A 72,089-nucleotide genomic window follows, 5' to 3' on the forward strand; every position below is an offset into this window, starting at 1 on the left:
AGGTCTAAAACTGTTGACCTGGAAGTAGATTTGAGTCTCGAGCACAGTCTACTCTGTTCCTCTTTCTGCTTAAAGCTGGATTTATTCTTGTATATATGATCTGCATGCAGTCATACACCTCATGTTTACACTTGCACACTGGTGCATTCATGGTGCTGCCAATCTCTCCAATCAATGACATTTCTTTCTGTGCCTATCAGGTAGAATGTGTAGCGTTTTACTCAAGGCTCCTACAAATGTTCCTATTCAATTTACTATCTGCTCCATCTCTCCAATTGGTCCACAAGCCCCGAAATTAAACAGGAATGTGTAATAGGAAATAGAGAGCAATTCAGCAGACTAATCACAGCTGGTGCAGCCTGCGGAACGCCGATGCATGGTTGGTTTGCAGGCAAGTGAATGTCCCTTTGATGCAATAACAACAAAGTAGTTTCAACCCAGGGGTCTCCAGTGTTTCCATACCGCTTTATGGAAGGGTGTGGTGTTGTTCTAACTTTGATTTGCTGACATAGAAGCATGATTCCTGGACAGAGTTGAACAGTCAAGCTGCTTTAAATCTGAAATATTCTCTCAAAAGCACATTTTTATACTAAATTTGTTGAATGTTTTTTTGTCACCTGGTCCTATTTGTAATATCATAACATAATGCTTTCACACAGCCTTCCTAGAATGAAAGCTGTTGCTATGGAAACTAACCTGCAGTCAACAGCAGACAAATGCTACAATGTAGCTACATAGAACACATTTGATCTGTGTCCTTCCTCCCTCACTTCAGCTGGGAACAATGGCTGAAATGAGTTTTAACCAAAAGCTTTTGAGATATTGTTTCCAGAAAAACAACCCTGACCACGACCCCTGTCGCCTTATCTCTTCCTCCCATCTTTCTTCTCCTGCATTTGCTCATTCTGCAAAATGAAAATAGACAGATAGCCATCCGCCACATGTGTTGACATGCCACAGGGGATGTCGCTGCAGATGCAGGGAGAAGGATCGAATACTTTCACAAACAATTCCTAAAGTGCCGGATTTTGGTGGATTTCGTGCAACTCGACTTAACCGAGCTTGTTTTCGGCCACCTCTTTGCATTCTATGACATATGCCACCCATTAACAGCACCTTCCTCCTCCTCCTCCTCCTCTTCCTCAACCACCACCTCCCATCCTGTCGCATTACTCGTCTTTTCCTAATTTGTCCGGAAAGTGAAACCACAATAACATTTCACCAGAGACACAGTCAATATTTTTCCCGACATCTTCAAAGCAGAACAGAGGATATTGGAGCCTGAGCGAGCGGTGGCTGGAGATACAGTGGGTCTGTGTGTACGCAGACCGTTTGAGAAACAACAGACATGGACGAGGGAGTGTTCGCTGTAGCCTTCGCAGCCGGTCTGGCAGTCAGCGTCTGAAGTATGGCTGCCTAAAGCTATGAGCAATTCCTTCATATCATCATTCTTGTGTTGTCTTTGAAGCCCTGTTGTTCTTCCCCGGGGTCAACAATCTCACCATCCCTTTACTCGCTCCAATGACCACCGTCCTGCCTCTTCTGCCTGCCACAAGGGGTCTCCGTGTGCGTAATAAACAAACAGTTTGCACAAACCTCGAGGCCGTAACTGCTCCTCATTGCTTTCATATTTTCCTCTTAAATGCGGCATAGCAGCAGTAATAGGACTAGAAGCCCGTCATTACAGGCCGATTAACGAATAATGATGAATTAATTCTAGGGTTTTGTGGCGGGACTCCTGCACAACATCAGCCCGACAGGCAGCCGCAGAGCCGCAAGGACAAGTAGACACAGGATCCTCAGAGCTACGGGGTCCACAAACATTAACGACAAGACTTTGCCCCCCCCCCATCCCTAACTTTTTTCTGTTTTCCTTCTTCTCTAGTGGTCCACAGAGAGTACAAGCTGCATAGAATGGACAAGAAAAATACACAAAGCATGGAAGTGGAAGATACGCTCTGTTTATACTTCACCGACCAATCTCTCTAATACCTCCCCAGATGTGTGTTCTGTCTAAGTGAATGTTTCGGAGCAGAACATTAACTTTAAAGTCTTCTTTCGTCCCTGGCTATATGCTCCATGCTCTAAAGGCTGGCCCACGTCCAGGAATGTCCTGTAGTCGGCTGCTCACAAGCTCTCTTCTAAGCAGCCAAGAATGCGAAAAACTCCATCAAAGAGACACTCTCTGTAAGGTGTGGCTGAAGAAAGACCAGGGTTCACAGGTGGACATATTTGATTGAGATCACTGAATTCCCACACCTGTCTAGAGAAAATGAGCGCAACAGAATGAAAGCATGTACCTAGACCATTCTATTTCACTATATGCTCGGCTGACAATGCTCTTTTCAGACGTTTGTTCTGAGTGATCACGGTGGCCAGTTAGTATGGATCTGGACACACTTGTGAAGTATTCAAGGTCCCGTCAGTCGGACCACATAATGGACGTATGCTCGTGCTTATGGCGGTGTGAGAACAATAGCGACGACTACCTGGTGTATGACAGTGACATTCTTGTCGTAAACAGAAGTACAGCATGATAGATGGTAAGTGAGTGTTGAAAGCCAGCAAACAGTGGAGTAATCTTCATCACCCTCTAGTGGTGGGCTACGGTAAATCCTTGAAGTTAGGCCAGGGCTGAGCTATCAACTCAGAGTTGGTGGCACCACCTTCACTATTACAATGCTTCATGCTCAAGTATTTTTCTGATCATTCCTCCTTTCATTTGCTTTTCATGTCATTTCTTAGTTACAAGCACACGCACCCATTAATTGCTGTGCAGACTCCAGCCCCCAAAAAGTGTGCACAGTGAGTGCAACGCTGTCCTAGTTAATCTAAACACTTACACTTTATTGCAAACACACATGGACTTATGAGCAAAGGTGGGAGATCAAACCACAGGTGATCACTCATCAATATGAAAATGTACCGCACAGGCAGGTGTGACCCTCACAAACTTCTGGTCTGAGGTTAATTCCAGGTCTGAACCACTCCCTGCCCCCCAGCCAGCTCAGCCTGAGCTCATGCAGACCAACGCACATCTGTATGAAATGAAAAAAATAATTGACTTCCCAACCTTTTATTATCAAAACACTTGATGAATGGTGGCCAATTAAAGAAGTCAAAGGCTGAAAGGGCAAAAACTGTCACAGTTTTACAATGTGAGACTATGTTAAAAGACGAGCTGATCAAAGACGCCCAGCAGAAACACCCAATCCGCATCCTCTGAATGGAAAACACAAAAAGCAGAGCCAGTCAGTCTATAACAAAGCTGCCCGCTAACGCAAGTGAGCACAGGGTGGTGAGAAGAGGAATGGAGAGGAGGGGACAACATGGTCAAGTACAAAGAGTTGCTTGTCTGAGGTCTGTCTTTCGCTAGCCTGCAGGGAGGGGCCCGGTGCCGCTTGTTTGAGGGGTCTCAGTGATAAATTTCCCACTACTTGACTCTGTCACACTGTCTGCCACTTGGACAATAACTGAGGTCAGAGCCGAGTAGTGAAGCATTGACGTGGTGGCCTGCGCAGAGAGGGGCCACTTTCTCTCAACACGAACATTTAACTCTCATACGTCCGCCCGCCTCCCCATCTTCTAAAGAAAGTCGGATAATAAATAAAACACCCCTCGCAGTTATCTTTCGTCTGACCCATTTATTTCTGACCATCAATTATAGATATAAACCCCACAGCTCTTTGTTTTAGAAAGACCTGCACGTGTTTGTCAAACAGAGGGACAGAGACGAATGTGGTCCTTCTGAAGAGGAAGCACATGACAGCATATGAAATATTAGCCATTTACATCTTCGGAACGATGTGTTGAAACCCAAACCAAACAAAACTCTGTGTACCACCTGGGTCTTCGAGGTTTTCTTCCCCCCTGGCTCTGCCCTTCTCTTCCTGGCTCCAAATGTATAGCGGCAGATTTCTGCGTAGAGCTAAAGAAGCACGATCACTTATGGCACCGGAGAAAGAAAACTAACATTAATGTGCTGACATTAATGCAACAAAAATATAAATTTAGAAAAGAGAAATGTTGTGGTCTATGAAGATGCAACAGTTCACATCTTAAAGCTGGTGGAGGTAAAGAAATAGCAGTAAATATATAATAATATAGCTGTATAGTAAATTCGAGCTTTCTGGTGTCTAAACTCACTTTATATGACCTATTCATTCAATTCATCCTTTACCGTCTTTGCACATGGGACCTGTGCACAAGCATTAGTGTGCGTGTGTGTTGGGGTGGAGTTGGGGGGGCAGCACAAATCGTCCCACCTCCCTCTCCCCGAGTCAAGACGCTCCAAACTTTCGGAGCGCTCCGAGGAAACTCACGAAATAGTTTTCAGCTGCTGCGACGAGTTACAGGAGAAAAGTTTTAAGCCGGGAGCCACGACAGGCAGCCGCTGACAGTGTCGGGAATGGCGAACGGACGAAATGGTCCTCCAGCCGACAGACACGTGTGAGAGGGGAAGTCATCGGTAGCACTTTTTCTTTTTTACCCTCCTTCTGCCCCCGAGTGCTGAGGAGAGTCGTAAAAGTCTCTGAAAGGTGGGTGACAGAAGTGTCCTGTCACCTCGACACGATGCTCTGTGCGCCGGGATTCAGATGGATCTTCCTGAACGCTCTCCTGCACACGGTGGCACCCTGGGGCGCACAGCGACCCGACAGACCCAGGCAGTGCGACGCACCGAAGTCGGTGAGTCAACTCGGGCACTTTCTCCGGCAAAACACGCTCATGCAAAAGTTGTTTTTTCATGACAAATTAGAAAATCACGGTAAAAAATAACACTCGTGGGCCGGTTTTGTTAACGGTAGGAGGGCAGATTTCACATATAATTTCTTATCACTAACGTTTAAAGTCAGTTACATAATAATATTTACTACTATTGCTACAACTAATGGTCGTATAACAACTATGACGACGACGACAACAACAACAACAACAATAATAATACTAATAATAATACTACTACTACTAATAATAATAATGTAACTTAAGATGTGTCATGATTAAGGTTTCTTCTGGCTCGTAAACTGACCCCCAGGGCGAGATTGGGGCCTCAGAAATAAATGAAAGTAGTTGCCAAGAGAAATTAACCGCTCGCCAACTTTACGACTGTTTATGTGACAAACGCATATAATGGGGAACACCCACGGGTGACCTGACTACATTTCCTCGACCTTTGAGAGGTGATCGTGTTTCAGCGCTTTAAAACACTTTTCGGGCACTTTGGTAAAATTATGGATGAGACTTAAAGTAACTGGGAGGTGCAAAAATGCGCGGAAAGCTTCTCCACGAATGCATTATCGATTAGGGGGATAATTAAAATGTGACGTTTAAGTTGCAGTTTAGGTTTGTGTGTATTTTCTATAAAGCCACGGCTTAGCAACAGACACGTGTATAAATAGTCCGTGACACTTGGAGGTGGTTGTGCAGATGGAATTAAGGGCTTGTTTGGAGATCACAGAGTTTTACTCGATTCGTGCGTTTATGTCCAAGATGCGGATAATGGTTTTGTTGTCAGCGATCACTGAAGACGTGGTGCCCCTTCGCTTCGTGTGATTTGCTATGCGTCAGTACAGTGGTCTCTGTTTTCTGTTAAAGAGTAATTACCCCCATAAAACTGAACCCTGCATGCGCTTCGAGGTTCTCCAGAAAAGTTCACGGAGCTTCAAGAGAGGGAATTTGGCCTCTCCACGGACACGATCGCACTTTCCATGTCTAAAAGCCTTCAATTATGGGCTTGGCCATGTGAAATGTCTACCTTAGGATAAAATTCAAAATGCACCAATCATGTCTAAACCTACTTTCTCTAGTCCTCCCCACAGAAAAGGAGTTATAAGAGATGCAAGGTAGCACCTAGAATTGATTTTGTCAGGGACAGTAAAGGTGCCTCTTTGCTAATTGCGATAAGAGGACACCCAGAAGGACGATTCTACCAGCTTTCTGGTAACTGCATGAAAAGTTTTATATTACCAAAAGCACAATCAGCAATGGCAACACAGCTGAAGGAAAACTTGATTAAATTGTAGTGCTGAATATTTTCTTAAAATAACTTTATTTAACAGAAATGGGTTTCATCTTTTGAATGCCTGATTATGCTACGTCGCAGCAGTTAGAAATTTGATATTGTTTATGGAAGCCAATTCTTTTTTTTTGGCTTGTGTAATGCCAACATTAAAGCCACATGCACAGCCACAGCGCATTTGCAGAACACTTAACAAGAACCATATTTTATATTCAGACTTATGCTAATTCAGAGTGGCTGTGAATATTTATTTGTGACATTGTTTGGTGTAAGAATAACTGCTCTAGACAAACACTTTCTGCAACCTAAACTATAGGGGACAGGAGCGGCGTTGTAGTGGGACCAGGCAGTGCCACATCTTCACGGACGCTGTAAAAGTGTCCCAAACAAAAGTATCATAGCAAGGTCAGAAGGAAGAGAGGCGAGTTGCTTTCAGTCTCGGGGCTTTACGAGCTCCGGCACGGTGCATCTGCACCGCTGCCGTGCCGGATAGCCTTCGGGACCTATGGTATGCACCTCAACAATACACAGGGGTCTGTTTACAGTCCAGAAGGCCCCATCATAAACCCACATTCAGTACCACAGGAAGGCCTCTCAGCTCAGCCTCAAGCACATTTGACTTCATTCTTCTTTTGCCGTCCCTTCGAAATAGAATTTCAGTGTTAAATTGTTGACCCGAACCGATGAGCTGGTAAACCACACCAGGGGACACAAGTGTCAGCGTTAGAGATTGAATTTCCAACATCATTGTCTGCATACTTTTGTTCCCTTCAGCCCTGTAAAACTTGACCTGACTTTGCTTCCTCTCTTTCTCCTCTGCCTCCTCGACAGCAAAGTGAGATGAACTCTTTCCTGTGGCGAGTAAAACGTGCAGCTCCTCACTCCTCCTCGCCCTCGTACCTGTTTGGCACCATCCACGTGCCCTACACCCGAGTGTGGGACTTCATCCCTGACAGGTCCAAGCAGGCTTTTCACAGCAGCCACAATGTTTTCTTTGAGCTGGACCTGACCGACCCCCTGACCATCTCCAAACTGACCAGCTGCCAGCTGCTGCCCCATGGGGAGAATCTGCAGACCTTGCTACCACGAGACCTTTACCGCCGCTTGAAACGCCACCTGGACTACGTCAAACACATGATGCCTTACTGGATGACTGCAGACCAGCGCGGACGCGGCTTGTATGCTGACTACCTGTTCAACGCCATTGCGGGAAACTGGGAGAGGAAAAGGCCCGTGTGGGTGATGTTGATGGTAAACTCGCTGACAGAGTGGGACGTCAGGTCCAGGGGGACCCCTGTGCTGGACTTGTTCTTGGCTCAAGAGGCAGAAAGGATGAGGAAGACCACAGGAGCAGTGGAGCGAGTAGAGGAGCAGTGTCACCCCTTGAACGGCCTCAACTTTTCCCAGGTAAGGAGACTAAGAAGCTTCTTGTTTTCACTGTCGGTTGTGTGTACACAGCTGGATTCGCCTGAAGAACTGCAACAACCGGCTTAGGCTCAAAAAGGGCACGGGGATATATGAAATTGTCTTCTGTTCGCTTTTCCACTTGCAGAGAAAGGAAGAATTTCTCAACTACAGGGTTATAAAAAGTGCCTGTCCACTGATTGTGATTGTTGCACACTCAGATGAACGGTCGGGGGAATGTGGGAAAAGGCAACGCGAGGGGAGGAAAAGTGAATAAAACCCTTTCTGCTGGAGACAGCTTTACGGTTATGGATGTACCTTCGCCTCGGTGCGAGTGCAAACACTCTCATCAGCTGAATGTGCAAAGATGGTGTCAGTGCTAGCGCTCCATGTGCAGCACAGAGTGGAGAAGGTGAGAAGAGCAAGGGGGGGATGTGGCTCTCTGTTTCATTAATGCAGACTATTTGTCTGGCTGTGCAGCATTGCAGGGGCTGCTCAGTAACTGGATACTACAACACCAACAGAAACCTCAGAGTTTGATCTGCAAAGATTCAGATGCATATATCAGTGAAAGACTAAAGGAACTTGTCTATAATAGATAACAGAGGCGTGACCGTGACTCTAGGAAGCACGTGGAACACGCTATCTTCTGATTCATGACGTTTTAATAAACTGTCATTTCTGTTATTGAGTCTTCATTCAGCAACACGTGTTTTACATGCATGCTACCAAACACGCAAAAAGCTCTGTGTGTGCACTGTGCTGCAACAGAATCCGTGAGGGCATATACCTTCATGTGACAGGTCGGAGGGCTAATTTGAGCAGCAGTGGGCTCACAGCCTCTCCTCTTTCATCAGCACCTCCTAACTATGCTGTCAAAGCCTCCGTCTATGCCCCGAACATGCCTGAGAATTTTACTGCCTCTAGAAATAAGCTCAGCGTGCCTCCCTTCGTCCTGTAGAAGTGCTGTTTAAGCCTCAGCCCCAGAGAGTTTCAACCATTCTGTCTTTTTCAAGATCACAAAACTGTTTTTGTGATCATTTATGGGCTGCAGCCTTGTTCTGGACAACCAGGGAGTGTTTTTAAGTAAGTTAAATTGGGACCTTTTAATATTTTAAGTTAACATATCAGTTCAAGAAAATTACCCCTTTGGGTTGAGACTTTGTTTGTAATGGTTGGTAAGAAGTGTGCAAAATGTTGCTCACTTCAAATGTCTGTGGAACTTTACAAGACAGGTGTTCTCAGGAGTTTAAGGAAATGTGTTCAAAATTAGTGCGAGGGTTTCTTGAATCTCAGCCCACCAGAACATAATAACCGCTGGATGCCTGCTCTTCCAATCAGCATGTTTCTACACATGCACGAGAACAATTCAGATTTGAACTGGAAATGACATGGAAACCATTATTCTCAATTATGATAATTTGCCATTTAATCTGGACACTATGGTTGATTGATACTCGATAAGTTTGACTAGCAGGAATGAGGTCAGAAGAACAGTTCTAAAGAGAAAATAAGTGGGTGGGATGCAGAACAAAGACACATGGAAACAGGGACAGAAACTGAGAGAGAGACTGAATGGGAAATGTTAAAGCGGCAGAGGGATGAAAACAGTGGGATTGGCGCGATGATCAACTCACCATTAAAGATAATCCGAAACATGAGAGATCGTTACACAGAGTCCTGAGTTGGGAAAGGTTCCAAAGACTGACACTCACGTAATCCTTGTTCTCAAAGAAATAGTTGAACACAATATTCCTTAAGAGACTCTTGGCTGCTGGTGATCTGTCACTGTACTACTTTTAGTCTCAAAGGTATTTGGTCCCAGCGCCACCAGTGCAGTCAAAACCAGTACTAAATGTTTAAGGTTGTGTGACTATAGATCATTTTCTTCGGGTTAGTAGGCAACAGTGTCTACTGTGATGTTGGGAGATATTAAGTGTGACAAGAGCTCTCTTTGGACCATTATGGTCTAAGAAGTTTTTTTTTCCCTATGCTCTGTTTAGATCACAGAGAGGTGTGGATGTCTTTATGTGAGGCAGTTTGTACGTTGTGGAAACAAAGGCGGATCACAACGCATGGTTTTCCTCCAATTCTTTAGAGGCCTATGTAGGTTGACAGCTGGGCGGGCAGGAAAGCTCCAAAATCTCTGTGAATTCCATCTTTGTGCTCTGAGATGGAATGGCTTTGTGAGTTATTGGAGAAAGCTTTGCCTTAAAGGGCACAGGTTGCACAATCTTAGTTCTGTGATTCCTATATATCCTGTCATCGGTCTCACAGTGTCACGGCGTCATCTGGTAATAGAACGGTAACAAATCATAATGTTCTATTTTTGCCTTGATACTTTATGTTGAGTGAAAAGAAAACTTTCTTTCTTCAGGGCGGCTACGGCCGGTGGGCCTCTCACGCTCACACCAAATAAACACCCGTATTTATTTTCCCTGGGTCACATTGTTGCTGAAGCCACTGGTCCATGTCAGAAAGAAATTTCAACATCTTGGTGGCGCCTGTCTCCCGGACAGAGGTCAAAGGTCAGAGCGGGAGGTGGCAGCGGAGCCGTGGAGCAGCGGAGCGGCAAGGAGACTGGCAGTCTGGTGGGGTCAGTCTGGGCACTGCCGAGAAAGCAGCATCCAGTTTGATAGAGTGCCTGTCCCAGCTTCTGAGCAGACTGGTGTTTCATCATGTTGGGTTATTTTCTTTTAAATTTGATTGCGTGTAGAAGCCATCTTGTGAGCTCAATCCTTTCTTCATGCTGACACAGTTTTACTCACCATGACAGCTCAACATTTACTGCCAGTTTTTTTTACAAAGCTGAAATCTCCACCAAAATGGTGCTGCCATCTTGCGCATTTCTGATGGAAAATGGACGCACAGTATCGGTTTCCAGGTCCGACTGGCTTCTTGCCCAATCGCAAGCAGAGTTTCCCTGTCAATCATGTTACCTTTTGGCCCCGAGTGCTGCTTAAAATAATGGAGCAGGGGAGGGGTGTTTTTTCTCCTGCAGAAGGCCACAAGAGGGCATTGCTCTGGAGGGATGCTTTGGCCTCACCTTTTTTGGGGGGGGGGCTGTCATGTTGTCTGATTTTATAAACTTTCAATACTCACGACCACTAAATTAACACACACTGTTTTGTTTGGACCAAATGCATTCCCCTTAGCTGTATTTAGACCCACACAGTCTGTGTATCCCATTACCCTCCATCACTTTATGAGATATTTCATTTGATTTGTGTTTGCACTCACTTTTCCTATTGAGCCTCATAAAGCATACAGCCCCAGGATGCAGACGAATGATTTAAAAATGATTTTAAAACAGAAAAAGTAAAATATACCACATGTCCAGGGGAAGAGGTATCTCCTGCAGATCCCTGCGCGCTGCTGTTACTCATTGACCCTAAGTGGAGACCGAAATATTGGGAGGGCAGCTCTTTGCCGAGTTACTTTACTGAAATCAAAATAAAGGCTCTCCCGTGTTGTTTTCTTTGGACCATTTTCACCTAAACAGCACATCTTTGAAGGTAAGAAAAAACATCCAACCATACCCATATTTAAATATTTACATTCCATGACAGGTGTGTAAGTTTGGGTTTGAAATGATGTGTGGACCACAGCGGCTGACAGATGGGGAAGAAAAAGCAATTCTCTCCCTGCCCTCTGCTCTTCTCCTCCTCTGAACTTCTCACTCATTGCACATCTCTGTGGCCTCCTTCTCGCTCCTTATCTACCTCTCTGGCGTGTCCCAAGGCTCCGATTGTCCTATTACTAACCCGTTGTCCATTTTATGGAAAAAGAGGAGGTGGTGGAGGAGGAGGGTGGGAGGTGATTACCTTCAAAGTGTGCTGGCGACATGTATCCCCTCTTTAAGCGGGACATCTGAGGGTATTTTACATCTAAGCTGTAATTACCTGCACAAATATGTGGAAAACTGTGAGGCAGCCCATATCAGGCTGATCATCTGGTCCTGTAGGCAAGCAGACAGCCGTCCGACTGTTGCACTAATGACTTATCGGGTGCCTTAATGACCAAATAGCCTGCTGCCATCCAGAAGCACTTAGACAATTACACGCTGGCGAGAACACTGCAGGGTGATGGTGAGATGAAGCGAGGGAGGAAAAAAAGAAGCTGCATAGGGATGCTTAGAAAAAAGGGGCATACTGCACTTAACAGCCTGAAAAAGGTCCTAAAATTTAATTCAGAGTCTGTGAGACAAATAAATAAGCCCTGATAGGAATAAGGTCTGCAGTGGAAAACTGATAACATGGATCAGGAGTTTGGAAAGTAATACCACTTTTTTTTTTTACATTAAAACATATGGAAAGAATAAACCAAAGACCTGAATTTGGTGTTTAAAACGCCATTATACTTTCTTTCATACAGTATCCCTTTTAGGGGCTAAGACCTGATACTTCCATAGCTCAGACAGAAATGCAGAGTAGAAAAAGAAAGTGATTATCTCTGCATTGTGTTTTTCCTTTGAAATTCAAGTTTTAATTGAATCCTATTGGAAACTGTTTGAAATGAGCCAGTAATGTGGTATATAGAGAACTGCAGTATTGTATATCTTGAATATAAAAGCATTGTTGCATGGATTTAGCCACAGTTATTACAGTAGAGACTTTAATGTCTGTGCGCCTTTATAAACCTGCCGTCTCTCCATTCAGTTGGTCCAGACGAGGCCTCAGAACTGTACCTGAGAGTCCTGAAATAATGACTCCAACACATTGTCAGTGAATTGCCCCGGCTTCGGCGTTTGGCGTGCCAAATCCTTCCCTCCCACCTTCCCCTTTTTTCCTTAGCAGGAGAAAATAAGCGTTCCTTTCTGCTTCAGTTGTTAACTTCCTCATATCATCTCCGCTTTGCAGGCGCCTCTTTTTCTTTCAAAGGCCGGAGCACGAACCTCCACCCTGATGCGTAGACCTCTGCTCTCTTTCAGGATAATGGTGTGATCCCAACATGGAAAACTGCACGTGTTACACATGTTATGTTTCTTTTGTAGACGTCCGCTCAGACAAAAAAGAGGAATCTGCAGTAAATTGTTTGGAGCTGGAGGTTATTTCTATGGGACAGGCAGGTAGTTTCCAGGAAGCCTGGGGTTAATCCCAGGTTGTCTGGGCCAGGGGCTGATTGATCACAGACTGGAATGTGCCTGACTGATTTCCTCAGAGACCCACTTAGCCCCTCTGGAATGTTGTTGTCCTTTAGAACGTTGTTCTTTCATAACCTTTATTTAACCAGGTTAACCCAACTAAAACCAGTGATCGTTGTAAAAATCTGCGCTCCCCTTTGTACTCTGTCGCTTGTAGTTACATTGTTAAATTGTGAAGTTGTTCGGCTACTCTGACCTTGTGCTTCGAGCAACTCTTTTTAAAAAAAATCTTCACTTCTAATGGACAGTTTGGATGGTTTACTAACTAATGGATAGTTTCTACATGCTTCAGGGGGCAGGTGGATGTTTGTTGTTTCTCCTATATTCTTGAAAGTCTTGTGCAAGAGTAAGAAAGGCACTGCAGACAGTAAGATTTGTGCTGAAGACCAAACATGAGTGAATCTCTGGTGGATATTTTGTGATTCAGAGATTAACTCAGCGTCCCGGCTTGTCTGTGACATCAGCAACGCTTTACTACACCTCTCCCACACCATCGCTGGCCAACAGTCATAAACAGGTGCCAACCGAGAACAACTGCCTGTATGTACGTGCATGCGTGCGTGTGTGTGTGTGTGTGTGTGTGTGTGTGTGAAGGCTTGCCAGGGATTAGGTAGCATTAGTGGAGTCCTCTCACTGAACCTGGTTTTAATGTGACCCATTGGTCTTGTCGGCCCCCTGTGGTCCGTCCCCATTTATATAACCGGTTAGAGGACCTCAGCTCTGCTGCCCTGCATCTCCCACTACCCCCTCCCCCTCTGCAATCCTATATATGTTCATGCTCATTTTCACTTTCACACCATTTACTTGAATTATCCTCCAAGTCAACTACTGTTGGTCTAGATGTCTGTTTATTTATACAATGATCACTCTGTAGAATGTGCTGGCCTTTTATGTGCTGGGGGAAGGGTTAGAACACACTTCACTATGTTCCTATATGTAGTATTCTTATCATTGACCCATGGCAGAGGACGGTAAAAATAAAAATTCATTGCAAAGCAGATGAGCATTTAAGCTTGGCTCTTTATTGGAAAGCTAATATTCCACTTTATGATGTCATGACGCAGAAAAACCCAGTTGCTGTTCTTTCCACTATCTCCTAACTACCTTGCAAATTGAAAAATGTTATTTGAAACAAGTTTCCACTTTGTTCATTTTATAGAGAGCATATAAATGCTGTCATTTGTTCCCCTGTGCTGTTGCTAAGAGTGACACCCATTTTGCCCCCATCCCCCTCCCCAACTAAGAGCACCTTTCAGAGGTAGTCAGACCCACCCGCAGAGAGACAGGCGGGATCTCTGGATAAACAGAAAGACAAAGAGGGGAGGGAGACTGTCAGAAAGACAAGCAGCAGGAGGCAGGAGACAGATTCCAGTGCCTTTAACATGACTCAGACGTGCATGCTTTGACACCAGGACAGAGATAAGTGAAAGGACAAACCCTTCACTGTAGTATTGCCTGATAGGCCTCGTTAAAAAAAAGGCCCACAAGGCAGTGAGTTACCCAATCAAATGAGGATAATCTGATGATAAACTTTCCTAGCAGAACCTCCAAGAGTATTTTGAACAGTGATGTTTCTCAATCTAATGGTAACGCAGGTTTCTGACACAAGGATGGTGTTGATGAAAATTACAAGTGGTCCTTGAATGTAAAACTCATCCCAAACTCTTTAGGCTTCGGAGAGCTTAGTTGTTATTAAGGTCTCAGTATCACTTCTCAATGTAGAGTTCCCAGAACTTTTTCTGAGCTAGATTGACAGAGGAGGCCAATTGCCCTCGCCCATTGCCCTGTGGATGACCTTTTCCCTTTGTCCAAAGCAGCAGTAGCCCCTGCATCACCCCTCTCAACTGTTGTTGACCATGACTTCTTCAGTTCTTTGAACTGACAGTGAGCCTGAGTCAATTAGTCTTCGCAAATTGGGTTTTAAAAAAAGTAAGCAGTTTAACAAATATATGGGTGTATTTAAGGTATTGCTTTGATAAAAAAAATAGTTTTAATCAGTAAAACCACAATATTTAAACAAATGTCAGTTAATATTCAAAGAGTTCTCTAAGCTATTTGGCACAATTCTCCAGTGTGGAAATTCCTGAGCATCAGGCACGATAAAGAGATAAAACTTGGAGATGAAATTGGCTGCCCTGCTGTTGACGTGTGACCTGGTTAACCTCTACCACAGAAGAAAAGAGTGAAAAGAAGAGAAAGCGAAGGAGCACATCAAGGGATTATGTGAAAGAAAAGGTGGAATAGACATAATCATGGAATGGTTAGAAATCCCCACTCTACTCAGGAAAGGGAGGGAAAAAACCATGGTTCTCTTTGGTGGTAGTGGGAGAGAGAAAAAGCAATAACACAGGAAACCTTCATTTTCTCCACTCAACAGTTTCCTCTGTGCCAAAATAAAAAGACAACAATAAAGCATAAATGATGCCGCTGTGAAGTTTCTCCCTCTCCTCTTTCTGTTGGTTTGGAGGTTTTTCCCTCCTCTCCTCATCACGGTCAATTTCCCCTGTCATTCACTAGTGCACTTTTTCCAGCAGTTCATCTACCTTTCCCAAGGCGCGCACTCATGGCATTCACTGGAACAGTTTAAATATAATATCAAACATATGGTGGAGTTTATGGAATGCAAATGAGAGGAGAAATCAAATTTACTTAGAGAGTCGGAGTGGGACTGCGGTCTCCAGGGGATGCTGTCGTTTGGGGGGAAGCTAAGTGATGGGCAGCCTTAATTACAGCCACAAAGTTAAATGGAGGACGGGAGATGGAGAGGCTGGGAGAACTGAGTGGGGCGCAAGGCGGGGGAAGTGAAAGGGAGACGAGTTAAGAATGAGAAGCTCTTAGTGGGTGGCTTTTACTCCCCCCTCATTTTTCATCCCCGGTCTCTCTTGTGTGGGTGTGCATCATGTGATGATGTGTAATTGGCCTGTGGTCACACTAGAGTTGTACAAACAGATTAGCAGGGAAACATGTCAGCTCGTGGTGCTGTGGAGGTGAATGTTCGTGTTGTCCGGATCACAGATGTGGGATTGTGTGGGAAAGGGTTTGATGGAGTAAAACCTGTATTAATGGTGAACAGGTGGGGTCAGTTGACTTTGTCATAGACAAATTTGTTCACGTAGGCACGCGTGGAAAGTCTGGAGCTTACAGTAAGCCTTTATGTGCAGCGGAACGTCAATATCCTACACAGGTGTATTCATCCATGCACACAGTTTCAACGCCTCATTTGTCTTCACTAAATTGAATTATGTTTTCCTAAAACTCATTTATTCCAAAGGATTATTGTCATTTTAGTTGACTTCAGCATTTCAGCCATAAAGTCTGGGTATACAAGTTTATGCTGGGATCATGGATTCCAAGACTCCATCGCTTATCCAACTGAACATGTCCCAGACGTCCATCCTGACCGTATGCCTGAACCACCTCCTCTCAGTGCAAAGGTGTGCTGGCGTCACTGTTATATCTGAGCACCTTCCGATAATATGGCGATTATTCCTTAATGCTTCTCATCTGATACTTTTACACAAGGAGCTATAATCCCGAATTATTGAGCATGTTTCAACAAATATGCTGCTTTAAATTCAGTTTTTCAATAGCTTATAGGGTCGAAAGTTCATTGCTCTTTCTTTTGCTGTAACCTGTGATCTACTGCATGTGTGGGAGCACCTATGGCATGGGTTGTTTCATTCCTGGAGTTTAGTTTGATGATTTGTTTGATGATCTAAAGCCTTGTTGTCACTGACCTTGAATGGATGCGCTCTTTAGCCCTGCAGCAGAATCAAACTATATGAAAACTATGGACAGGCTGCAGTGTGAGCTAGGACCTGGAACAGTGTAGGCATGGCTTCTGAAGGGTGAGAGAAGAAAAGCTCATGGAGGCAGGAAGTATTGGAACAAATCATTTTTCTGGGTTGCCAAAATGCAAAATGGAGACGGGGAGACAGACGGAGCAGGCCACCTTAGAGCCTCTGAAGCTGTAGCAGCTCCGGTGACAGCCAACCAAAGCACTTGCAAATGGGGTTTTAATGCCCACTAACAGATGGGTTAGTTTGTGGGAAGGGATATGGCAAAGAATGGAAAGGGTGGAAAGAGGATTAGTGAGCAGGTTCATACAATATCCCAGCTGACCACCACATTTCGAATCACTGGCCTTCGAGTTCAGTCTGGCTTTTACTTGGTCATCGCTTCCTATTTTTTATGAAGGCTGACACAGTTGAAGTCTCATTAGTGTGGAGATCCCAGTCATCCTTGCCTTGATGTGCTATCTAAAGATGAGAGTCATTCCAGCTGGCTACTCATAATGGACTCAAATTGGACTTCCAGGACATGCAGTTGGAAAACGCTGTCTAATCTAAGTATAATAAACCATCCAATACACTATCAATAATAACCCTGACATGTTTACATCAGATCATGACGGTGGTTAGGGGGAAAGCACTGTCTTGTCTTTGAACTGACTTGGACTTGATTTTTGTTTGTTCCTGTTCTTGACAAATTCGATCATAGCTGCAATGCTGATTCATTTTCCTTCGGTTCCCTCAAGGCAGAAACTAATCCAGCACAATAGCTCTAAGTGAAATGATCACAAAATTACTTTGTTTTGTTCTTTGACCAATCTCTGGGCAAATTTAATATAACAAGCATCCTTTTAAAGTGCAACATTCTGATGGGAAACTTTGAGTCGTGGAATATGTGCAGATGTTATGTAGGCATGTAAAAGGTCACCTGGACTTTGGAGATCTTTATATCCTGGCATTCTAAAAAGCCCCGCTCTCTAAATCTACAGGGCCCTATCAGAAAGTGTCAAAGCAAGGAATTAGAGGCCATCATGAGTTTCCTTTCAATGACTGTTTTGAAGCTGCTTGGGAGGGAATCTGTCCTTCATGGGAACATTTCCTACAGTGGAACCCCTGGTGGTTGGGTTCAGGGTTTGGGGGTTCTCTCCAACATTTCCAGGCATATTTATGTCCAGAATATTTTTTACCTGTGTAAATTCCCAATAATTGATGTGATTTCCATTTCCAATCAGGATGAACGGAACATTGTGGAACAGAACAAGTGTGTTTCACCAATCAGTGTTCTTCAGCACAGTTCTGCCCCTTAAGAATTCCGGGGAATTCCAAAATTCCAGGGATTTTTTGAGTACTCCCTACAGGTACATTTTTTCAAGAAAGGTTTGTGGGTGTGGAGAACTTTTCCCTTAATTCTGGTGCAAACACTTAGACGTTTCTCCAAAATTTTCAATCATTATGAAAGTTCTCGTAGAGGCAGAACTTCCAGTACTTGACCTATGGATGCTTCGTCACCCTTATTGCTCACATAAGGAACTATTTACAGATATGATCTGTTCTCTTTGGTATGAAAATAACTGCTGCTTTTACAAATTAAATAGTGGCTTCTGCAAGCAACAGATTTTCAATAGATAGCTCTGATTTTTCATTGACTCGTGAGCTGCTTGTATAAATCTGTATTATCATTTAAGGACAACGTAGTTGGAGGAATGAAAGATTTTCTATAAATTAAAGTTGTGATTTCTCATGTCATAAAACAGGATTTGTAGCACTTGTCTTCACACTTACTTCATAGGTAGGAAATGATGTAAAATCTAAAAATCCCCTGAGAGCAGGAGTCCATTTTATCATGCGTGTCAGGAGAGGAACATTGATGAAAAGAACTAGTCTGGCTTCATAAACTGCATGAACTTCTACTATCTTACCTCAGCTCAGCTGTTGTTTACATAAAACGGCCCCTGACTCTAACAAAACTTGGATCGCTCCCTGGAAACCCTGAGAAGAGAAGATGAGAACGACGGCTAGGAGAAAGAGAGGGAACCAATTTGCCTGTAGGGGTGAAAGAAAAAGCAAAAACAAACTGAGAAATTATCAAGTGTCATTTAATTTCAATTACTGGATGTCTGTTTTAGAGTTAAATGAATACTGATGGGGCTGCCTTTTACTTTCAGAAACCTCAGAAATCGAATAATGATAAATTTACTTAATGACTCAAAAGTCGATGGTTAATGGGTAACTTTTATAGAATGAGAGTTTTATCTCAACTTACAAAAGCAGTCATTCTGATATGAACCACTTAGCCTGGGAAGAAGCTTGTTAATGTTGCTGCACTGCATGGAAGCTCTGGAATTTATATGTACTCAACTCCCTTTTTTCAGTTTTCTGTTGGGAAATTTATATCCAGCTACCAGGTACTTCTCTTCAGTACCGGCTCAGTGAGGTCTTGGTTGTGGTTATAAATGGGTTGAGGCAATGTTAGAGGTGATGTAATCCCATTCAGAGACCACATCTGGGTAATTTTTCTTTTAAATCTTTTGCACCGGAGCAGATGGCCAGTAATAGCTATTTATCAAAAGAAGTCACAGAAATTAACATTTGTATTGTGTTCACACAGAATGCCATTAATATTACTTGTCTGGCACAATTAAAAACACTCTTTTTATTGACCTGAGCATTTAAAAGACTCAAAAACTCAAGTTTCCATGGAAGCCTATAAGGTAAACTATAAGGTAATCTTATTTTGCAAAGTGGGATTTCAACTTCACATTGGTCCAATCCTGTATTTGCTATTCATTTAATAAATGTCTGAGTGAAGAGAACAAACTCTAAATCACTGAACCCCCGCCCTCCCAAGGCCGCCAACCCTCAGAGCCACGTGTGATATCACATATGGTCTTTAGGCCCCTCGCACCTCATCTACACCCACAGCCCAACCACTGGCCCTTGAGACAGGCAAATGATTTGTCAAAATTACCTCTGCAAAGAAAAAAATGAATTCAGAAAGTGTGAAGCCTGGAGTCTGCAAGATGTTCCAAATGTTCCATCCATCTTCACTCAGACTAACCTGGTTTGGGGGAGACCGCTGAAGCAGGAGTTCTTTGATGGTACATGTGCCTAGTTTTGGGGAAATTTCCAGGCATAGCTAAAGAAATGGTGGGTATTCTCCCGCACCCGGACAATTTTCTCACTTTTTAAAATTGCTTATCTTGGACTGGATGTGGTTGCCAGTCCACTGGTAGCTGTGGGTAAAACTGTTTTGATGGATGTCTGGTTTTTCTGGAGAAGCATTGCCTACCCTTGAGGATCTGGCTCCTATAAAAAATGAGCCACTCTCTTCACTTTCTCTTCCAGAGCAAAACAAATGAATTCCTTTTAATCAGCGATGAGTTCTTCGAGGGCTCATTTGGAAGGAATGTAATTAAAAGTATAAGGTAAAGTTTTTGAAACAGCAAATGTGCTTCGGCAAGCTTGAATTGTCTCTCTTGCAGCTGGCCTTCAGCTCGCCTGAGGGCGACCATGCAGCGGCTTAGATGAAGACGCAATCATGTGAGGCGGAGGTGCGGGCTTTGAAACACTTGAGGAAGGCTCTGTTAAAACTCACGCAGCACAGGGGACATTTCAACAAATAATTAAATACAAATTCAAAGACATAATGAAAGCTCCTTGGCTGTCCTCCCCCATTTGTCTTTGTCTTGTTCCATGCTTTCTAGAATACCAAGGGGAGGGGGGGGGGTCCTGAGTTCAGTGCCTCTGAAAGAGGATCCAAACCGCGTGCTAACGAGAATGCCAAGCCTAACAAGGAATGACAGCTCATCACACTAGGAACTGCTGTATGTGTCTGTGTGTTTTGGGGGTTGGCGTCTAACTGCGCCAGATATCTGTGTGCATTTAATATGAGAAGGCAAACATCCCGGGCGATGCTTAATAACTCACTTATTTTTTTTCCACCTACACGCATGCAGGAATGCACTCCTGTAAACACACTTAATGACGAGCGTTAAATTGCACGCAAACGTACACACAAATGCGCAATTTACCAAGCATCAATCAGCAGCAATCATTTAAAAGATGTGGCCCTCCTATCCCTGTCTAACTCAGCCGCGGCCATAACCAGACGGGCTCCCTTCGCACGGTTGACGTGGGTCCTGATGAAAAGCAGATGGTTGCGTTGGTAATGAGAGAGAGACAGAAAGACGTTTAAATTGGTGCGGTGTCAAATGGAGGTTAAGGGGTCAGATTTGTGCAGGAGTGACAGGAAAATACTTCAGAGAACACGAGGCAGAGGGCAAATACAAATCATAGAGGATGCGAAGATGGAGCGAGGATGAGTAAAAGGGAAAGTGTGTGTGAGATAAAGGGAGCTAAGGGGTCAGTATGGGAGCGAGGGAACAGTCAGCCATTCTCAGATGAAAGGAATCCAGCCATCTCTTCAATGATAAACATGTGTCTGAATCTCCCATCCCGCCTCCCTTTCTGCTCTACTTATCTGAGCATGGCTTCACCGTTGCAGACACAATAACACACAAACACCTCATACACCATTTTGGCAACAGCAGAGGAAACGTGCCTCATGAGTGTCAAGTGACACGGGCTGTGCAACACTTCAGCCAGAGAGCAGAATATCACAGCTCCTTTTAGCGTCTGCTCTTCTTTTCTCCTCCCATTCCTGTCCACGCCTGCATTGCTTCATTTGCAGCTGAGCCATGCACCTGAGGAGCCAACAACGACGTAAACGTTCGCTCAAGTGTGCTAGTTTAGACTTAAACACGCACAGAAAGCAATTTATTGCATTAACAGTTTCTGTGCACCTGCACTAGCCGGTGATAGTTGATTTCTGCTAATTCTGCTTTTATCAGTTGGCCTGTTATCAAGAAGAAATTAGCTACAAAGTGAAGTGTCACTTTGTTGGCAAGTGGAATTCTGAAGGTAACATGCACAGGGCATTTTCTTTTTGGAGCCAAAATGTGGAGGTTGCTTTGTTGGTTGTCCCAGATATTGAGGCCAACTGAATTGTAGAGGCACAAGTCGCTTGACGACCAAACCTATTATCTGTGTGATTTAAAAAATAGATCTGCTTTAATAACTAGGTACCATGCACTTTAAAGTTCAGTTTTATTCATATTAGGATCTTTTTCCATGTAAACAAACTGACTGAATAGACACAGTCCGCCTGATGGCACACATTTCCCAGGTGTCACGGTCTGTTACCTCTCAGAAGTGAAACCACTCTGCCAGTAACTGAACCATGTCATCGTCATTGATGTTGAAATTAATTCCAGTCTAAAATTTACCCCTGCTCCTCTCCCACCCTCTTTCAACCCTTGAGTTGGAGGCAATGAGAAGCGCCTCTGTGGCTCTCTGTTGACTCACCTACCTTCCTGGATGGTTGCCATGGCCACAGCAGCCTGGCTTGAGAGTGCAGGAGTTGGGGTGTTTATGGGTTGGGGGTACAGAGAGAGCATGTGGTCGCTGAATGAGAGGAAATGAGACGAGAAAAAAGTGATGGTGACCGAAGGCAAAAGCAAAAAAAAAAGAGGAATGGACTGAGGGAAAATTATATATTGGTGGGTTTAACATGCTTGTTACTGTAATTGCAGCGTTTCTAAACTGCCATGGTCATTGGTTTCTACTAGATTTATTGCACTATTTAAGGTTTTAAAGTATGTAAATGCTTATTGAAAATTTCTTTATTTCCTTTGTAATCACGAAAAACAGTATATGAAAGGTGTTGAGACCAGTCTGTGTGTGTGTGTGTGTGCGTGTGTGTGTGTGTGTGTGTGTAAAACCACGGCTACTCACCCATGACCACGCAGTGATGATTAGATCACTGGCTCACACTCATGCATGCAGGAGAACGCAAACACTCACACCGGCCGCAGTATCGCTTGATGTGGTCGCATTTCTCCTCCATCATCTCTGACGTCTCAGTGACCCGAATATCTACAACATGTGTGCATTTGCACATGTTTAGGAAGCACGCTGTGACGTAACAGTTTGGTGCTTTGGCGTCGACTTTTGCACTCCGTTGTCGTTCAGTACGATGCACCGCGGCTGGAATGAAACCAGCAGTGATCTAATAAACTCCCGGTGTTAATTAAGACAGGCTTTGGCACAGCAGGGATTGTGGTGAGACGGAGACTCGTCAAAAAACGAGGTCTTGTGTGTTTCTAGCAAAAATAAACACATGCGCGAGGATTACATTTACACAAGTACCAGTATATTTTATAGCTCGAAACAAATTTGGCACATCAAGTCTCAAAATGACAAAGATAAATAAACAACTGGGGAAAATCCAAATCATCTTCCTCCTTGTTGGTGAGCCCACACGTGTGTCTGTGTGTATCTGTGAGATGAAGAATAACAAACACAATGAGATCGAAATAAACCATTTGAAAAAATAAAATAGAATTGACTGTTAAGACTCGAATATTAAAGGGATGGCGGGGGAAAAAATTCTGATGCAAAACACGTGGACCCTCACAAGCTTCGCTTTATCTTTCTTCTTATACTTTTCTGTGTTTCTTTGTTGGCACAGTCAAACTTTGTAGCCAAGGTTTTAATGTATGGAAAGCAAAGGAATTATATGACTGCTGTATTGAGAAAGGCACTAAACGCTCCCCTCATCTCTTCTAAAGACCTCACTCTTCCAGTAATGGCAAACTGCATAGGTTGCAGTCTCATATATCCGCTACTTCCCGTCTGCTCCAGCATTCCTCTCTCCATCCGTGTGGCTTATTTGATGATTTGCAGCCCATTGGAAGCCACAATCCTGTGATCTGTTGGTCAGGGTGACCACAAAACCTCAGCATGGCCAACCACGTCTGCCCTTGAGCCACTGTGGGGCCGCGCAAAACACACAAAAACACACACCAGACAGAAAAACACACTACAGAGACGTATGCACATATGCACACATAGTATATGGAGCACTCGCAGATGGAAGAATTATGTCTTTCCCACAGGCTGATCGCCTCTGTCAGCAGCCTGTTCTGAGACGTTGTGTGTTCTCTAGTGCAAAATCTATTACAGGCAGTCATGTCCTCAGCCATACTGACTGGATACTAAACCAGAAGCATGATTTAAATCAACAAATCTGAGCAAAAGAAATCTACTCGGCCCAGTCCGCAAATCAAATCTCAAGGATTTATCCTGGAAAATCCTTGAAGTTTGATCAGGGCAGGCTGCTCCTCAGGCACTTCTGGGCAACTCACAACTGATGGGGTCATACAACTGCGCAAGTCACAGAGGCCCATTTCACATTCATCTCCGTGTGTAGGCAGCAGGGTCTTGCTCTGTAGTGCCCCCTGTTCTCCTGCACGCAAAAGCTCGTCTAAATGGTTAATAGTCACTCGCTCCGTTCTCACCATCTTTAAATGCATGGAAGTCCACTGACACATGGCAGAAACCAACCCCCTATCAGCCATGGCCAAAGACTCGCGCTTCCAGTAAAATTATTGGTTTGCTCCACATACTGTAAATAAGATGCATGCTAATTTAGCTGTCACGGAATGAGACATCCCTGTCAGGCGCGGTGTGAACATAGACGGAAAAATAACCCTGCTAGGAAAGTCGCAGGGCTATTTCTTAAGTCTTCTCAGATGGTATGTTCCCGTGAGCGAGCACCTGTGTCCACCACAACCTCTCGCGCAGGTGCAGATCACATGAGTTATACTTGGTTGTCAGTTTAATGCCGACAGTGTGTTCAATTTGTCATCATGAGCGTTCCGAGCCAGAGTCAACACAGCCGGAGTCTTTGTTGACGGGAGCCACATCAAAATCTGAAGAGATCTGGCAGCATGGAGGTGTTGTATATATCCAATATCCAGTCTTTGACCTCACTCCCCCCCCCTCCCAGTGCCTCCTTCCTGGTGCTTCTGTGAGTGTTCCCTCTGCCTGTTTATTTGTTTTGCTTTGTCTCCATGTTGGCTTCGCCGCCAGTTTTCACCCTGCCTGTTTTTCACAGTCGTGTACACAAATGTTTTCCTCTGTCTTCAATTTCACTGTCTCTGACATAAACCCAAACAAACACACAAATCTTTGTTTTCTCCCACACTCTCTTCCTCCGACTGGCTGCTGCGATGATGCAGGCTGACGTGGACTGGTTGTTTTTACAGATGATTAATTCCTCCTCCTAACTTAACTTTTGTGGTAGACGTTAGACGTCTGCTTCTCTGTGAGCGAGAGTGCTTGTGATTAACTGCAGTGTGGTGGAGCCAAAACCTGAATCCTGGAATCACAAGTATGACCTTCTGTACTAACTCTACAAACAACTTATTAATTTTCAGCTTTTGCTGAAACCCTCAAACAGCCCCAACTGATAAGTGGCTGGATTTTGCCCTTGTTGTACCAGGAAGTTTTTAAAGATGCTGAGAAATCTTACAAACTGCAAGTACCTCTTGCACTCCCTCTCTCTCCCTGCCGAAGTTAACATTACAAAGTAATTACAGATGTTGCAGCTATCTAGAGTGGAATTAGTCATCATTTGGCATTTTTTATTTTGCCACAGTTGCATTGCTAATTTCCATGAGCATGGTGACTAGATTCTCTTGATGTTAGCACTGAGCTAACAGTCTACTCTGTGAAGGATGTGTATGAGCAAGTCAGGTATTTTTTGCTAATACTTCTTACTGACACTTTAGACTTTATTTCAGCTTGGTAACCCACAACTAAACAGAAAAAAAGGGATGCTAACCACTGTCTAACATAACAAGCATCAGCACGGGAAAAGTCATGCATTAAAATATGCAAGATGACAAAAGCTTCAGTGGCATCACTTTTGTATAATGAGATCAAGAATGACTGTTTGGACAAAGTAACAATAAGGAGAGTGTAAAACCTTGGTATGAATGATATTCCTGGTTATAGCCCTTTTCATCGCTGTTTTTAACCACTAGTGACATAAATTGTGGTTTAGTGAAATATTTCAAACATCCTGAAACATCAGGAACTCATACAGCACTTATGGTTTCACACCCATTCTCTTGCTTCACACCTTATTTTCCTCGGCCGTCATATTGTGTTTTTTCTTAGATCTCCTCCTCTGCTGAGTCTCTGTCAGCAACTGGGCCTTTCACTGCTTCATTATGAAGTTACTGGATACTGTGCATGTGTGTATGTGTGTGTTTGTGTGAGAGAGAGAGTTATATCTTGATCAAACCCTATGCAAGTGTGTTAAGGAGAACGTCCAAGCGTACCAAGTCTTCCTCGGAAACCTTTTTAAATGTCAATCTGCTCCTCATCTGCTTTCCATTCATGCACAGAGGGAAGCAGATGACATGCAGAGATGGCAGCAGTGCTTCATATGGTTTGCATACATGTGCATATTTGTGTTTCTGTACAGATATTAAAAATCCACGCAGCCAAGATGTAGATGGAGGCATTTCTGACAGCTACCAACATTTTAGACTCAATCTGATTGTAGCAATCTCCAAACATGTGCTGAGCAGCAACTAGCAAGATAAGAAAACAGCCAGGGGGGGAAAAAAAACGGAAAGTCAGGATTTATTGGGAGGATGCATTCCTCTCCTTTTGGCTGAGATTAAAGAACATGTCTTGGATTGGCCTGTTGCGCACAAAATTACACACATGCAGTTGAAAAATTGCAGTGGACATGATGTGGCATTGCAGGGGGTTGATCTTTCTCTCATGATGCAGCCAGTAAACATGTTCCAACTCTGAAAAGGCTTTTTATATCTGTCAAACACATCTGAAGTCTGTCTGGTGGTCCCACACTCATTAAAAACTGGCAAACCTCAGTAAGCATTAGCTTGGGAGGTTGAACATATTTGCGCATAACCCCCTTCTTTTCTCCATCTGAGGCAGCTTGTTCTCATCAGGAAGATAATTTGGACTCTGCTCGCTCGTGGATGTGCTGACAGAATATTTTAAGATGACAGAGCAGCTCGCACATAGTATGGTTTCCTCCTGTAAAATCTGACTCACTTAGTTCCCTCTCTCTCCCTGTCTCTTTTTCACTCTCTCTCTCAAACACACACACACAGTGACAAATAGTGCCTAATCCCAACCTCAACATTATTTTCATAGTTTTAAGTGTTTCTGCCGGGTTTTTATACTACGAAAAAAAAGTAAACCCAAAACAAACAGACCTAATCCTACCCTCTGTTTTACAGCAGTGGCGGTTTCAGCAACTTTGTGGAAAACTGCTGACCTGTGACCCATGAGATCAGGAACAACAATTTGAGCAGGATGTGGCTGTTTGTCACAGTTTAAAGATTTTTTTTTTCTATGAAAACCACACCAGAAATACCAAATCAGTGACCCGGGAGAGTGTGGGATACTTTGCTTCCATAACGTATATTTCCATTTCCCCAAAAATGTTTGTGCATCACGGGCGACCACATAATTATGATCCCTCATCTTGTGACTGACTTTAAAGAAGATCAAAACATACCTTAGAGTAATTTGTGTCCTGTAAGGCAACGTTGTGTGTTTGATAGTGTGTGTTTTCAGGGTAGCACATTTTAAACCTGAATTGTCAAAGTAATTCACAATATTTATCAGTTTTTTGTGCTCAAAGAAACGTTCTTAAAGACCTCCTTGTCTCTTTTGCACTGTGTGTATCGTTATACAGCCTCTCTCCTTTGTGCCAATTTGCCTTCATTTTGAACTTGCTTGCATGAAATTGAACATTTCTCCTCTTGATTCGCCGTGAAATGCCGTGCTCGTGCGGGATTAAACCTCGTTAGCTTCAGTTCGGAATCTAAAGGAGCTGTGACAGAAGGGAGAGGAGAAGGTGTAGGAGAGAAGGAGTGCAGGAGGTTCCACTTACTCCTCCTCCTTCTCCTCCTTCTGCCCCGTGAGGCACTTTGCAACTCTATGGCGGGGGAAAAAAGGCACACATGGAAAGACAAACACATATGAACACAAGCATTAAGTTACAAGTGCATGTTCGTGCGTACATGCCGATGGGTGTACGAGGCCGAGCGCACAGGAAGGAGGAAGGACATGAAAGCTGTATAAACAGAAATCTCTGACAGTGGTGGAAGGAGAGCCAGCATCAAATGAAAGAATAGAGCGAATGAGGAATGGAGCAGAGAGGGATGAAGGGCTGGTGCGGAGCCGTATAATCTAGAGATTTGTCACTGAGAGCACATAAACTGGGTGGGTAAAGGGAGGAAGTTTGGTGATTGAGGGTTGTTTTCGGAGGGCTGGGGGACAGGACTGAGGATTGAGGAGGTTAGGGAGGATGGAGAGAGAAGATGGTCGAGGACAGAAATGGCCAGCTGTGCTCCAGACCTGTTAAAGGCAAACTGGGAGAGGCGAGGGAGGGGCGGCTGATCCCTCTACACGTCTCTCTACCTTTCCTGGATAAGCATGAACATCTGGCCCTTTTGTTTTCCTTTGTCTTCCGTGTATATTTTTATGTGACACCCTCTCCTGTGCCTCTTTTTCACGAAAATCCACTTTTCAGAAGAAAACCCATTGAGGGGATGCTTGCTTACTCACAAACCTGCCCTGAAGGGATGATTTATCTGTGGACTAACTCGTTTTACTGTTAAAGCCATTGCATCATTACATTCACAGAAGGCTGAGCGATGATGGGAGGCATACATGCCAGAAAAGCCCCGACGAGGATTCCTTTAAAGGGAATTAATTCAGTCACCTGGACCAGCTAACTGTTTGGAGATTTGCTCCGAGATTATGTGTGATCTCATTCCTCTGTTGGATCAGATGATCGCTCTGGAAGGGATGAGTTCTCCTTTCTCTTTTTTTCTATTTTGAAATTATTCTGTCCGAAGTCATTAATCCAACCACAGCCGCGCAGGGCAGAGTAGTCCTCGGGTCCTTGTTTGGGACCAGTGAGGCATGTTTTAAGCATTCCGTGATATTTTATCCCTGTCTCATCCAATGGACGAGACCCAGCTCATCTGGTTTGCTTACTATCACACATCATAATGGGAGATGGATCAATCGCATGGAATCCAATACAAATCCAATTTTTTTTCTCTTGGAAAATACCATTTGGGATAAGCGGAAGACATGATGTAAAAAGTGGATGACAAACAGTAAAAAAAGTTGGGCATTATAAAGATTGGGGGCCCTGAAGTCCAAAGATTTGTCCGTTTTAGTTACTCGATGGAGGTGGGAGGCAAAAGAAGAGCGTCTAAGGTTTTGTTTAAGGCGATCTTTGACTTTAGTTGAAGTGGTTCATGTAGTTTAGTCCCTTTTTTGAAAAGCGACAGTTGTGTGTAGGCGTGTCTACCAGGCTGGCTCCAGTGTTTGACCAGATGTGAGAAAATGTCGAACAGAAATACGACTTGGACTCTGCAACTGTAACTTTGGGGTCACATGTTGAATGTAAATCCAAAAATCTATTTCCTTTATCCTTTTCTGATCATTTCAAAAGCTCTGTCTTTGTCGAAAGCTGCCTCTAACTATTAAATCTGAAGCGAGCGATGAGACAGGACCAGCCCGTTGCTACACAACCAGCTGAAAGACGCCTCAGCCCTGTAGAGCCAAGGGAAAATGTGTGGTCCTCATAAAGTGACGCGCGGATTTATTTCTGTTTAACAGCTGTGGCACATTGACATTTAAGGAAAACAAAATCTAGCACAATTCCCCTCTATGACTCTGCGCCACTCTTTCGTTCCATCACAGCTGCATTTTTTTTTTACTCTGAATCAACTGATAATTTATTAATTTTAATGTTTTCTGGGGAAATAGGAAAGCTGGGATAGCTGGTCCATGCCAGTCAAACAGCAGGGCTGATGTGTGGACAGGCGTAGGGGTGACACCCACACTCGAGCCACCTTATGGAGTTGGGAAACAGAAGACTCTGGGGGTCGGAAGGGTTTGTGTGGTTGTATAGAAGGTATCTGTGTGACTGCATATCAACAAGCAGAATAAGGTGGCTTGAGGAGAGGGAGAAGAAATAAAGAGGAGGATGTTTGGAGGCCTTACAAGTCAAAGAGGGGGGATATCTCCCATCATTACATCCTCACCCCCTGCCTAAGAAAGGAAATAAGATGGGACGGAAGGAAAAAAGAGGGGGGGAGAATGGTAGGCTTTCACGCGGAAGCTGGGAGCAGCAGGCCTCTGGTCCTGGGATTGTTCCTCTGGTAATCCCTGGATTTCCTCAGCTGAGACAGGAGGTAGACCAAGCTGGGTGAGAGATTTACGGAGGCAGTGATGGAGAGTGTATGAGAGGACAAAGAAAGGAAGTGGGGAAGAGAAGGAGAACTCTATTTCAAACGAGACGCCGGCTTCAGTGGAAAATGCGATGTTCTCTTTCATGTGTCGTGCCCATCGGTCAAAGAGGAATGTGTGAGCCGCGGGTGGGTGCAGACGTGTCTGTGAACACATGGATGTGCGTGTCTCTGAGTGCATTGTGGGTATTAGCAGGGATAAAAAGCAAGACCCTCTCCTGCTGAAGCTCAGATTTGACACATTAAAGTGCCCCTCGCCTTCAAAAAGACAAACAAAAAAAGCGAGCGATAAGAGAAAGGTGCTGAAGGACTGTAAAACTTTTTTTACGTTCCTTGAACGTCTCTGAAAGGCCTTGACAGGTTACATGATTCTAAAATGACACGTCTGTGGGATCCTGTTGATAAAACTGCAGGAGACAACAGCAAGATATCGTGTGAGTCTGTCCAGACAGCTTTGATGTGGTCTTGTGTGACACAATCTTTCCAGGCTAACATATTCAAGGTGCCTTTTCAAGGCAAGCCTGGATGAAAAGATCTGACAACACTAGCCTTTTATAACCCACCACCATATATGCATATTTGAGCGTGGAGTCATGCTGAGATAGTACAGGTTAAAAGCAAATGGGTGTGTTTTTATGAACTCCTGGATAGTTTTTTGATGGCTGTGAGGGACAGATTGGTATCCATCCTTTTCAGGGCTACTCATGGGGAACGAGGATGAGCTATCACACGTCTCCTATTCCTCGGTTGCATGGGATGTTATTTCAACTCCCTGCCTCCTTCCCCTTCACTCGCTCCAGGGTGCTGTGAAACCAATCCCCTCTTGTCCCCTGAAGCAGGAGCCCAGCGGAGGAACCGGCTCGGCCCAGAGGAACCCAGCGGTGCGTGTCCCGGGTCAGGGGTGTAGCCCTCCTCTTCCTCAAACGATGAAACACAAGCAGCTCTCAGGGAGGCCAGAGCAGTCGAGGAGAACACGCTACCCCGAAACTGTACTGTTTTCTTTATCAGGAACAGATTAAGTAACGGCAGATAAAGTGACCGAATGAGCTGAATTCCTGCTTTGTTAGCCTGATCGGCTAGAAGGCTTTTAAGATGGGAAGGTCTGTTTATGAATTCACTTGTTTTCATTGATTGTATCGGTTCGCTTTTTCAACTAGATAATGTGGCCGTGCACAATAATAGACTTGTACTATGTTCACACTGCAAGTGGCCCGAGCCCGAGTTTTTTTCCCAGGTCCGAAATGTACCAGACCGTTAACAGACTTCATTGTGAACCATTTTAGTCACATTGTTGTTCAAACAGAGGTTGCATTAAAAAAATTTATGCTCCATCTGGTTTTTAAAAAGAGATCCTATTTCTGTTCTGGTTGACATAATAGAAAATGAAAATAAAAATCAGATTCAGACCACTTGTGCTTGCAGTGTGAATATAACCCTAAACAAAATTACATTTCTGGACTTTGCTATTAAAAATATGCTTATTTGCCAAAGATATTTAGCAATTGCCGGATCACTCTGCGCCACCTGTTGCATTCGGTAGTGCGTCATCAGCTACCAACCATGACTGGTGGGTGCCGAGCAGTTTTTGAACTGTGCAAATCTGTTTGAGTGGCTCAGTGATCAAAGAGTAATATTAACCAAAGCATCAATATCGGGCCCACGTGATGGTTGGGATGATTTTAACCCGGCAGAAATGCCCCGGCGCATGGTCACGTGATTTTTGGGTTGGGCACAAGATTAAACCTGATAATTACCAAAATACATTTTATGATTGGAAATTGGACCTCATTTGCTGCTAGTTGCCGGTCCAGAGTGCACTTTACCATTTATTATACCACCTAATCTGATGGCATTGATGAGAAAGAGAATCAGCTCCATCTGCATAACACATGTTGAGAACAAGGCTTTATTTGTATTTTACCATGCTTTTACACTTTTTTCCCTCTTTCTCTGTCAGTTTGGAGGATTGTGGACAGGTTTCTTATTGTTTTCCCACAGTGCATAGTGAAGAAGTGAGTAATGGATAGGGAAATTAAGAGTGTTGCTGGGAGAAAGTGAACCCGAGCAAGGAAAAAAGAATGAATTGGACAGGGTTGATTCTCGTTACGGTTTGGGTTTTGTCCTGTTTTAACTGTTGTGTGCTTATCACTATGAAATAATGAAGCGCACGTGATCGTTTTGACTACCAAACAATGGCCCCCACAGTCTCGCGCTTCCATCTGTCGTATCCCAGCCCTTTAGCTCGTGATGAACTCAACAAGAGTGAGGCCTCTCAGTTCCAGCGTCTTGTCATCACCACCTACTTGTACATTTAACTCCCAGAAACACTTCAAATAAACCAGCAAGCCTGCTAGCAAACTGCCAGGATTTAACACACTTTGAGGTCAATTGCTGTAATGTGCACGCATGCTGATAAATTCCATTTCCTGGAATGAAATATATCCAGTTACTTTGAACGTACTGCTCCTACTCTCGTCCTGTTCTGTTTTCTTTTCAGATCTCGCTAATGAATTTTTGGACGGGCGAGTACGAATCTACGTGAGCGCTTCGCTCCCTCCAGCTTTTACTTTATGGCGGGGGTTTCTCACACACGTTTGAGAATGGATGGGGAATAAAAAGCAGACAGACCTGCAGCGGTAAACGCTGTGTGTGGAGAGAGAGGTGTCAGCGCTAATTACACTAATGCTTGTTGGTAGAAGAGCCAGTCTGTCAGACTGAGTGGACCACTTTAGCATGAGAACACCCATTTTGTCGGTCAACACGCACGCGCATGCTTCATCTACGGTCATGTACGCTACACGCAGAGACTGTTTGCCTTTTCCCCTCGCTCCCCCAGTGCTGATTGACATGCTCTTTGGCTTAGCTCAGTACAAACTCAGACGCCATGGTTACAGCTGCAGGGATGCTCTTTCCCTGGGAGACAGACAATATTGAAATAATGACCCCGCTAAGAGCTCAACCAATCACACACGCCCCCACCTTCTTACCGCACATCCTTTATTACGCTCAACTACCAGCCCCTTTCTGGCAGAGTTTGCCATGTGAAGGGAAACTGTTGGAGCTGGCAGTGCTGCTAACGGCCTGGCAGGTGTGTGTGATCCAACAGCTCCAGCCCAGCGTTCTGCAAAGGCCGGCTGGTGTTTTTCTTGGAAACCAACCCCCCACTGAGACATGGCAGAGAGCCCTGTGGGTTAAGGACCGGGGGCGGGCGACTGGAATCACCATCAGATGAGCGTGGTAGCTGAATGGCTACTGCACATATTGGCTTAATATTGTCTTTCCCAGTCTGCCCAGTAAAGATGAGCACGTCCCGCCAAAGAAACGGTTTCTACAGAGATTGTGGAGCTTTCTCCTGAGGTGAAAATTTAAAAAAGTTACGGCATTCGCATTTTTTCTTCAGAGGTTGTATCAGGATGAAGACTCAGTTCTGGGTTCTACTCTTGATGTATCCTAAAACCCAATAAGTACGATTCGGGTTGGCTGGTGGGAACGAGGGCTGGGGTCTGGTGCTGGCAGAGATGAGAGGAGGGGCACAGAGACAGCATAAGAGATGCTATAGCTCATCAGATCAGTCTTTGCATTCTGAAAAAACAGCCCTTGAGGGAAACTGGCCGATTGGCCAGAACAATAAACTCAGAGAAAAACAGCGTAACCATGTACTGCAAATCCCAGTTTGGTTGTCGTTGCTCCAGCTTGAAGGTTACCTGGAGTTGAAACGTTCAATATGCGTGATTTGGGCACTCGTGACTGCAGGAAATATAATTGCGTGAATTACAACCTGGACTTTTGACATCAGGCTCAATCAGTTGTGCAGATGTAGTGGCCTCCAGCTGTTTCACAAATCACTGTGCTCGGACGCTGACGTCCTACCTGCAGTATTTTCCAAAGCACTTGTCAGGTTTCCTGGTAATTAGGATCGTAGTTGTGGATCAGGCGGATGTAGTTGGAGGAGTCTGAATGACTGCAGCATAGATCCATAGGAGCTCTGCTTTAAACACACACACACACACACACACACACACACACACACACACACACACACACACACACACACACACACACACACATCTCTGGTTCCCATATGAGAGGTTAATAGTGATTGACAGCACATCCCAGGCCAGTCCGAGGTGGGGCTTTCAGACTGCCAGTGCAGGCAGGTTAACCCCCGGTGTCTGGGGCAGCTGTGGAGTCATTGGCTGGATGGCTGCTGCACACTATAAATTCTCCCGAAACACGGTTTTAGTTTTGATTTTAATAGGCACTGTAAATTTATGGTGCCCTGCCTTGGTAAGAAGTAAAAGAAAGGTATTTTTTTCTGCCATTTTCTCCCAGAGTCAGTGGAACTTCTCACCATTTCACATTGTCTGATGGAACCAGTGGAAATATGAAAATACAGAAATGAAGTCACCAAACAGGAACATTTCATTTACACCTGGCAATAAGGACCCCATTGTATATTAAGGTCACATTATATTTATTTTGAAATGGAACTCATTTCTTTGACAGCCTTAGTGGCGCAGAGCAGCATAAGTGGAGCAGAGAGTGTTTAAGATGGAAAAGTAACAGAAACTGTGCTCTCTCTCTCTCTCTCTCTCTCTCTCTCTCTCTCTCTCTCTCTCTCTCTCTCTCTCTCTCTCTCTCTCTCTCTCTCTCTTTGCAGGTGCTGTTCGCACTGAACCAGACTCTGCTGCAGCACGAGGGGGTGCGAGCAGGCAGTCTGCAGGGCTCCTACACCACTGAAGACCTCATTACCCACTACAACTGTGGTGACCTCAGCTCCATCATCTTCAACCACGACACTTCGCAGGTTGGATCATTTTCCAGAGAAATCCAATCACTTTGTTTGTTTGTTTTGTTACCCTTCAGGCTGTTGGCTTGGTCTTTTTGGGCCCTTTTAAAAGGGGCAATTTGCAGGTCATAAACTAAAATAAATCTGATGTCATTGTCTCACCCCGTCAACAAAACATCAACCAAACATTTCACAATTTCAAACTTGTTTCACCCATGGCCTTATAATGAGATCTCATTGTCATGATTATCAACAGCCTCATTCATATGTAAACAGCAAATTTATGACTAGAACATAAATCAGTAAACAGATGAGTGACTTTTGCATGAACAAACTCTTACTATACACTTCAATTCTATTCCTTTAAAGCTTCTATCTAAAAAGCAGATAAATGTAAACTCAAATTTCAGGCATTAGCAGCTCACCCACATGGAAAATCAGGTGAAAATGCAGCACGTCTGGCAGGATCTAAGGGGGATGTGGTCTCGCAGCTCCGTGGCTCCAGGGAAGATTTCCACTTGAGGAACGCGTCAATGACGTCTTTTTAAATGATGCATGGAGCCATATTTTTTCAACATTATTTGAGTTACTTAAAGACTCTCAACATTCTTTCTGATGTGTTTTTTTGTCCTGAAAATACCATGATTTATACCAGCTTTCAACCATAATTAGCCACTTCAGCTAGCACACAGAGCAAGTTTTTAATTCACCCCAAACGCTAAACGTAGCTGTTATCTGCTGAAAGACCGATCACTCTGCAATCCATCCCAGTAGCTTGTGTCCCTTCAACCTTACCCGCTGTTGCTCAGGTCATCAGATTAATCCATCATTACCTCGACTTAATAATTTACCCTCCCATTTAACTGCGGTGACCCTTTACATTTTACTGTTCCCTCTTGTTAATCCTACACTATACTCCCTGTTTTTATCTCCCTCTCTGGTTGTCATGATGGATGCCTCCTGCACGAGTCCTCTCTGCTCCTCATGTCGTAGTAACACATATTACACATATTAACATTCCCAAACACATGCTAGAACAATCAAAGGCCTGGCCACGGCCCTACTTCCTGCTGATCTATGGCGGTCTTGTGTGTGACTATACTATGAACGCGTTGGCCATAAAAGAGCAGGTGTTCCTTGACAGATTAAGATGTAATCCAGATAACCTTCCCAGCAGCAAAAGTTCTCCCAGTGCAGTCTTCATCACAGTAGAATGAGGATGATGATGGGCCAGGCAGGCTCAGGTTAATGCTTTTCAGCAACGGAACGTTCTCAAATTCATCAGGAGCAAGAAGTAAACGAGGTAAAACTTTAGCCTGAACAAAAGAGCAGAAAAGCAAACAAACCCGCCGAAAAGTAATCTAAACGCGCCGTTGTTCCGATGTTTCACACGCCGCGCAGAATGAAATGTAAACAAATGGAAAGTAACACCAGAAAAGTGGGGAGGAAAAAAGGATTCCTGTGCCAGATCATAAAGCGCAAAGTGTTGGCAGGACAGAATGACCGAGCAAGTGAGTGCCGAGCAAGAGCAGTAATAAAGGAGGGGGCAAATATCTGCCTGTCTCCCCTCATTTCCCGCACAGGTTGGGACACAAAGCAGCTAATGGCCTCCGTTGAGATAAGTTATCTGCATCTCCGGCTACACTCCCACCTTGACCCCTCGCAGAAAGGGCACGTTTTCTGCTCTCGTCGCGACACACTCCCGCTTTTCTCACTCATCAGCGCAATGATGAAGCATTCCTTCTCCACCTCTCCCCCCGCCCCCCATTGCACGCAGCTTTATTCTGCCTATAAATCACGAGCCCCCATCGGTCTAGATGAATCCTGGACAGTCATCCATCAGATATCTGTGTGAGTGCAGCGTGCTTTTCATGTTCTCAGTTCTGTTTAACTTTCTGCAGAGAAAACACTGATAAGTGAGCAATATGGTCCGTGTCATAAACACCGTTTAAATGTGATCACTGAAATTTAACAACCGCTCACTCGCCAGAAAGAATAATATTGTTGCATTAGCAGAGACGCCGTGCTAACTCGCCTCTCTCCCTTTGCTTTTTCTTTTTTTTGTAGTAGTTTATGGCTTCCACGATCTGTGATTCCTCTTATGATCATCCTACACTTTAGTGATTTGAGTTTATGGGATTTTGATGTTGCCAATTGAAAATGAAATACATTTTTGTGCTTTTAATGCTATAATAACAACAAGGGTTCTCCCTAATATGCGCTGAAATGTAGCTGCACTGTTTTCACAGTAGCTGGGAACAGAGAGACAACTGCAAATCAGGACCTTAGGTCTTTTTTTCAAGTTTTAAAAATTAGTTTTAGTCACATACTGATCACAGAAAATGTCTAAACTAGCAAATGTATTGGTAAAAAACTCTTTTTTGTTTCCTTGCAGTCAGACTTTCAGCCTGTATTCTCCCCATAGATGCTGGTTAAATCACTCAGGTTAGACTTTTACAAAGATTGGAGGGAACAATTTGTCTACATTAAATCGATAAACTAACATTCCAGTGCTGGATATCAGTTTCACATTAACATACAGTATAAAGGTATTTCAGGTAAAGGTGGTCATTTGTCGCCCCCCCCCCCCCCCCCCCCCCCCCCCCCAAAAACCCCAAAACATTTCATCTTCTTTAAACATGTGAATAATTCAGCATACTTGACTGAGACAAATACATTAGAACAGAAAGGAAAAGAGAGAAGATGGACGTTAAAAGGAGATTGTCGAAGAATGTTGAGAGGTCAGTTCGGGTTTAAAAAGGCAGGGTACATCACAGTGGGCCCGTTCATCAGATAAGCAGAATAATGTGATCTACCTTATCAGATAACAGCAGTAATCTGATTACAAAAAACCAGATTAACACACCTACATTTCTCCAAGATCCTCTGATGTCTTCTGGCCTCTTAATTAGATTTGATTCATCACTTTACATGTAAATCAAAGGGTGGAAATTTAAAGTTGTCAGGTACACTGACATAAACTGTGATATATGTGTGTGTGTGTGTGTGTGTATGTGCTATATATATTTGAGTTTAAATAGTACTTCCTTTAATAAGAAAATAAGTATGTCTGTTTGAATAGGTGTGGTTAAACCTCAGCCCCCATCACGCTGCCACCAGGCCTCACTCATCCTCGCTGATTCACAGCCTGTTGAGCTCAGTCTGGAAGCGTCTGTCTCTGTCTGAGTCTCCTAATAAATCACACAGCAATTAAACAGACATTCACACCCTCAGGCTCACACAAATGTAAACACATTAGGGCACTCAGTCACCCACAAACACGCGCTGCAGCCGCCTGAACGCAGACTCAGCAGTTTGATGCCACGTCCGCCTCCCTTTCATAACGCCTTTGATCCACTTTTAAGAAGATAAATAAACATCCCAGTGGAACATTCAGGGTGGCTGACTTCATTCACCAGGTTCTTAGCGACAGCATCCCCACTGATTCTGCATTTTTATCTGCGCTTTTGTGTCTGATGTGAGTTTTGAATAATTTGTGATTAGATTTTTCCCATTTCTTTTCTTATTCAGTTGCCTCAGTTCATCAACAGCTCCCTGCCAGCTCACGACCGCATCACAGCCCAGCAGATAGACCACTACTTCCGCCAGGAGCTCATCTACAAGCGCAATGAGCGAATGGCTCACCGAGTGTCGGCGTTGCTGCAGAGAAATCCCAACCAGATGTACTTTTTTGCTTTTGGCGCTGGTGAGTGAATTATAGGTTCATTTACTCTACCGCTGCAGATTATGGAGATCTTTTGTTGCTGCAGCTCCAACACAAATCACATTTTGTCCTGATACATTACATGATTACAACTGGGATGGTGTGTTTGGATGTAACTGTGCAGCTCAGGTTGGCTTTGGTCTCTCATGCTGATCCTGTCAGCACGCAGGCGCCTTTATGGCGAACAATTTGCTCTTTCATGTTTGAAAGGAACTGTGGAAACTAAACAAGACAATAACAATAACCGTAATAATTCCCAGCTTTCATGCATGAAACACTCATACACACACTCACTCGCACGCTCACACACCTGACACACAAATGTTTGGAGAAACAGGAGCCAGTCATACAGGCCGATCCAGAGCCTCCCAAACATGATCAGCGGAGTCTTAATGGAATTGTGTACAGATCCTGCTGACATGATGCTGTGCATTATCTCGCTGCTCTCCACCATATCTCTGTGCCTTTTAAATGGCATCAATAAAATGCCCCTGTGTTTGATGTCCATGCCACACACCTGCCTGTACCATTACCCCAGCGCCACCATGAGCCACTATTGCCCAAATGTTGAAATCAACAAACTGCTCACCCACATGACGCCATACACGCTGTCCTCTGCCCTGTCTGGATCCATCCGTGAATAGAACACCTGTCCAAAGTGTCTTAGACCATCTTGGTGGTTAAGAGGCTGGATGTGGAGGTCCTGGCTGGGGAGGTTACACGTGGTTTGCGGTCATCAGGCCAGTTGGATGTACCGCCAAATGATCCAAAACAAAAAATTAGCATTCAATTCAGGGCCAACAGCTCTAGAGGACATTCCTGCAGTCAACATGCCAACTCCCTCAAAACCTTACGCCATTGTACTGGGTGATAAAACTGCACATTTTAGAGAAGCCTTTTATTGTGGGCAGCCTGAGGCTCACCTGTGCAATCAACATTGCCTCTGATCAGCATCTGGATATACCACATCTGTGAGGTGGAGGGATTATTTAAGCAAACACGTCACGCTCAGTAACACTAATCTAGACAGATTTGTGAACACTAATTGAGAGAAAAATCATTGTGTGTACATAGAAAAAGTCTCAGATCTTTGAGTTCAGCTTATGAAAAATGGGGGCAAAAACAAAAGTATGAACATGTGGCCATGTTCGTGCACAAACATCACACATGCACACACACACACACACACACACACACACAACCACACACACACACACACATACACATACACATACATACACACACGCCTCCCTCCGGTCAGCCCCCTCAGGAAACATTAGCAGCATTAGCCAGGAATGCTAATTGAAACAAACAGCTCATGTTTTTCTTTCCATTTGTGAGGTGGGAGCTGGTTGCAATTGTATGTGTGTGTGTGCGCGTGGGTGTATGCATGTGTGTGTAATAGCTAAACAATATCCTGTTGAAAATAAGGAATGCTTCTCTGTATCATATTGTAGCTAAAGATAGTTGCTAAAGATATTTTGCCCGACAGACTGTCTGACGTAAAACTGTAAAGCTGCATTTGGAACCATCATCATGGAGGTTACCACCTCAAAACCACAGAGTAGAGAATAAACATTAGATCAGACTGGGAGTGGAGTGGGAGCTGACTAACCACCCAACCTCCTTGAGATAAATGTGGTGTGGTGGTTCTCCCATGTCTCAATCTAAAGAGGGCAGCGTGCTGGGCAGCTCCCTGGCTGTAAACTATAATGAAGGTGGAGTCAGATAACATCTTCACACTGATGGAGCGTAACTAATGGACCAACCAGCTGTAATTAATAGTAAATGAACTGTATTTTTGTATTGCCCATTTAGTCATTGTCACCATTCTAAACCCTTTACAGTACAAATCTGCATCCGTCTTTATTACTAATCATTTGGAATCAAATGTCATGCATGGGTGCAGCCTCGGGAACAATTCCTGATCTTGCACAACACGCGGCCCCAACATCTGCGTCACAGCCACCCTCACAGATCTGACTGCCTTTAACTTGTAGCCTTCGTACACGAGTGAATTTACTGTCGTAACGCTCCAGTGAATATCAGAGGTTAAATTAATATCAGACCCTTTGGAGAACCCAGATTCATTAAGTGAGAGTGTTTGTGTGGGGGTGATGCAACCGCGTCCAAGGAGAGCAGATATTATTCTTGATGTTTTGTGGCTGTTTTGCCAGCTGCCCTCTTTTAAGTATCCAAATGTTTGCACACCTGACCAGACTGTCGGGGGATCACGTGCGCCAAGACCTCAGCAGGCGGCAGCCGCGTGGGTGACAGAGCTGACAACCAGTGTTGGTTGATAAGGACCATTGCAGCTGACAATCTGCTGGCACGCACACGCACGCACATGCACGCATGCATGCACCCGTTTACAGTAAAAACAGTGAAATTCTTGGGAACAGAGTCATTTTTACAGGTCCAGATTTTGATGAAAGGAATAGCATGGCAACTCTGCTTCCCGTTCCCAGCTTTCGTTCTCGATCTGAATAGATTTCGCCTGATATTCCTTCATTCCCCAGTTGTTTTTCTGGTCCCTTCACGGGAAAAAGTTCAGCTGGTACAGCCCATTCGTCACAAGTGGGTATTTAAAACCGGGTTCCATCAACTCGATTACAGATATTCTACTGTTCTTATAGATATTTAGTTCCTTGTAAAGCTTAATATATAAAGAAACAAACTGGGAAGGTAAAGTGGGAATATTAGTAAAAAAGAATACGAGGTGGAAAGACTTCATTAAATCAGCCCCTTTAACAAAGTCTCTTCTTTGCTGCGATCACAACGCGTCCTCTTTCCGTCCGTTATTTACCCCTCCAGCACACTGACTCATGTCTTTACAGGCCCGTAACTGTCCCTGCTGGTCCCAGTCCTCTTTTGGCTGTAACCAGCTGTGAAATCCTATCACCCAGTGATGCCAGGCTGTATTAAGTGACGACCTCCACCCTCGTAAATCCTACTTACAAGGGAAGTTGGGGGAAATCAGTTACTTTTTTCTTGTGTTCTACATACGCTCCCACCGCAAAGTGTATTTTGAATCGTAAAGAGAAATAACGAGGACGGGGGTCGTGAGCAAAAAGAAAGTCCAGATGTATTTTAGAATAAATAAAAGCCGGGAGGCGTGACAACAGGCCCTGGCTAAAGTGAGCCCGTAAAATTCAATCTTTATGGTCAAATCTAAATAATCACATTAACATGCGGCAGGATTCTGGGGCTGTCTGCACACGGGACGCAGTCTGGACCAGTGAATTCAAACATTCTGGCTTATTTCTGCATCAAGGCCGTTCCAGCAACCCTTCCGTCAGATTCTTCAGCTCCAGCTTGAAGCCGGTCCAGCGTGCAGAAAGAAAACAGGACTGTTGGGAAAGCGCCGCGGCAGCGCTCGGGTCAAGGCCGTCTAACGTTACCGTTGTCATAGACCAGTCCAGAAGGACAATTAAACTACACAGCGAGCGTATTAAGTGTTTCAAGCAGGAAATCCATCTCTGCTCAGCTCAGCGCCTCCCTTTCCCCCCGCACACCTACACTTTCCTGCAGTGCGACTTTTCCCGCTCACGCGTGCCAACACACACACACACGCACGTTGTCACAGACTTTCTGCGTTTTCCTCACCTCTGCCGACAGGTACTTAATACAAGTTAGAGAGGCGTAATTGAATTACTGTAGCAGTATGGAAGGGCTGCGCTGTGCGCTGGAGCTCGATGCGGAGCCAAACTTTTGACATTGATTATCCACCAAAGGAGCTCTGGAACATTTCAGCTAATTCTAAACGTACTGTAATCACAGATATAAAGTGATTAGAGGCTATATGGTTTCAAATGTGGGGCACAATCAAATTCCTGTGATTTGATTGGAAAAATGCTTTCGTATGTTGTTGAGCTGATAAAATCATCATTATTTATTATTACTGAGGTGATGTGACAGCCAGCCTTTCCCTGCCTGTAAACAAAATAACTCAGTTATAAGTTATGAAGGTTTCCTAATGAAAGTTTTCAGAAAAAGTTGATAATGGAACGAAATTCTAAGAATGTTCAGATTTCTAGAGGGATTTTGACCTTTTATCTGCCAAAGACCAATGTCAAGGCGCTTTGGTCATAAATCAACCTACTATGTTATATAATCTTTTATCACTACTGCCTCTATACAGTATGGGAAGCACTCCGTATTTAAATGGGGCTCACCTGTGATTAGCCGGTATCAGCAGCCTATCTGGATATCTACGGTACTGTCCGTGGTGCTGAAGTGGAAAATACTTTTTTAAATTGCGCTTGATTATTGTGTCTTTTATAAATTCACAGCGAAAACCATTTCTAAAAAATACATTTTGTCAAAAATGTCCAGGGCAAATAGATGAGTTGAGTTGTGGCGACTGCTGCCTTTTTCAGAAAATCTACTAAAGACAAATATTTGAAAATGTCTCATCCCACCTGTGGATCTCTCCAAATCCAGTAACAATTCTCACAGACTGAATAAATTTACCCGTGGAGTTGAGTTTACTCCCACCGTGTTAGCGATGCTCAGGGACACGGTGGCGTTAGCGCTGTGTGTGAGCTCATCTGAACACTGTTTTTCCTGAGGACAGATTTGCTCAACTGCAGATGATGGCAACAAAGGGAAAATATGCACATTTGGCACATTGTTTTGTTTGGGCACATCGCAAAAAAAAAAAATCCTCCTGGCACCCTTCTTTTTTTTCCACCATTCAACTTGCAAAATATGCAAAAATATGCATCCTCACTGTTGATCGAAACAACCAGCAGCCGTTGGCTGCGTCGCTCTTCTGTCGGAGCGCTCCGCTTCAGCAGGTTTTCATTCGCCGGTCCTCTGGCCGCCGCCGCTGCCGCTGCCGCTGCCCAGCCTTATTGAAAACATCCCCTGGAATTTCCTGAAGCTGCCACAGCCGAGACACCACTTTACACACACACACACACGTGCAAGCTCAGCCCTGTGCTTTTGTGTGCTTGTGACACAAAAAGTCACATGATCTCAGGTATTCGTAGCTAAAAGTGTAGTTCGTGTCCTGACAAGTGCACAAAAACACAGACTTGTTTTGACTTTGGCTGCGTTTTGTGGACGTGCTCAGCTCTGGAGGACGCTCCACACTCCGGTCCAGCCAGATCAGGCCCATGTGGTTTGCAGTTACTTGTGGTGATAAAGCGATGACTGAGTGGTGGTGGTGGTGGGGGGGTCTGCTTAGTGTGCATGTCATTTCTTGGCACTTCCTTCGGTGCATATCTGCTTTAATCAGACGCTCTTCTGGTCCTTCTCACACAGTTTCTCCCTTACTCTAATTTTCTAATATCTAACTTAAGCTGCTATCTTACTGTTTTCTCCTACTGTGTCCGTCCTTCCATCCGCTGACATCCTCTCTCTGCAGCTCGGTCTCATCTGCCTCGTGCGTTTTTTTTACTCTCTGCGTAGCACAAGTCAATTTTATGAAGTGACAAGAATGCCATGTATGCGTATCATCTGCTCAACAGAGAGGTGGTAAATCAGCATTTCCCCCACTGACAATCTGGGCTTAGTGTGATTTATTTTTAGACGGCGTGTGGCTTTTTGTTTATTTTCCAAAGTGCATGTCATTCTCAGTCAATTCTGCAGGAAACAAAAGACCTTTATTCTACTTCTTATGCACATTTGTGTCTGTTTTTGTGATTGTGCAGAATGTGCAGAGCAGATTCAACCAGGAGATTAACAGAGGCACAAAGGGCTGTGTGTTTCCCTCAATCTTGAATAAAAGCCTCTGTTACTTGTTACTTTGTCATTGGTTGAACGTCTTTCCTTTACCGTGCTGCTGAACACTAAATTTAAGCTTCACAGAGTCATTTTTATATTCTTTTTAAAGAAATACTCTCAATCGACTAGCTCAGAGCAGCTGGAATCCAAACATGTTGTACCTGAACTGCAGCAGCAGAGCTAGCTTGGGATGCATGTTAGCCTTGCAAATGTGCAGGAATGTGCACGTCTGTTAGTTGTGCTACAAACATCTTACGCCGAGTTCTTTCTCATTTGGATCCCAGCAGCACTACAGCTCATTAGCTCATATTGACACTACACACTTCTTGAGCAACGGAAACAACGTCTCATTGCCTTCGTTGAGCCCAAAAAAAGAAAATGCAACATTTCTGAAAAACATGTGCCTCGGTCTCCATTCTTTCATCTTCGCGTGGCTCCGCGAGGCTCAACGGCAAACATCTGCAGGCCCGAGAAGACAAAGATTCATTTCTCTGCCACTGAAGCGCTGTTGATTTTCCTCTGCGCTGATAAACTGGATTCAGTTTGCATCCCAGGTGTAAATCAGATGCTGATTAAACCGAATGAATCGAAACCAGCTGGCATCTGGGCCCTGAGAGGCACGGAACGAGACGCCAGCTGGATGCACATGCAGGTCACACATGCACGTCACACACCTCCTTGCTGGTCTCTGAGGTCATGCCTTTTGTCCAGCATGTGTGAGTGTGTTAGCATATGTTTTACACATAAACACTGCTCATCTGTAAACACTGCAAAGGGCAGTCGGACTCATTTGTGCTCTCTTCCCCTCTGTTCTCCTCTCTCAGTTCCTATAACTTGCTCTTTTTTTTGTCTTTTCCACTTTCTTTGCATTCTTTCCTGGCCGCCGCAGGAGCTCTGCAGACTGCAGCGTCGAGCTCCCACAGTCTAAATATTTAAACTTGGGCACTCGCTTTAATGCTTTAAGCTCTTTTCTGACATGGGCCGTTGTCAAGGCAGCCAGCCTCAGACGGGCCGCTGCTGTGATCATCACAATGTGGACACGAGAATGGAAGAATTTTTTTGGAAATTAATAAAAACAACAGAAAAACTGAACGTGCACATCTGGATTCTGACCCTTTTCAGGTGCCGTCGCGCTGTCTGAAGTCTGTCTCTGAAGTCTGTCTTCAAATTAATTTGCGAATATTTCTTAACTTCTGGATTATTTGCTGTTTTCATGAGGTACAGAGTGTAGATCAGCAATGAAAAAAATGTGGTTTTTGACTCTTCAACATAAGAAATAGAGAACCAGCTCAGAGGATCTGAATATTTTCTTTAACCTCTTTCCGGTGTTTTGATGCAACTTCTTTGTAAAATGCTGGTTCCGGCTGAATTCCTGAGGCAGTGATTGGCTGGTTTCTGTTTGAGGGCGGGGTTTAGCTGATCAGACAAGCGGAGCATAAATTCCAGCCTGGCAGGAAGTGTTCTCCACCGCCACCATCGAATCATCAAACGGCCTAAATTAAAGACTCGTTTTGTCAAAAAGCGCCGATGTTCTTCTGGCTGCTCACGGTGGTCTGACTCGTCACATCGCAGTTTATCCTTTAATTTAAAACCCATTTCTCCATTATGTCAGCAGACACGCACGCACTACGCACGCTCAAAGCCATTTCCAAACAAATCGACTGTATATATCTCCGTCAGCCACCAGTCACGCCTTCTGTTCTGTGTATTCAATCTCACCTTTTCACCTCTCTTTAATCTCTTGTTCGCATTGCTGCGAGGTCACAGTTTGTGTTTGCTTCGATCATAACACTATCCAAAATGCGTTCTGCTTGAGTGGCGAATGTATACATTTTACAATCCCTCTGTCATTTGCTAATGCACTCCATCTATCCTTGTACACCTCCATCCTGACTGCTGCTTTCCTTCCATCATGTACTCGGATCATAGCAGTGCAGTTTCTTTTATAGTTGTACAAAGTTATGATGTCACCGCTCTCGTAGTAAAGCAAGTTTGCTGGGTCTGAGAAGGGGAAAGACCTCATTAGGCAGTGTACTTACTGCAAACAGGCATGGCAGCTTTCTCAATTTCACCTAAGAAAATATTGAAAGACTAAAGTATCGGCTTTATTAGAGTGATGACAGAGGAGGGAACCTAAGGCCTGCATGTCAGGCAATATGGGAGAGTGGTTGGAAATGGTCTGAAGCCGCATGACCACAAGTAATGTTGTTCCTGACTGGGCCACAGTTCACTCCGCACGTGGAGCACCGGGATGGAAACGGTCAGACAAAAGCGCAAGCTGAAGTTGCTGCGGTTGTTTGGTGGATATTTAGATTTAGACTGAGTAGATTTGACTTTTTCAACATTTTTACATTAATTAGTAGCATCACTTTCTGTATATGTGAAATGATAATATCTCAGAAAGGCAATTTATGTTTAAAGTAACTCATAAAGCTTCAGTGTAAACCTGCACAGTGTTTTGTAGTTTACCTCCAGTCCTGCAGGGGGCATCAGTTGACCCATTTAGTAAACTTCCTGTCTGCTCTACATCAGTTTTCCTGACCCAAAAAGCCCAGCAGCCCTGCTTCCCACACCCTTATAGACATAAACACATTTATGTGCATGCAAATAGCTATTATCTCTTCACCCATTTATAAACAAACAGTACACAAATGTCTCTCGGCTGAATGTGTTTCTTTTTCTTTAAATCCCTCTACAAAAGTCCCAATTTGTAAGAAGCCAAATATTTATGCATATTTGACAAATTTCAGCAACTCCAAGGGAACCGTGCCATCACTCGGTTTAAGTTCAAATGTGGTAAATGTTGACATTTGAGAAAAGAAAGACCATTGCATGTGTGTGTGTGTGGGTGTGTGTAGGCAAATGTGTTAGCTGTTAACTGTGCGGCGGTGTTTTTCCATTCCTAGCCTGTTTGTTTGCGTGTGCAAAAGTTTATTTGAGGAGTCGGAGCGAGTGCTCGCAAGATTCCGGAAATGATAAATGGAGCTAAGGAATAAAAGCTTAAAGAATGCCATATTTACAGTACAGCAGGTGTGTCCTGGAGCGACGAAAACACGCCGCTTGTTTGCCTGTCTTGCAGAAGAAAAACAGCCGTTGCGTCATGAGCGCTGAGGGACAGACGCGCAGCCGTGTGCTCGCAGCGCCCGTGACGGCGAGGCAATCAAGTCGAGGCACCCAACAGGCAGCTTGACCTCCCACCCTGCAGAACGCACGGGAGGTGTTCCCCTCTGACCCCGGCCTGCAGAAAATAATGAAATAGCTGCTTGACACAGCTATGAGGGCTGTTGACTCTGTCAGCATGCAGTCAGTGAATAAGCCGACTCTGAGAAGAGAGGGATGGCAGGAAAGACAAGAATGTACAGGGGAGGGGGTGGGGGGTGGGGGACTCTTGGCAATAAAGTCTGCTGTTTACTCCTTTCCATTCTACATTATTGCCGTAATTTTCCCCAAAATGTTTAAGGTTAAGTAACATAGTAGGCTACTACCCTGTCGAGTAAATCTTCTAAAGATTTTACACCAAATAAATTTGCCCAATGTGGCATTTTTTAGTGAAATTTAACCGAGAGCAGATGTGTTTATGGGTCTGCGCGGCTTTATACGTCAGCCACAACATTAAAACCACTGACAAGTGAAGTGAATAATTCGGTGTAATACAATGGTCTGCTGAGAGACTTCAGTGAGATTTACACGTCCCCCATAGGACTCTGCCAGACCACAAGTGCCATCCAGGAACGGTTAAAAATTCCCAACTCGTGCTCCAACCTCGTCCCCCTGCCGACAAGATGGCCGCCCTGCGAAAGAGATGTCAAAGAAAGGCAGATATGTGATGCAGGCCCATTTCTGCCATTGTGAGGATGTTCCTTCACACACGCCGAATCTCCGTGTAATCCCGTCTGATCTCGCCGACGTGCTGTTGTTAGAAGCTTTTCACACAGATGCCTTTGAACCCGGCTGCCAAAGAAGGTGCAGCACGACAGGCTTTTTTCACAGACCGTCGGGGACAATCGGGAACATCGTGATGATGAAATTGACGGGGGGTGGGGGGTGTGGAGAGGCTTGGATATTGTCAACATGTTGTTAATAAGTTTCAGGGGAGAACCGTGTGTGTGTGTAAATGTTTGCATGTGATGGTTTGTATGAGATCTCCTGTTGGAGTGATGTCAGGTTGCATTATAGGTTATTGCTGGGTTGAGGGACACGCTGGATTATCGGCCGATGGGAGACTTATTTTTTTTTACGTTTTATCAGCAGGAGGCGAGGGCCACATGTTTGATGTTAGTCTAATGGAATCAGGCACTAGGTGAAGGAAACAGGGAGGGTGTGGGGGCAAAGAGGCGATGGGAGTTCGAGTGCCAAGGATGTGGAGTCATCACAGAAGAGGGGTCGTGCATTTAAAGACGCCCCGCTATCTCGCTGGGCCTGCAAAATCTGGTTTCTCGCTGGGATAATAATAATAACAATAATGTAAATATTTTAGGAGGTCTCATGGAGGTAAGTGAGATCTGCTAACGTGGTGAAAAATGTAGGAGCGACTCAAACAGGAGTTCACGCGTGTCAGCTCCACCTTAAGAAGTACCAAGAGTTACTTTTGAAGAATGATGTCATTAGAACGACAAAATTTAGTTGTTTTTTTTAATGACTGCATTTACCTCAGTGTTCTGTGTGCTCTGTAGGTCACTTCCTTGGGAACCACAGTGTGCTGGAGATCCTGAGGCAGGAGGGCTACGAGATCGTCCACATCCCCCCCGACCACCAGGAGCCGGTGACAGAGTGAGTAGGCTGTGAAGGAACGGACAACGGACATAATGTTGTGGAACTCGACCATGAAACAGACGTTGTTGCCGGGAAACCAAAAGCAGCTGAGGCTTTATTACGCTGTGAACCCGATGAAAGTCCTTTTACTGGGACTAAACGTCACGGCAAATGTGTGTGCTTTTGTTTTTGAGGCTAAAGCCTTCCACTGTAATTAGACCGGACTCCACACAAGCGAAAACCTCCGCACACGTGAAAGTGGTTTTGCACGGTTCTTTATCAATATCAGACGGTAAATCGCGTTGTCATGTTTCATTTTCATATCAGATACGATCAGCCCGACTCGTCATTGATGCCTATAGTGTTTCTGTGTGTGTGTTGATGTGTGTGTGTGTGTGTGTGTGTGTGTGTGTGTGTGTGTGTGTGTGTGTGTGTGTGTGCGCGTGTGCTGTTGTATGCGTGAGCTGTTCAGCCTGAGAAACTAAACATTTGTTTCTGGCAGCTTTGCCGACACAACAAAGTCCGTCAAACAAAGGAAGCGCAACCGCAGCCAGGCCACTTATTCTGTCTGGAGTGGATCTATTTAACCTGGGTAGATTTATTAAAGTGCAATACAGATGCAGTCCAAAGTGATCTCTGCAAGAAATAAAGCTCCGCTCCGCCTGAATCCTTTGATACCTCATCAGCAGCCTCCCTTCCTTCCTCTCTCCTGGCCCCACGAACGTCCAGCTGGTTCTGCCTCGTTTGTTCTCAGCAGCCACTGTTACCGCGGCCAACACGCACGCATGCACATCTTTGTACGGTGGGACAGCAGCTTTTCTAGACCATTCAAAGCACGTTACATTCAATCTTTACATTACATTCACACATTGATGGCAGTAACCAATACCAAGGTGTTATAATGAGGTCGGTGTCTCGCTCGGTGTTATTGTGAGCATAAATGGTTGTCTGTCTTTGTATGTCGGCCTTCCAATGAGTCAGCCACCCGTCCAGGGTGGACCGGATCTCTCCTCCTCAGGCTACAGGGAAAGCTGTCGTTGACAGATCGATGGATGGCGGGTCACTGAAAGAACTTTTCATCCTCCGTATCAGAGCAACCACCTCCGACCCTGACCCTGAGATACAGCCGTCACAGCTAAATACTTGACCCTAACCCAAACCTAACCCCAATCTCAACCTTATAACCAAGTCTAAACCCGCAAACACACCTTTGAAATTGTGAGGACCACACAAAATGTCCTCACTCTGCAGACTAAATCCATGCGGTCCTTCCTATGTTTCATGTATGTAAACACAGACAAGAATTAGAAGCAATGCACCAGGCTTCATTTAAATTTAAGCCATGTGCACCCTTCCAGTTTGTCCTCACCCAGATTTGTGCACTGTACCAGTGGTTCCTGAAGTAAACGCTGACAAGTGACTGATTTACACTGGTCACAAAACTCTTAAGTACACTGCACACACACACACACACACACACACACACACACACAGATATGCACACGTGCGCACAGCCTGTGACCACACATGAACAGACTGAGACACTCTTGGCTCCTGGGTACAAGGTGACATGACAGGCGAGGGGATAAACAACACTACACGTCTGGCTTGGAGGGTTTTCTGAGAGCTGCCAGCTTCAGACCAGAGCTGTTTGGTGAAAGGAGTCTGAGCATGATTGATGGACAGAGCGTCTCAGTTTGGCTGCGGAAATCACCGCAAAGACCCGTCCTGAAATCAGTCACAGCATGGAGCCGTATCACGGTTTACTTTGACGTGAGAAAAAGGAAACCTTGTTACTGGTGGATAATCTGTCAGACGTGTTCATGCGGTTGGATCATTCTTCTCTACCCTTCATGTAAGCACAAAAAATACATCCCTGGGACCTTGGACACACAAAAACAACTTAATGTGGAACTTTTGGGACTTTTTTCAACTACTGTAGGTCCACATTACTTAGAATTGATTGTGTTTTTTGGCTGACACACACGGTGACTCAAAGTTAGCCTTAACTGTGTTTGGGTGAGATTTCTCTGGATGGAATAAGTAGAAAGAAGAATAAATGAAAGATGGTCAGTTTCTGAAAACTCTTCAGAGTCCCTTTTGCATTTCATTGTATTGCACATCTACTATGGTGGCAGGAGGGGGGGGTGGGAATGGGGTGGGGGGGGGGGGTGGGGGGGGGGGGGGGGGGGGGGGATGTGTGTCCTGGAGCTCCAAAACTTGTTTTTTGGGAACTGAAACTATCTCTCTGAACTACTGCTTTGATATTCAAACTATGAAGTCAGCCCAAAGTGTGGGCTCCAACCTCTGCTGTGAACTTTGACAGATTAAAGAGTCTTGGCCCGTGCGTTTCATCTGCACCTACTGTAAATCGTTTTTCTTGACATTTTCCCGAGAAACTCAAAGTGACATTCTATTCAACGAAAACACCAACACAATGGGGAGAAAGACTCAGTAATGGGAGAGAAAAGAACCCGAGAAGTGGCCGGCGAATCTGGGTGGTCCGCTTATGAGGAGATGTCAGATTTGACGTAAGAGGACGGCCACAAGTGTTATAACTTCTTTTAATGTTGGCATTTCTGCCAAGGCAACCATCACAAGGCAGGGACGGCTCCGTGATATTCACAGCCCTGAAACCAGTCAAGTCATTTAAAGTGGAGAGCAACAGAGTGGTCAGGAACCACAAACAGGAATATTCCGTGACATCCCCTTTAAAAATGTTTTTATACTGTCAGTTATGACACAAAACAGACAGAACTCAAGGGTTTAAGTGACTCCTTTGCTTGCGGCGTGAATTGAAAATCTCGAATCACTGATGTGTTAAACCACACGCGCTGTTTTTCCTCCGTCTGCAGGAGCCGACCAGCGGAGGAGCCCACAGCAGGATCAACTGAGGAGCCCACCGATGTCACGCCCACCAGCTGGGTGACTGGCTCCCCGGAGGCTGAGCTGGAGCTACAGGAGCCGGAGAACATGCCAGGCCTTGGAGAGGAGGAGCTGCCTCACATGTTGCTGCCCGACAGCCTTAGTCAGCTGGAGGAGTTCGGACGGCACAAGCGGCTCCGCAAAGCTCACCGCGGCCACGGCAGGCCCCGCCTCTTCAGTGACCTGTGGGTGCGCATCGGGGACAGGTGAGCATCTGTTCTAATAGGTGGCAAATCATCCGATCCTTTCTGCACTTTAAGATCCTCTCTTCCATCTTCCCTGTCTCTCTACAAAAGCACTACGCCGCCGTCAAACGTGAGGATTATCAATGGCTACGTAACAGTGGATCCGCCTCTGACGCACCTGGAGCAGCACAGGCGGATGGAGATCCAGCCCACCCAGAGGCACCTGACCCCGGCCTCATCCACTCCGCCTGAGGCCAGCTCGGGCCACGCAACTCTGGCTCACAGCACACTCCTGCTGGGGATGGTTTTAGCCTGGATCTCATCAGACTTGCTCTCCTCCTGACCACATGACCTTAAAGACAGGCAGGAAGGAGCTGCAGGATGATCCAGGAGGACCATCCTGGAGGACGCTCCCATCTGTCCTATAGGAAGAGGACAGCACCCTTCCAAAATGACTCATATCTCAAAATGAGCGGAATAAGCTCTCAGTCACGACACAAGCAACGACGGGCCGCGTTGGAGTGTGTAACTTTTCCACCTCACCAAAATCTTAAAGAACAACAAGCACATAACTCAGAGACCTGCGACACCTTCGAGGAGCGTGTGAGGAGGACTCCTCTGCCCATAACAGTTTAACTGTTAGCAGTAGAAAACTAAGACTGACATTGATAATAAAATAGAAACAATTAATAAATGAGGTGATTGCATACACTCTGACAGTTCTCTAGGAGGTGGTTCTTGTAAATTGTGCATTTTGTTCATAAAGAATTAATGTATATTTATTATTTCTGAAAGAGAAGGATATATTTTCTTGCTTTTGGAGGATAAATGAAGAAATAAACGTTTAAAACTATAGTTTCCGTATTTTGTTTTTTCCTCGGAGGTCAAATGGATTTAATCAGAGCTGTAGAGAATCGAAATCTATGCAACAGTAATCCGAGCCTCCCGCCTGCTGGCTGGGAAGGTAATTGCAGGTCTACTCGCAGTAGTCCCGTATGTTTACGCTATATTTGAGTCATATTCCATGCTTTATCAGTGAAAGTAACAACTTCCAAAGACTTGAAAATGGGTGAAAATTCCCCATTTTTCATATAAATGGCTTTTGGTTTCAAAGATTATAATACATTTTGAGCTGCTCAGTTTTATGAGGTAAAAATGATATTTACAACGACTATCAACTGCATATTTGTATTACAAATTTGATAAACCGTTATTTATCATGATGTTTTACTGTAGATTACATTTCCTAAACTACAATCATAAATTATTTATTGCTGTATTATCCACATTTGTATTTAAATAAATTATAAACAAAATGCCATATTAACGTAATAACGTTTAAATCCGCAGTTTAGTAATGCGTTCAATAAGGTCATGCGTTTTAAAATTCAAAGGAAAAAGCTTCAGGTGAAAACCTGAAAAACTTCAGGTGAAGCTTTTCGGACAAAACTAAAAATTCTAAAGGCAGAAAAAATATAAACTTGCTCTTCTGATGTAATGACGCCATCTACCACGAGATGGCGGTAGAATCACAGATATTCCCTCTGTGTTAACGCGTTATCTGCGTGAAGGCCTCGTCACCCCCGCAAGAGACCGCAAACACAAACGCAGTGTTTTATTAACGCTACGTTTGCAAACGTTTCATTTGTTGGCGCGTTGTAGTAAAGAAAAAGGCCCTATTGGTCTCATCCAAAAATCAATACTATCACATTTATAGAGCTTTATTTTTATTTTTTTATTACAAAAGCCAGTGTGCTACAAAATGAAGACAAAATTCTATCTAACTGTAGTTTATATTTTGTATAATTGACAGTTTAAACACAGTGTTATAAATATTACTATTATTACACAGTTTTATTAATTGTTGTAGTCGGTAGTTGTAAGTTGTGCATAAAATATTTGCATAGTTTTAGTTTATTTACTCCTGTCGGGTTGATATTCACGTCAAACGACTAAAAACAATAAAAAAATCGAATCATATAGTTACAAGTATTATATTATAAATTAAAACTATGTTGTGGCGGTTTAATTAAGCAATGCAATACAATTAATTAAAGGGTTAAATAGTACAGATAATATCGAAATAAAGCTAAATAAATTCATCCCTTGTCACAAAAAATATACAAATTGAAAACAGATTTTAAATACCCTCCAAATGAAGTGGAATGATCAGTTTTTTTAAAAAGGGTATAGGTGCAATTTATAAAGCTTTAAACTTAAAAATTAAGAAAACTAGTTTGAAATAATTGCATGAAATGAACATTTGAAATAATGCACTCCTCTTTAAAAAGAGATTTTCTCTCCTTAAGCAGTAAAAAAGAACAAGCTTTTTAGAACAAACAGCTTTTTCGCCCCTTAAGCCGAGACAGGACAATATTTGCCTTCGCTAGAATACCATTTTCTCTGGACTTTGGGGTGTTGTTTGAAGGACCGGGGGCCTTGACAGGGCGATGACCCTCACTCTGACGGGGACATGCGGCCAGCATATAAATAAAAGATTACAGTGGAAAATCAATTTCTGAGCAAACTCATTAAAAATGCCCCTCACCTTAAATGATTCCCATTTCCTTTCATTCAACCTGTTAAAGCCCCGCTGTCCCTGACACCGCTGCCCCCCCAGCACTGCTGCCTCATCCCCCCTCTTCCCACTATCCCTCCTTTGCCCTGTTGCTCTCCCCTGATGGTAATTACTTGCACAAGTCGGGTTTTGCCCTTTGATTCGCACCGTCTCACAAATGAAGGTTAAGTTTGTTTAACCGTGGAGGATTTGCCAGTCATGTTAAAGCATATAATGTGGCAGGTCCTTGCTTTCTCCACACTACTGTGACAGACCTGAGCCTCTCGGGAGGGGGTGAGATGCTGCTGCTGCTGCTTGGGGGGGGCAGCTCCAAGGTTAAGGCTCACCGGGCCTGAGGAAGCCTCTGCACTGGATCAGGATTCAGACTCATTCACTTGACTGAGAGGAGAGAAGGAAGTGGTTAAAATTTCACCTCTGGTAAAAGGATTAAGAATCTGCCGTGTTTGCCCTGACAGGATGTTATTGTGCTGGCGCACAGCGAGCCACCGCGAGGATGGCAAAGGAGGAAGAGCACAGATAAGGGATCGTTTGTTAACCTCTGTCCAAGGTCTGGCGACTACTTTTGTTGGTATTTGCTTTACAATGTGTGGTGCAACACATTGTTGGGGTGGGGGGGGGCGAGGTATGCAGAACGGCGAGAGAACTGGCCTCATCTTTGATCAATACATCGCAGCGAGCTGAAGTCAACGAAGCCAAGGTGAACATTGATCTGGAGCAGCTGGAGCCATTGAGAGCATCTCAAGTGTGCGCCCCGCTTTGTCTCGCTGCAGCTCCCGCGCCAGTAACTGCAGCGATAACGCTCGGAGGCGTCCGCGGGACAACCGTGGCGGCGACACAGGCGCGCAGTCAAAGCCACGCAGAGGAGCTTTGTATAGTTGTTGTTGTTGTTCTCCTGCTGTAATTGTGCGTTACTCTTATTGTCTGTCCCAAATATCTTGCCTGCGGTGAGCGTTGCCGCGTCTTTTTCCTGAAAGCTGGGCTCCTCCGTCTAGCCTAAGACGGCCGTAAAGGTTTAGGAAAACAAAAGTGGGCTCAGCCCTGAGGCGGATATCTCCTCTGGCTGCAGATAATGCCACTGATAGTGGGAGGTGAAGAGGTGTTGTTTAGCGAGCTCATCCGTGTTTGTGCTGGATGAGACATTATTCTCCGTCCTTTGTTGTGTGGAGTTCAATTGAAGACGCGCGGCGCTGGGCCCCGGGACAAGGTCTGGGGCCTTGGGGCTTGGTCGCGTGGGTCAGGTGCGTCGTCTGCTCAGAGCCCAGCGCCGCCAGTTGGCTCAGTTGTGTGTTCTGAGTCATGGAGACATCTGTTCAGCAGCAGGTAGCTGATCATAAACAACAAAAAACCACAGGCAACGCATCTTTTCCTGCAACTAATATGGACATTTGTCTCTGGAGGACATTAGTAAGACTCCTCCCTGCAGCCATTCCATGTTTGTACTGTGCTGCAGTAGATAGCAAAAGACTTTTAGCAATGTATGGACAGCAGCAAATAGTTTTAAGTTGTGTTTCTTGTGTCGTGCCAATAAAATACAGATTCTTCCAACAATTGAAAAACTACCTGTGATCACAGGAATCTGCTGGAAGTCTGAAAATGATGGTCTGGCTCCCCCGGGGTCCGAAAACCTCAGCTCCATCCAGCCAGTTTAAAGTGAGTTGGAAAATAAACAGGCCTACTGTCCAAATATTCAAGTTTTAAAGAGGACGAAAACAGCAGGACTCACTTTATCGGATATTTGTTGTGCTCAGAGCAGAAAACCATCTGCAGATTTTCATCAGCGATATGAAGCATTTCAGACCTTCCAGGTGTTCTCGTAACGCTGGTCACCACTGTGTGTGCAGGGCTACACACTGGCTGAGGAAATTTAATGCTTGGCTTTTATTTGTCGTTAAATTGGTCCAGTATGCCGACACACACACACACACACATACACACACACAATTGTGAATCAGTGTGATACAGCATATGAAATTATTTGGGGGGAAAGAAGAGAAGGAATATTAAATGTAGCTGTTCCACACCTCTGGTTCTTTATTTTGACATACTTTCATGCAAAATACTTTGTTTTTGAGCGTTGTGGCAGGAGTGAATGCAAGGAAAGTAAAGTAGGTGCAAAGAAAAGAGGAATACCGTCTGTGTGTGTGTGTGTGTGTTTGTGTGTGTGTGTGTATTTGTGAGGGATGCTGGTTAGAGTGTTGTGTTTCACAGTTTTTCGCCATGATGCACTGCTTTATTATTCGGCACAAAGGGCACTTCACATGCGGAATGGGTTCTCTTTGATATCGACAGCAGCTTGAGGGAGAGAGTGCACTCAAAAACAGGCACGGGCAAATTTATTCGGCGGAAAAAAAACAGATAGTTGTGTACTTCCCTGGCGGTGGTTGCTACACATGCAAAGAGCCAACCGCTTTGATGCTCCAGCGGTGACACTCCACACGCTAATGAAATATGGTAATTACAGCCACATGAAAAGCGCTGTGACACAGAGCTGGAGAAAGAGCACCACAAACACTGCAAACAAATATGACTTTTTCCAAAGATAACCCCCCTGATTCATTCTCCTTTTCGTAAACATATATTTTATGTCGGCGCACTTGCTACAAGTGGGAGCCGTCGGCTGACCCCTGGAGAGGGCCCCGGTGGAAAAGTCCGCTGATTAAGAATCCTGTTAATGAAGACAGGATGGAGGAGCGTGGGAGGAAGAGGACCCCCCCCCCCCCCCCCCCCCCAACTCCCCTTCCTTGGGCTTCTCCCCATTTTCTTCGCAGAGGTAGATCTTTTCCCTCTGGAACTGACTTGTGCCCCATCTGTGCTGCCAAACAAACACCACAAACCCTTCCAGCACGCACGGAACGACAGACAACCCATTTGTTGAGAGGAAAAGGCGCGTTGATGGTGGGAGGTAGAAGATTTAGAGTAAAGGATTGTGTTTAAAGTTTACACATCAGTGATTTGAGTAAGGCGTCTGCCTGCATGAAGTGAAATGGGTGCCAAGTATTACAGAGTTACCACAGTGTGATGCATCGTCGGTTACTTTTGTGAAAAGGAAAATGGCTGAATGATGGTGCTTGAAGTGAGTGAATGAGGGACGATATGGCTTTGGAGCCCCAGGAGACGAGTCTCACGAGGAAGACGGAGCGAAGCGCAGATGGGAGAAGCACGTGTGGCCGCCATTCTGTCCTGTCAGCGAACTCTTGCTGGACGCCGGGAAGAATGTTTCATTTGTCAGGCCATTCCCCCCGCAGGAAATAATGGGTACAACTGGACTTCTGTGAAATATCAAGTGTTGAAAAGCTGTCAGGGGTCGCTTGGCAACATCCCAAGAGGTTCACCCAACGCTTTTGGAGCAACGTTTAATTTTTGTTCCCCCTGCAGACCTGAGACAATAAAGCTGATGGAGGGGGAGAGAGAGAATACCAGGGGTGGGTTCCACCATCGGTGTTTGTTCACAGTCTGATGACAAAGCAGCCCGCATCCCCTCTCTCTCTCTCTCTCTCTCTCTCTCTCTCTCTCTCTCTCTCTCTCTCTCTCTCTCTCTCTCTCTCTCTCTCTCTCTCTCTCTCTCTCTCTCTCACTCACACACACACACACACACACACACACACAGGAAGAGAAAAGACCTTGCTGACCAATTCTCCCAAGAGAGGGTCCGTTCCACCTACTGGAGGTCAGGGAGAAGGTGGAGGTCAAATGGGCTTTGCTAAGTTGTGCTAATAGGATGGTGTGTGTGTGTGTGTGTGTGTGTGTGTGTGTGTGTGTGTGTGTGTATTGGGGGGGTCTGCTAACTGCAGTGAAAGCTAAGTGAACAAACACACAAAGATCCTCTGTGCTGCGCCACAAGAGCACAAAATCTACACGCAAACCCCCTGCGAGACACGCGCACACACACACATTCTTTAAGGTCAAAGCACAGGGTGTGAATGTTAAACGGCCAAATGGGGACATCAAATATTTTCCTGCCCATCACCGTCAGCCTACCACCTGCCCGAGAGAGGGAAGGGCGACGCAGCGAATGTCACAAATGCAACACATGTATGTTGAAAACCGCTTTTTTTTATTGAACCTCAACGTAATGACTCAGATGTAAAGATGAGAGGACAGACAGACAGACAGACAGACAGACAGACAGACAGACAGACAGACAGACAGACAGACAGACAGACAGACGTACACATGGGCGCCAGTTGCGGCACCACAGACAGGCAGATGGGGTTTTGGGCGTAGGGATATTGTGCTCTTCCCTCCCTGCGTTCCTCCTTTATCGCTCTCCTCCAGGTGTTTCCCGGTAACTCCAAGGCCAGGCCGCTCTTAAAGCCTACAACAGTCAAGGTAACAGGTAATTGCGGAACAACACTCGTTAAACGGCTTGTTTGCTTTCAGCTGGTCTCTGCACCCTTTGCTTTGGATGCCGAGCTTGAGGAGGCCTTTACCTCGCCGAGCGAGGCCACAGGACAAATCCCTACGTGGTCCAGCCTTTGAAAGCAGCATTTGTCTTTATTTTTATCCCTCTGCCTCTCACTATTTATCTCCGTTTGGCGCCCGTATTTCTCAGACTTTATGAGTGAGCCCATATTATGGCTCCCTCCCTCTTTTAATGTTTGATTCCAGGTGATAAGGGACGAGTGGGAGATGAGTCCGACTGCTCTGCTTAATGTGGTCAAAGGGCACCGGCTGCGCTGGGGAGTGGACGGCCCGGCTGCAGGCGGTCTGTCAGTCAGGGTGGCTGAGCCGAGCCCTGCGTTGAGCTTTTGGACTGTAATGCATTGGTGGCGGATGAAGCCGCTCGCCTACCCACCAGAAAAACACACGTAATGAAGCAATCGAGGAGTCGCTATCGGACAATTTATCAAGATATCAATCAAGAGTTTGTCTATATCTACTGTCACATGTACTTTTCCTCTGTGTGGTGATAAGATTACTGCTTCTCTTTGCACACACGGGCCAATAAGCAGAGTGTGCACGAAGGTTCCACTGTACTTGTACAATGGCAGCTTTGCGGTGAAACCTGACCAGCTCACAGGTCACGTCAAACACAATAACGGTCCATCACCGAACTTCCATCATGTTTTTCAGGCCACAAACAGACAACAACACTCCTCCATATTGTGGCAATTGACACGGGCAGCATCTGAACTCTGGTTAATCCCAATTATGCTCCATCTTTTGGCCCTCCCCGTCTCCTCCAGCCTCTCCTCTCCCTTTTCGGTCTGATTTCATTTGCCGCCCGGCTCCGGCCATTATGAATTCATTGCATGCTGGGGCGGCTGATTGAAGTGATGGGCCGATTCCTCGGAGCTTCCCGTCTGATGGAGGGTGCTAAAGCAAATAGCCCAATGGGTCTGTTTAGATAACACTGACCTCTCTCGAACCATCTGCCATGAATGAGCTTTGTCTGTCCTGAGTGGAAGGACGAAGGGAAGGGTTTTTTTGTGGGGTCTCTTTTTATGAAAAAATGTATTTATTGCAAATGTGGATGTTGAGCTGAAGAAATAGGCAATGCCTTAAATGATGAAAAGATATGTGTGTGTGTGTGTGTGTGTGTGTGTGTGTGTGTGTGTGTGTGTGTGTGTGTGTGTTGGGGGGAGTAAAGAGGAGATGTGTGCTCGGAAATGATTTGAAGCGTATTGTTACTCCCACCTGCCCTCTCCATGAACAAAAGTGTTAGTCATCATCAGGGGGAATTGTGAGGGGAGATGAGGGCCCGCGTCGTCGGGCTCCCTGATCTGCATTCTGCCCATGAGGTAACCAGGGTAACGAGTACAGTATATAGCAGGGCGGAGAGGGCGAGCGGGGGCATGGAGAGGGCACTCACTCTTTTCCTTGGAAATGGATATTTGTGCCTTTGTTCTGCAGGGGTTATGATTGTTGTTGATTGGGGGGAGAGATTTGTTTAAACAGCCCGCCCTCGCCGCTGGCCTCATGGGTCATGTGACCAAACAAGGTCAGTACGCAAGCAGCAGCCTAGAATGAAGACGGTTGTGTTTGCACCAACAATGGTCCAAACCACATCTAATCATTCTCCTCCTGTACAAGCGAGCATTTTTATGACACACATCCAAACACACACGCTCCCTCCTTGATGTGTACATTTGAAAAAGATGGCCCCTCGTCGTTATGCAACGCTTTGCACACACCGGTGCTGTTTGAAAGTTGCACAGAGCAATATCACGGCTCATCTTTGAAAGGCAGAGGCTGTAAAACATCATCGTAACTCCACTGTGTGACAAGACCTTTTACAATGGTGCCATTAAAGGCTGTTTTCAGACAGCACTGGCTGTGTTCGCTACGGGAGTGCAAGCGGCGGCAGACGTAGGCGGCGTGCTCCGGGTTCATTCCTGACGCAGCACTGAAAACAAAGCTTTTTTTTTTCATTGCAGGGAGTGCCGCTACCCTAAGATAATGTTGTTCTTTAATTAAACATCTCTGCTGAGCTCCATAAAGGAGCCCAGGAGAAGTCACACAGGCCGAGGAACGACAAAAGACGGAAAATGATGCACCGTAGAACAGGAGTGCAAGGGATGAGCGATGTCTGTTACTGCAGAGCTCGTTACAGGAACCAGGTGATCAAACTGTCAAAAGCCTTTAACAAGCCCTCTGAAAAGGCCCAGAGCTGGGGCTTAATATAGGTCATGCAAAGATCATGCAAAGATTATGCAAGATACGGCCTGTTTTAAGACTTAATGAGGTATAACCGTTAATCTATTTTTTCAAGTGCATATTTTAACCTTAATAGATTTTAATAATCCATTTTGCTTAAATAAGCAGCAGCAAATTCCCCATTACTGTTTTCTGTTGATTATGGAGCATCAGTTAAAGGTCGTACAAAATCTCTCCCAGTTTGTTTAGCAACAAGTCTGAGGCTGCGATTTGTGAGGAACTGTCCCGTTGATTTGTGCACGATTCTAGTCACAGAACACCTGAGGCTAGATTAAGTTGGTGTGCATGCTTTCCGGTTTGACCTCAGGAAGGAGGTGTGATAAAATGCAGTTAGAATGGGTCTAAAATCTCTCAGTGTGGGGGGTAATATAAAATAATTCTGACTGAAGTCCGACTACAGGATATTCTGTATCCTACAGGTCGACCTTTGATGAGCTCTGCCGCTGTTCCATTCTGCGTCACTAGGAGGAGGCATGAGGGCAGCCTGCGCTCGTCTCCATGGTAGGGACCGTGAACGCCGCACAGCTTCGTAAAACCATTGTCCAGACACACAGGCCCGTATGTTTCACTGGTATTGTATAAAAACGTAGAACTAAATCTGTAATTTCGTTACTCCTGCTCGATCTGTTAGAAATGATGAGCAGAAAATCACAGGAATGCGTAAAAGGCACAGAGAACGTAAACTTTAGGATTGGACATTTCAATTTGGACGACCCGGAGACTCAATGCCAGTTGTCCTGTGGTCATCTTCACTCGATAGAATGCAAATGTGGAGGTCTGTAAGGCCTGGTGCGGGAAGGCCATTGATTTGCGATGAATACAGTGGCTACTCTCAGGCCCTTCACGGTTATTAGGACTAATAGAGAAACATAAAATAGTGTTAGAGACGCGCAGATTAGCACAAATGCTCTAAATAGCTGGCTACTCCACGGGGCTCTCGGAGAGTTTGGCTTGCAATTTGCATTCCTTTGTGTGACAACTTGTAATCCTCCCTTCAGCATGCCAAGAAACACACAACAGATTTATTGTCCCAGTCAACAAATCGTTTAAGTCATCTCAAACCTATTACTGCCGAATGCAGAGGGAGAGCCCCCGTCTCTCCTTCATGCAGCCCCATGAACCAGCTCAGCCGCCGGTAGCTTGCAACACAGACCCTGCGCGATCGGGGCCCCACGCTTTGTTGGCGACCGGTCTATTCACATTCGTTGCACTTGTGCGGCTTTATACCGTTTTTGCGCAGCCTGGGGGGCTGAAAGGGATAGCAAGAGAGCGGGGTTTGATTCACAGACACTTTGGTGCCTGGACAGCGAACTTAATGGACATTTTACTTTTTCATGCCCACACGGGCTGTCGGAAATTTCCAAAGTACCATCTTGGGAGACACTTTGTTGTTGCCAATACAATTAAAATCAGTGAAACGCAGTAAAACAAAACAAAACAAAACAAAACAAAGCTTTTAAAAATATAGCACAAACACACGCAGTGTCTATATATTGGTCTATCCAGATATTGTTGTTACGCATTTCTGAATTTCTAGTTAGAGAGAATCCCAAAATTAGATTGTTTTTTTCACAATTTGGTAGGACAGATTTGTGTTGTTAATGATGGCGCACCACCACAAGCTCATTTGTTAGCGAAAATTCATAACAACAACATATTTTTGCATGTTCGGGGAAATCATGGGCTGCGAATAACTGAAATTTGTTTTTCTGGACTGAAATGATCGGGTCCTGTGCGCTCCTTAACATCTTTCATTGTTGACGGGTGTTTAGGCGCACACCGTCAAGTAAAGGCAGCTTGGCACGTTCAGAAACTAAGCCGAAATTAACCAAATACAAGTTTTTTTGCTGCAGAAAACTGTGTGTGTGTGTGTGTGTGTGTGTGTGTGAGAGAGAGAGAGAGAGAGAGAGAGAGAGAGAGAGAGAGAGAGAGGGAGGACAGAGACAGAGGAGAGAGAGAGAGAGAGAACGCGGCCCATCTGTGTGCATCGGCCCCGCGCTGCAGGACTCAAACGTGGGGTCACCCCAGAGAGACAGAGAAGGGGCAAAATCTCTCCCCCATCCAGTCATCTTCCCACAAACATAACGGCCCTTTCATTCGTCTGTTTGGACACACACATTGGTGTCTAATTGTTGTTTTTCTATTCCGTCTTTGAAAAAAAAATCCTGCGCTCCACACAGCGCGCACGCAGAGCTGGAACAGACGGCGCATATGGCACCCGCTCTCTTCTGGAACCGCACTAACCAGCTCCACACAGGGCCGGTGAAGAACATCAGACCTGCCTCTCTTAAACAACACCATCGATTGTTATTATTATTATTATTATTATTATTATTATTATTATTATTATTATTATTATTATTATTATATACCTGTTGCCATTTTGTGTCTCCTGACAGGGACCCCTCTGACTACGGCCTAACGTTTCTTATTTATTTATTTATTTATTTATTTATTTATTTATTTATTTATTTATTTATTTATTTATTTATTCATTCATTCATTCATTCATTCATTCATTTACTTACATTTACTTTTCAGGATCTAGAAGAAAGAAAATAATTTGTGGGCATTCTCAGAGAAGAGGAGAGGAGGAAAAGAGGGAGCCATAGATGAAATTATGCAGCCATATATAATCTACATCAAACATTTTTTATTATTGTTATTGTTGTTGTTTTTGTTGTATTTTTCCTCCTTCCTTAGGATAAAGCTCAACTGCTGCAATTTTTGTCAGTTTTAGTTTTTTGTCAGTTTTAATTTTCCTCTTTGGGGCATCAGATGTTCAGATATTGTGTTTAGTGCATAAAGGCAACAACGGTTCATTTTGGACTATTCTTGATTTCAGCAGATTGTTGTGAGTTTGGTTTTTTTTTAGATTATTTGATTTTATTTTAGTTGAGGTGATGTGACAAAGCCTCCCACACACAATCAACGCAGTCTCTTTATATTCTACACATTCCAAAATATTTCAGCTAAAATGAAAGCCGAATTGAATGCAAATCATTTTCCTGATTTCGCCCGGAGGTCCAGAGAGGCAAACACAACCAGGCTTTCAACGGAAGTCTTTTTATTTAGAGGAACTGAGGGCCGACGTTAAATAGCCCCCCTCAGGCACATGTGAAGCCAGAATGACCTAAGCGACATGAATTTCATCAGAATACATTTGTCTGGCTGCACAGCTCCTTACACACCTTACACACATGCCCCTGGTTAAATCATCTCCATTTGTGAGACTTCCCCCATGTTCTCAGCGTAACTCAATCTGTCGACAATCAATATGCTGCCCAGAGCCTATTGAATAAATACATGATTCACTTATTTGGAAAACTTGCATGCAGCCCCCAGAGGAAGGACTCCAACGCGGGAGCTGAATAAGATTTGGCACGCTCTCAGTAGTGCTTCAAATTGCTATGAAAAGAAAATAATTCTGAAAATAAAACACTCATTACTGTCCATTTGGCACTATTCTGTAGCACAGAGGTCCAAAAATATTTACAGTCCTTCATAATATCCAGGAATAAAAAGCCTCTCAGTGAGTGTGAGTAGCAGAGAGGCAGGTGCTTTTTCACAGTGGAGGGTCCCGCCGTGAGCTTAAAAACACCTTCCCCCTGGGTCTCACAGCACCGCTTCTCTCTTGTGGGTAGCCTGCCCCCCTCCCCCCCTCACCCCATCCGCGTTTTAGGCCTTTGATCAAAGCTGGCCTTTCTGCCGCGGCTGCCCATCAGGGGGCTCCTCACCCTCACCTATAACAACACGGCTTGCTGGGCGCCCTTCTCTCACGAACACATATGGATGCAAACGCACGGGGGCAAACGCAGGAACCCACACACCGACGACCCCCACCCCGATACCCCCACCCCCAAAACCACCATCACAAGTCCCCAGGAGCCGCTATTGAAACAGGATGTTTTTTTGCTTGTCGCTCATGTGAATAAACGGAGGGATCAACCAAAGTGTGGCTGCGTTTGTGCTGCTTCTGCCTGCGTGTGTGTGTGGGTGACTCGGTGTCCCGAGCTGTGTGTGCACGTCTTCACAAATTTCCATAGGCGTGAGTGCGTGCACGTCTAGTGGAAGAGACACGCGGTGTCATCCAGAGTGCACGCCATGCTTTGACTGAGCAAACATATTATGCGCTGGGAGCTACGTTTTCCACCTCCAAACAGACAGCAGAACTAACAAACATCACAGCTTGCCTACACATGTAGCCGTGGACTTCGTTCCACCTGTAAGCTTTTATCTGAAGGCCTGCTTAGTTACTTCCTCTTCTGTACTTGACCTCAAAACTTCTCGTTGGTACGAGTCTCCTCAATTATAGGCCCTTTGGTCTCCCTTCCAGAGGTGCTGAGAGCATTCCAGTGTTTTTTCTTCTGTCCTATTGTGAATTCTTCTGTTTTGCTCATTGCGGCAGCAAGTGTTTGTTGATTTCTTCCCCTTTTCTCTCTCGATGGGGGTATCGTTGGTTTGGTCTTGGAAAAGCCATTGTTCTCCCTGAGAACTGGAAGGAATCCTGTCGAAACATCTGGTGATGACTCAAGCTGCATATCAGATACACATCACATGTGATTCATTATCCTGAGGTTAGCCTGTCCCAGGCAAATTGGGCTTTGTATATTTTTAAACAGTCCCATGCATATACATGGGACCAGGCTGTGATGACACATCGGCCTGATGAAAGTGTTTCCAGTGTTTGTGTCTCAGTTCAAAGGGGCTGTTGGGTACCTCCGCTGGTGATGTGACACAGGAAGCACCTTGGGCTGATCCTCTCCAACCTCACCTGTGGCCCCGAGCCCCTGTTGTCACTGTTACGCCCCCCCCGCCTCCTGAAAATACTCAAGTCAATTAACTAATTAAGTGCCAATTAAAATGTTCCTCCCAGAGGGTTTGAGGTAGCATGTGGCCGAGGGGGTGAACCAGAACAAGTTCAACAGGGTTTTTAGTTCCTAAACACGTGACGCCAAAGAAGAAGCCTCCGCAGTAGAGTCGTCGTTTATGTTGGATTCACTGTAAAGCGGATAATGTAGATGAGTAGGAATTTGTGATTATATGTCCCTCGGTGTCTCCAGAAGATGATCTCAAAAACATACTGGGAGAAAAACAACAGTCTGGAATCAATTTAATTAGACGGAATAAAAATATATAATGTGGCGGCCAGAACGAACACCTGATAGAGCTGAAATTCTACTGCTTTTTTGGCTTCCAAAAACACGATTTAATTTCATAATGCTGACTAAATCCACAGATGGTTTTGCACAGCAAATAAACACTGGAGTTGTACATCACCTCTCAAACCATAATGATCACATTTCTGCAGACGTAAAGAATGATCGAGTGCATCAAAAGCTTTCTGGAAGTCATTAAACACCCCCATCACTGCCAAAGTTGTTACTTTACAGTTCCTCGTCCAACTGTCCTGAATTCACTTTTGCTTCCTCAGAATTCTTTTACTCCTGAGCCATTCAGTGTTTTGAATGTTATAGAAATTCCATTTCAGCCTTTCTACTCACAAACTGAAGAATGATGTTTGGCCTCTTCTTCTGTTTGAGAGGAATAGTGTGGCCGGCTGCTAGAGGAATATATTTTAAACTGAAGAACCTGATGACCTGCTGCTAAGGTCACTTCAGTTCACCTCTTGGTTCCCCCCTCCTTGTCACCTGCTATGATTTGTGCATGTAGGTGCGATGAGTTCAGCCCAGATAACACCTCCTCATCCATTCTTGTATCTTTCAGCTCTCCAATCTTCATCTTTTTCTTTGATCAAAGCCTTCAGCTGTCACACTTCCTCAGTTAAATCCAACAGACCTGTCTCTTGTGTTATCAGCGCGCTTCTTCAGTGTGTTCAGCTAACTTGTAGACATTTCTTATTTCTTATTTTTTTAAAATTATTATTAGTATTACTTCAAGAGACAATAGAAAACAACTGTGTTGCTGATGCTCCAGAAAATCCAGTGATGCTGGTTGTCAAGCACCTTTCATCCAACACTACCAAGACAGCAAGACTAATAATCCATTCTTGTAACACTTGGATGTCAAGTTGTCACGATGTTTGACAGATGAATAGAACTGACCATCACAGCAGCTCTAAATAGCTGCCACCTTGAATGTACAGTTTATTGTAATTGCCAGTTAAACCAAAACAACTGAAACTTTTCAAAAAATATCTCAGGTATTCTCATCATTTGGCCACCGCTATATTGAAAGAATAAGTACCCTGTGCACATTTAGGACAATGCTTAGATAAACGAGAGGTGACTTTATTCTGATCTATAACGCAAACGCCCCCGACTTCCCAGCATTTTTCACTTTATTGCCCAATAAAGGATCAATTCATTCATCCATTCAGAACAATCTGTTGCCATGACTCTAATATACTATACACCAATATGTTTCAATACATTGGAATTTGTGTCTTATGTGTCACTCACACATATTATATATATTTTATATTGACATTTCCTCTTCCATAATGCTGCTTTTACATCTACTTTAAAATGTGGACGGCCTTGTTCGCCTACACCTGAAAGGGACACAGGCTGACCTTGGATTTCCAGGAATCCAAATTGGCACAGTTAAATGAAGGATGCAAAAGACTGTTGCACCAATCCAAGACCGATCATATTCCCACCAGTAGCGGTATTCCACAGGAAGGTTGTTGGTGTTGCCAGTAGGACCGTGCCGAGCCACTCTGAGCTCAGCCCACCTGCCACACAGGCGAAAACACGCAGGAAGAATTACTTTTTAGATCTGATCCAGGTCTGGCTTCTCCCCTACTGAGACCCGACTCTTAGCTCTAACATTGTGCTGAACCCAGCAGCTTGTACCCGGTCCCCCCCATAACACCCATCGCGCTCTCGTGCTGCGAATAAACCTTGAGCAGAACTGAAAAGAGTCAGTGAGGCCAAAGGGAAACGTGGAGGTGGCGATTCAAACCTTTTCGAGGCACTAGTGAGCAGATGTGTGCAGCAGCCAGCAGGCCACGGCCACGCATAGTTCAGACGTGCCCCCCTGCGGAGCTGAGGGTTGCTTTCACTTTTTAAAACATTAAAACCTCATTTCACGAGAAAGTAGTCCCTAATCACTCTTTGAGCAAAGCAGTTGTGGCCATATCGGCCCAAAAAACAGACCAGTGTGGAGACATTTTCCTTCACTATAAAGATGGAGGGATGGGCTCCCCACTCTTCCCGTGTTTATCCGGGCTGGATTCCATCTCCCTTTCAGCAGACCCACCTGGAGGTCTGTGGTTTCCACCGGCCGAGTGATGCCAGTGTAAAGAAATCACATCATCATGAGGGAAATTAGCCCTTGTTGTAAACCCCTTTTAACTTTCCATGTGGCAGGCAAACGGGCAGTCAGCTGTAAAGGAAACAGCCGAGAGGAATGCTGGGAATGACGGGAGCCGGCAAGACGACAACTGATGATACACAGCAGAGTTAAAATATTGCCCGAAACTGCACTGACCAAATACTGAACGCGTCGCCTGAGCTTTGAGATGTAATCTATCTCGTGTTTGAGGCGTTTTCAGAACGGCGGAGGAGAATTAATGTGAGGTGAATGTTTTCACAAGCTCAGCAGCTTTCAAATGCTACAAATGGTTTAGGAGGGAGCGTAAGGGGAGGAAAGAGACACCCTGGGAGCGACGGCTGTGAGGAGCAGGCCCGCAGAGAGGAGAAATGCCTGAGAAAACAACCCTGCACAAGCGAGTGCAACTGCTAAGAATTATCATCCTTTTGGGTCTCCAAGAAAATTCCGACGACACACACCAGCAGCACAGACGATCCGCGGAACGCTGGCAACAACTGCTCCTTGTGCTCCCGGTACATTCAGAGGGAATCTAAGGAATGGTACCAGGTGGAATTCCAAATATCTAAAGCAATCCTTCACTTTCCTCCTCGCGGAGGAATTCACACCTTTGTGGTCGTCACGGCCTCGTTCATCAGCCATCTACAGCTAACCGGTGCTATGGCGACCATTAAACAGGGCTAATGTTTGCAACCGCACAGCGACTCTGCGCTAAAGACAGGTTACCACATGGAGCAGCACTCTGACATGAAATATTACCCTCCGAGCTGCGTCCCTCTCTCCCTCTCTCTGTTTCTATCCCTCCTCTCTGCACGGCTGAATGTTTCTTCTGGCACTCAGCTCCCCCGTCTGCGTGCATCAACAAACACGAGAGGAGGAACCAGCAACTGTATTAACAGATGGCCAGAGTCAATAAAACACGCACAAATCAAGCGTCGGACACATCTGCCATGTGCAGTCGGACTAATCTTTCTGTGTGGTTCTAGGGGAGTGATGGAATCACCGCGGTTCAGCCAGATTAGAGGGGACGGGCCAACTCACCCCCGGGGACAGCAGGAAGCTTTGCAACGGGTCACAGAATGCAGATGAAGGCCGGCGGCGCTCAAGAGGGACGCGATTCTGTCTGACAATGTCAGCAGTACAGAAAACAGCCACAAATCCATGTCTGCTAGCTCACTGATGAGAGTGTCTGTGAGATGGCAAAGGATGGAGACCAGCAACAATATAGGACCGATTAACTGGTAATTCAGCTATTTATGGGTTGAAATGTCTCAGCACAATGTCAACACCAGCATAAAGGTTTGGTTGGTTAAAAATGGGTTTAGTGAAACAGACGAGAAACACATTGTACACCATATTGTGCTGATTTATGATGTTACATTTACAATAATTTAATTTAGAGCACTGGTGAGGTACCCTTGAGCAAGGTACTGAACCCACAAACGCTCACATAGGGCCCTGCGATGAACTGGTGACTCTTCAGGGGAGGGTACCCTCGCCATGATCCCGAAAGTGAAAAGCTGTCAAGAAGAAGAAAATAAAAAGATGCCTGTCACACTTGCTCCAGCACAGTCACACATGTACACACACTTGGGCTGCATGAAATATTTGAAGGTAAAATAAAACCATATATATGACTTATGTTGGTATATTCATAACCTGCCAGTTCTTCAATTTATATTTGAACACCACCAAACATGGAAACAAAATAAAATAAAAACACCATTAATGGCACTCACTCTAGATTAGAGATTCAGGAGATTGCCGTAACAATCATTACTCCTCACTGAAAAGTCAAAATTGCGGAACAATGTATCAGAAATGCGTGAATGGAAACGTCAACTGAAGCGAAACATCTGACTCAGTGAGCCCAGTGTTCTGTTGATTATGATGAAAAAGGAAGGAAGATTCTGACAGTAATCCAAAAACACAACCACGGGGCGCTGCGTTGAGATGATTTATCGTTCTGAACTTTGGCGTTTCATGAACGAACACCAGCCTCCAGATTAAGAACGTGATGACTTATTGTTATTTTTCTCCTTGACTGAAAAATAAATTTAAAGATCAGTTTGGAATGACCATTATGGGCAGCCATCTTATATGACAGACATGTGGCAGCACATGCGGGGGTGGGTTTACTGGTGACTTTAATCCTCCAAAGAAAATTGTGGAGGGGGAGGAAGATAATTAAAAAATACTGCATGATAAATAAAAGCCCCAAATATCAAACAGATGTAATCACATGAGTTTGATAAGCACACAGGCTCGGTTAATTCCCAACAAATTATCTAATCCAGATGTTGCACTCTCAGTGTAAACACGGTGCCCTGCAGAATCATAAAACAAATAAGCATGAAAGGTTTAAAGTTTCAAACAGAGCCTAACCCTGGACCCAGACCTTTCCACTAAAAAAAAAAAGAAAAATACACAGCACACACTACCCCCCTTTTGCTGCCTTCTTGAAACAGGAAAATGTAAATATGGTAATATTTAGCACGTGTTTTAAAACAGATCACTTTTCTCAAGCAGGCAAGGAGAGAGGGAGGGAAGGAAAGATAGAAAAAGGGAGGACACAAGAGAGAAGCAGACAGAGAGAAAAAGAAATTTTAAAAAAAGAGAGAGAAAAAAAAAAACCTGGCCCACACACGATATAAGGCCTCCCCAGATTTGTGTGTGTGTTCCAGTCTGTGCGATGCGGACAGGCTGTGGCTTCCTCTGTTTGCGCACAGTTCCACCGAACGCTCCGCTCCGGCGCTGATGGCCTTGACACGCCGCAGAACGCCGAAGTGGATCCGTCCCACTGTGAGTCTAGAGAGTCAACAACAACTTAACAACACCAAAACACTGCTCCAATTGTCCTTCTGCGCGCCAAAGCCATTTTTCACATTAAGAAAACAGGAGTTGGAAGATTTTTTTTTAAAGGGGGGGGTGGGGGGGGGGGGGGGGGGTGGAGAGAAAGAGAGACAGCAGAGGGAGGAGCAGAAATGGAACCATATGGATGTGTTTAAGGACCACCAGGGAAGGGAAACTTGTGCATTTTCGCATAAACCCTGATAAACTCCAAATATGTAATTACACGGGGTTTAGGGCTTGTCTGTTGCAGATTCATTCAGGAATTTCTGGTTACGTCTCTCTGAGAGTTCGGGTGTAACAGGGCTCCTTATCCTTCAAGTGGCGGATCTGCTCGGCTTAGTTGTGGCCAAGCCTTTTGCTCACACACACACACTTTAGCCTGCTCTGTGTGAGAGTGCCATTGTCCCCCCACCTATTTAACAAGGCCGCGTGTTAAAGAAGAAAGTAGTCAAAATACCTCCAACTACATAAAACAGCAAAGGAGAGGGACTCTTGTTAAAGACCTGCTGCAGGTTTAAAGATATCATCACGTCTCAATATTTATAGTTCTTCAAATCCATGTCAGTGTTTGTAGCCAATTTGTTGCGCTCCAATAAATAGGCCGGGCTATTTATCAGCAGACCACATGGCAACCATTTATGGAGCCTAACAAGAGGCAGATGTGTCCCGTATATGTTTTTGCATGCAGGTTTGACGCGCTGACAGGCTGAGACAGATAGCTGAGATGTACAACCTCTGTCCTGACGGCAGGATCGGCTATAAACATCAGTTCTGATTAGAGCCTGCAGAACACAAACATGCCTCTCCAGCTATCATCCAGCCTTATTTGTCTTCCCATGACAAAGGTTTTTGATTCACACCCCGGCTGTATCACTTTGACTGTGAATAAGACATAAACTGGGGGTGGGGGGTAGGGGGGTAGGGGGGTGGGGGGGGGGGCACTTCCGCCGCAGCCTGTGAGGCCTGCTGCAATGTGCGCACCTCTGTACTGTGCGTAACATCAACTCCTTATTGTAAACACAAACTGTGACTTATGCGTGTGCGCTGAAAACAAAACGTTTAAATCTTTTTCTTTTGTATTTC

General features: G+C 44.8%; 1 protein-coding gene and 1 long non-coding RNA gene across 2 annotated transcripts in view; one reads left to right on the forward strand and one right to left on the reverse strand.

Moving 5' to 3' along the window:
• The first annotated feature begins 4,280 nt into the window (after nt 1-4,280).
• trabd2b (TraB domain containing 2B) lies at nt 4,281-52,490 on the forward strand. Its single transcript, XM_029828558.1, has 7 exons — nt 4,281-4,686; nt 6,851-7,426; nt 34,178-34,324; nt 37,838-38,012; nt 48,434-48,530; nt 51,368-51,643; nt 51,734-52,490. The coding sequence occupies exons 1-7, from the start codon at nt 4,573-4,575 to the stop codon at nt 51,963-51,965; spliced, it is 1,617 nt and encodes a 538-aa protein (XP_029684418.1). The 5' UTR covers nt 4,281-4,572; the 3' UTR covers nt 51,966-52,490.
• A 16,932-nt stretch (nt 52,491-69,422) lies between these two features.
• LOC115247320 (uncharacterized) overlaps nt 69,423-72,089 on the reverse strand; it is a 10,219-nt gene continuing 7,552 nt past the window's right edge. Inside the window, exon 3 of the long non-coding RNA XR_003886378.1 lies at nt 69,423-69,673. This is a non-coding gene — a long non-coding RNA (uncharacterized lncRNA). The remainder of the gene's footprint in view (nt 69,674-72,089) is intronic.

The sequence above is a fragment of the Takifugu rubripes genome, chromosome 20 (assembly GCF_901000725.2).
Source record: "Takifugu rubripes chromosome 20, fTakRub1.2, whole genome shotgun sequence".
NCBI classification, from domain to species: domain Eukaryota; kingdom Metazoa; phylum Chordata; class Actinopteri; order Tetraodontiformes; family Tetraodontidae; genus Takifugu; species Takifugu rubripes.

Coding starts and splice junctions, on each gene's coding strand:
- trabd2b (XM_029828558.1), top strand. CDS start 4,573: ATGCTCTGTGCGCCGGGATTCAGATGGATCTTCCTGAACGCTCTCCTG. Junction 34,325..37,837: donor TCAACCACGACACTTCGCAG/GTTGGATCATTT, acceptor TTTCTTATTCAG/TTGCCTCAGTTCATCAACAG. Junction 48,531..51,367: donor CACCAGGAGCCGGTGACAGA/GTGAGTAGGCTG, acceptor CTCCGTCTGCAG/GAGCCGACCAGCGGAGGAGC.